Source organism: Schistocerca americana, unplaced genomic scaffold (assembly GCF_021461395.2).
Source record: "Schistocerca americana isolate TAMUIC-IGC-003095 unplaced genomic scaffold, iqSchAmer2.1 HiC_scaffold_493, whole genome shotgun sequence".
Classification (NCBI taxonomy): Eukaryota; Metazoa; Arthropoda; class Insecta; order Orthoptera; family Acrididae; genus Schistocerca; species Schistocerca americana.
This window is the reverse complement of record NW_025726229.1, coordinates 2,191-67,715: the sequence shown is the minus strand read 5'-3', so window position 1 is coordinate 67,715 and position 65,525 is coordinate 2,191. Positions and strand designations below refer to the sequence as shown.

At 51.9% G+C, this 65,525-nt stretch overlaps 3 protein-coding genes across 3 annotated transcripts; all 3 read right to left on the bottom strand.

Annotated features, from left to right (window-relative positions):
* Nucleotides 1–15,398: 15,398 nt before the first annotated feature.
* On the bottom strand, nt 15,399–26,033 carry LOC124585283. The gene is made up of 12 exons (XM_047131388.1): nt 25,856–26,033; nt 24,110–25,620; nt 23,552–24,027; nt 21,747–23,019; nt 20,519–21,691; nt 19,985–20,239; nt 19,095–19,688; nt 18,249–19,004; nt 18,012–18,175; nt 17,102–17,958; nt 16,384–17,012; nt 15,399–16,334 (listed from the first exon to the last, which is right to left on the bottom strand). Exons 1-12 carry the CDS (start codon nt 26,031–26,033, stop codon nt 15,399–15,401), a joined length of 8,802 nt encoding a protein of 2,933 aa, XP_046987344.1.
* A 14,708-nt stretch (nt 26,034–40,741) lies between these two features.
* LOC124585282 (repetin-like) lies at nt 40,742–43,484 on the bottom strand. Its single transcript, XM_047131387.1, has 3 exons — nt 43,132–43,484; nt 41,666–43,040; nt 40,742–41,623 (listed from the first exon to the last, which is right to left on the bottom strand). The coding sequence occupies exons 1-3, from the start codon at nt 43,482–43,484 to the stop codon at nt 40,742–40,744; spliced, it is 2,610 nt and encodes an 869-aa protein (XP_046987343.1).
* Nucleotides 43,485–48,184: 4,700 nt separating this feature from the next.
* LOC124585281 (repetin-like) lies at nt 48,185–50,927 on the bottom strand. The gene is made up of 3 exons (XM_047131386.1): nt 50,575–50,927; nt 49,109–50,483; nt 48,185–49,066 (listed from the first exon to the last, which is right to left on the bottom strand). Exons 1-3 carry the CDS (start codon nt 50,925–50,927, stop codon nt 48,185–48,187), a joined length of 2,610 nt encoding a protein of 869 aa, XP_046987342.1.
* Nucleotides 50,928–65,525: the final 14,598 nt, after the last annotated feature.

Here is a 65,525-nt window from a genome sequence, read left to right as displayed (position 1 = left end):
ACGAAGGGCAGAGACGCGCCGCGCCGCCTGGCCCAGTGAGCGTAGTTTGCTTTGATATAGGACCGTGTGGCGACGTAAAAAAATTCTAGTTTCCACAGTAGAATGAAAGGAGAGTATCGGAATGTGGTTAATTTGTAATTACATGTGACGAAGAAGAAGCTTTTGCGTGAGTTTGTGTAATCCGTTTTTCTTTTCGGTTTGTATTTGCGTCTTTGAGTGCGTTTTTGCCTGGGACAGTAAGGTCGTATCCAGTTGAAATTGATATCACGTACTGAGGTCTGTAGTCGCTTGGCGGTGTCAGAGTTTGAAAATTGTAAGTGAAGGCATCGAGGAGTTACGGACGTTTATGCAGCGTATTTTGAGACGATGAGAAGAGACGCGCCGCGCCGCCTGGCCCAGTAAGTGTAGTTTGCTTTGATATAGGACCGTTTGGCGACGTAAAAAAATACTAGTTCCCACAGTGGAATGAAAGGAGAGTAACGGAAAGTGTTTAATTTGCAAGTACATCAGACGAAAAAGTAGCTTTAGCGCGAGTTTGTGTAATCCGTTTTTCGGTTTGTATTTGCGTCTTTGAGTGCGTTTTTGCCTGGGACAGTAAGGTCGTATCGAGGTGAAATTTGTATGACGTACTGAGGTCGGTGGTCTCTTGGCGGTGTCAAAGTTTTAAGATTTGAAGTGAGGGCATCGAGGAGTTAGGGACGTTTATGCAGCGTATTTTGAGACGATGAGAAGAGACGCGCCGCGCCGCCTGGCCCAGTAAGTGTAGTTTGCTTTGATATAGGACCGTTTGGCGACGTAAAAAAATACTAGTTTCCACAGTGGAATGAAAGGAGAGTAACGGAAAGTGTTAAATTTGCAAGTACATCAGACGAAAAAGTAGCTTTAGCGCGAGTTTGTGTAATCCGTTTTTCGGTTTGTATTTGCGTCTTTGAGTGCGTTTTTGCCTGGGACAGTAAGGTCGTATCGAGGTGAAATTTGTATGACGTACTGAGGTCGGTGGTCTCTTGGCGGTGTCAAAGTTTTAAGATTTGAAGTGAGGGCATCGAGGAGTTAGGGACGTTTATGCAGCGTATTTTGAGACGATGAGAAGAGACGCGCCGCGCCGCCTGGCCCAGTAAGTGTAGTTTGCTTTGATATAGGACCGTTTGGCGACGTAAAAAAATACTAGTTTCCACAGTGGAATGAAAGGAGAGTAACGGAAAGTGTTTAATTTGCAAGTACATCAGACGAAAAAGTAGCTTTAGCGCGAGTTTGTGTAATCCGTTTTTCGGTTTGTATTTGCGTCTTTGAGTGCGTTTTTGCCTGGGACAGTAAGGTCGTATCGAGGTGAAATTTGTATGACGTACTGAGGTCGGTGGTCTCTTGGCGGTGTCAAAGTTTTAAGATTTGAAGTGAGGGCATCGAGGAGTTAGGGACGTTTATGCAGCGTATTTTGAGACGATGAGAAGAGACGCGCCGCGCCGCCTGGCCCAGTAAGTGTAGTTTGCTTTGATATAGGACCGTTTGGCGACGTAAAAAAATACTAGTTTCCACAGTGGAATGAAAGGAGAGTAACGGAAAGTGTTTAATTTGCAAGTACATCAGACGAAAAAGTAGCTTTAGCGCGAGTTTGTGTAATCCGTTTTTCGGTTTGTATTTGCGTCTTTGAGTGCGTTTTTGCCTGGGACAGTAAGGTCGTATCGAGGTGAAATTTGTATGACGTACTGAGGTCGGTGGTCTCTTGGCGGTGTCAAAGTTTTAAGATTTGAAGTGAGGGCATCGAGGAGTTAGGGACGTTTATGCAGCGTATTTTGAGACGATGAGAAGAGACGCGCCGCGCCGCCTGGCCCAGTAAGTGTAGTTTGCTTTGATATAGGACCGTTTGGCGACGTAAAAAAATACTAGTTTCCACAGTGGAATGAAAGGAGAGTAACGGAAAGTGTTTAATTTGCAAGTACATCAGACGAAAAAGTAGCTTTAGCGCGAGTTTGTGTAATCCGTTTTTCGGTTTGTATTTGCGTCTTTGAGTGCGTTTTTGCCTGGGACAGTAAGGTCGTATCGAGGTGAAATTTGTATGACGTACTGAGGTCGGTGGTCTCTTGGCGGTGTCAAAGTTTTAAGATTTGAAGTGAGGGCATCGAGGAGTTAGGGACGTTTATGCAGCGTATTTTGAGACGATGAGAAGAGACGCGCCGCGCCGCCTGGCCCAGTAAGTGTAGTTTGCTTTGATATAGGACCGTTTGGCGACGTAAAAAAATACTAGTTTCCACAGTGGAATGAAAGGAGAGTAACGGAAAGTGTTTAATTTGCAAGTACATCAGACGAAAAAGTAGCTTTAGCGCGAGTTTGTGTAATCCGTTTTTCGGTTTGTATTTGCGTCTTTGAGTGCGTTTTTGCCTGGGACAGTAAGGTCGTATCGAGGTGAAATTTGTATGACGTACTGAGGTCGGTGGTCTCTTGGCGGTGTCAAAGTTTTAAGATTTGAAGTGAGGGCATCGAGGAGTTAGGGACGTTTATGCAGCGTATTTTGAGACGATGAGAAGAGACGCGCCGCGCCGCCTGGCCCAGTAAGTGTAGTTTGCTTTGATATAGGACCGTTTGGCGACGTAAAAAAATACTAGTTTCCACAGTGGAATGAAAGGAGAGTAACGGAAAGTGTTTAATTTGCAAGTACATCAGACGAAAAAGTAGCTTTAGCGCGAGTTTGTGTAATCCGTTTTTCGGTTTGTATTTGCGTCTTTGAGTGCGTTTTTGCCTGGGACAGTAAGGTCGTATCGAGGTGAAATTTGTATGACGTACTGAGGTCGGTGGTCTCTTGGCGGTGTCAAAGTTTTAAGATTTGAAGTGAGGGCATCGAGGAGTTAGGGACGTTTATGCAGCGTATTTTGAGACGATGAGAAGAGACGCGCCGCGCCGCCTGGCCCAGTAAGTGTAGTTTGCTTTGATATAGGACCGTTTGGCGACGTAAAAAAATACTAGTTTCCACAGTGGAATGAAAGGAGAGTAACGGAAAGTGTTTAATTTGCAAGTACATCAGACGAAAAAGTAGCTTTAGCGCGAGTTTGTGTAATCCGTTTTTCGGTTTGTATTTGCGTCTTTGAGTGCGTTTTTGCCTGGGACAGTAAGGTCGTATCGAGGTGAAATTTGTATGACGTACTGAGGTCGGTGGTCTCTTGGCGGTGTCAAAGTTTTAAGATTTGAAGTGAGGGCATCGAGGAGTTAGGGACGTTTATGCAGCGTATTTTGAGACGATGAGAAGAGACGCGCCGCGCCGCCTGGCCCAGTAAGTGTAGTTTGCTTTGATATAGGACCGTTTGGCGACGTAAAAAAATACTAGTTTCCACAGTGGAATGAAAGGAGAGTAACGGAAAGTGTTTAATTTGCAAGTACATCAGACGAAAAAGTAGCTTTAGCGCGAGTTTGTGTAATCCGTTTTTCGGTTTGTATTTGCGTCTTTGAGTGCGTTTTTGCCTGGGACAGTAAGGTCGTATCGAGGTGAAATTTGTATGACGTACTGAGGTCGGTGGTCTCTTGGCGGTGTCAAAGTTTTAAGATTTGAAGTGAGGGCATCGAGGAGTTAGGGACGTTTATGCAGCGTATTTTGAGACGATGAGAAGAGACGCGCCGCGCCGCCTGGCCCAGTAAGTGTAGTTTGCTTTGATATAGGACCGTTTGGCGACGTAAAAAAATACTAGTTTCCACAGTGGAATGAAAGGAGAGTAACGGAAAGTGTTTAATTTGCAAGTACATCAGACGAAAAAGTAGCTTTAGCGCGAGTTTGTGTAATCCGTTTTTCGGTTTGTATTTGCGTCTTTGAGTGCGTTTTTGCCTGGGACAGTAAGGTCGTATCGAGGTGAAATTTGTATGACGTACTGAGGTCGGTGGTCTCTTGGCGGTGTCAAAGTTTTAAGATTTGAAGTGAGGGCATCGAGGAGTTAGGGACGTTTATGCAGCGTATTTTGAGACGATGAGAAGAGACGCGCCGCGCCGCCTGGCCCAGTAAGTGTAGTTTGCTTTGATATAGGACCGTTTGGCGACGTAAAAAAATACTAGTTTCCACAGTGGAATGAAAGGAGAGTAACGGAAAGTGTTTAATTTGCAAGTACATCAGACGAAAAAGTAGCTTTAGCGCGAGTTTGTGTAATCCGTTTTTCGGTTTGTATTTGCGTCTTTGAGTGCGTTTTTGCCTGGGACAGTAAGGTCGTATCGAGGTGAAATTTGTATGACGTACTGAGGTCGGTGGTCTCTTGGCGGTGTCAAAGTTTTAAGATTTGAAGTGAGGGCATCGAGGAGTTAGGGACGTTTATGCAGCGTATTTTGAGACGATGAGAAGAGACGCGCCGCGCCGCCTGGCCCAGTAAGTGTAGTTTGCTTTGATATAGGACCGTTTGGCGACGTAAAAAAATACTAGTTTCCACAGTGGAATGAAAGGAGAGTAACGGAAAGTGTTTAATTTGCAAGTACATCAGACGAAAAAGTAGCTTTAGCGCGAGTTTGTGTAATCCGTTTTTCGGTTTGTATTTGCGTCTTTGAGTGCGTTTTTGCCTGGGACAGTAAGGTCGTATCGAGGTGAAATTTGTATGACGTACTGAGGTCGGTGGTCTCTTGGCGGTGTCAAAGTTTTAAGATTTGAAGTGAGGGCATCGAGGAGTTAGGGACGTTTATGCAGCGTATTTTGAGACGATGAGAAGAGACGCGCCGCGCCGCCTGGCCCAGTAAGTGTAGTTTGCTTTGATATAGGACCGTTTGGCGACGTAAAAAAATACTAGTTTCCACAGTGGAATGAAAGGAGAGTAACGGAAAGTGTTTAATTTGCAAGTACATCAGACGAAAAAGTAGCTTTAGCGCGAGTTTGTGTAATCCGTTTTTCGGTTTGTATTTGCGTCTTTGAGTGCGTTTTTGCCTGGGACAGTAAGGTCGTATCGAGGTGAAATTTGTATGACGTACTGAGGTCGGTGGTCTCTTGGCGGTGTCAAAGTTTTAAGATTTGAAGTGAGGGCATCGAGGAGTTAGGGACGTTTATGCAGCGTATTTTGAGACGATGAGAAGAGACGCGCCGCGCCGCCTGGCCCAGTAAGTGTAGTTTGCTTTGATATAGGACCGTTTGGCGACGTAAAAAAATACTAGTTTCCACAGTGGAATGAAAGGAGAGTAACGGAAAGTGTTTAATTTGCAAGTACATCAGACGAAAAAGTAGCTTTAGCGCGAGTTTGTGTAATCCGTTTTTCGGTTTGTATTTGCGTCTTTGAGTGCGTTTTTGCCTGGGACAGTAAGGTCGTATCGAGGTGAAATTTGTATGACGTACTGAGGTCGGTGGTCTCTTGGCGGTGTCAAAGTTTTAAGATTTGAAGTGAGGGCATCGAGGAGTTAGGGACGTTTATGCAGCGTATTTTGAGACGATGAGAAGAGACGCGCCGCGCCGCCTGGCCCAGTAAGTGTAGTTTGCTTTGATATAGGACCGTTTGGCGACGTAAAAAAATACTAGTTTCCACAGTGGAATGAAAGGAGAGTAACGGAAAGTGTTTAATTTGCAAGTACATCAGACGAAAAAGTAGCTTTAGCGCGAGTTTGTGTAATCCGTTTTTCGGTTTGTATTTGCGTCTTTGAGTGCGTTTTTGCCTGGGACAGTAAGGTCGTATCGAGGTGAAATTTGTATGACGTACTGAGGTCGGTGGTCTCTTGGCGGTGTCAAAGTTTTAAGATTTGAAGTGAGGGCATCGAGGAGTTAGGGACGTTTATGCAGCGTATTTTGAGACGATGAGAAGAGACGCGCCGCGCCGCCTGGCCCAGTAAGTGTAGTTTGCTTTGATATAGGACCGTTTGGCGACGTAAAAAAATACTAGTTTCCACAGTGGAATGAAAGGAGAGTAACGGAAAGTGTTTAATTTGCAAGTACATCAGACGAAAAAGTAGCTTTAGCGCGAGTTTGTGTAATCCGTTTTTCGGTTTGTATTTGCGTCTTTGAGTGCGTTTTTGCCTGGGACAGTAAGGTCGTATCGAGGTGAAATTTGTATGACGTACTGAGGTCGGTGGTCTCTTGGCGGTGTCAAAGTTTTAAGATTTGAAGTGAGGGCATCGAGGAGTTAGGGACGTTTATGCAGCGTATTTTGAGACGATGAGAAGAGACGCGCCGCGCCGCCTGGCCCAGTAAGTGTAGTTTGCTTTGATATAGGACCGTTTGGCGACGTAAAAAAATACTAGTTTCCACAGTGGAATGAAAGGAGAGTAACGGAAAGTGTTTAATTTGCAAGTACATCAGACGAAAAAGTAGCTTTAGCGCGAGTTTGTGTAATCCGTTTTTCGGTTTGTATTTGCGTCTTTGAGTGCGTTTTTGCCTGGGACAGTAAGGTCGTATCGAGGTGAAATTTGTATGACGTACTGAGGTCGGTGGTCTCTTGGCGGTGTCAAAGTTTTAAGATTTGAAGTGAGGGCATCGAGGAGTTAGGGACGTTTATGCAGCGTATTTTGAGACGATGAGAAGAGACGCGCCGCGCCGCCTGGCCCAGTAAGTGTAGTTTGCTTTGATATAGGACCGTTTGGCGACGTAAAAAAATACTAGTTTCCACAGTGGAATGAAAGGAGAGTAACGGAAAGTGTTTAATTTGCAAGTACATCAGACGAAAAAGTAGCTTTAGCGCGAGTTTGTGTAATCCGTTTTTCGGTTTGTATTTGCGTCTTTGAGTGCGTTTTTGCCTGGGACAGTAAGGTCGTATCGAGGTGAAATTTGTATGACGTACTGAGGTCGGTGGTCTCTTGGCGGTGTCAAAGTTTTAAGATTTGAAGTGAGGGCATCGAGGAGTTAGGGACGTTTATGCAGCGTATTTTGAGACGATGAGAAGAGACGCGCCGCGCCGCCTGGCCCAGTAAGTGTAGTTTGCTTTGATATAGGACCGTTTGGCGACGTAAAAAAATACTAGTTTCCACAGTGGAATGAAAGGAGAGTAACGGAAAGTGTTTAATTTGCAAGTACATCAGACGAAAAAGTAGCTTTAGCGCGAGTTTGTGTAATCCGTTTTTCGGTTTGTATTTGCGTCTTTGAGTGCGTTTTTGCCTGGGACAGTAAGGTCGTATCGAGGTGAAATTTGTATGACGTACTGAGGTCGGTGGTCTCTTGGCGGTGTCAAAGTTTTAAGATTTGAAGTGAGGGCATCGAGGAGTTAGGGACGTTTATGCAGCGTATTTTGAGACGATGAGAAGAGACGCGCCGCGCCGCCTGGCCCAGTAAGTGTAGTTTGCTTTGATATAGGACCGTTTGGCGACGTAAAAAAATACTAGTTTCCACAGTGGAATGAAAGGAGAGTAACGGAAAGTGTTTAATTTGCAAGTACATCAGACGAAAAAGTAGCTTTAGCGCGAGTTTGTGTAATCCGTTTTTCGGTTTGTATTTGCGTCTTTGAGTGCGTTTTTGCCTGGGACAGTAAGGTCGTATCGAGGTGAAATTTGTATGACGTACTGAGGTCGGTGGTCTCTTGGCGGTGTCAAAGTTTTAAGATTTGAAGTGAGGGCATCGAGGAGTTAGGGACGTTTATGCAGCGTATTTTGAGACGATGAGAAGAGACGCGCCGCGCCGCCTGGCCCAGTAAGTGTAGTTTGCTTTGATATAGGACCGTTTGGCGACGTAAAAAAATACTAGTTTCCACAGTGGAATGAAAGGAGAGTAACGGAAAGTGTTTAATTTGCAAGTACATCAGACGAAAAAGTAGCTTTAGCGCGAGTTTGTGTAATCCGTTTTTCGGTTTGTATTTGCGTCTTTGAGTGCGTTTTTGCCTGGGACAGTAAGGTCGTATCGAGGTGAAATTTGTATGACGTACTGAGGTCGGTGGTCTCTTGGCGGTGTCAAAGTTTTAAGATTTGAAGTGAGGGCATCGAGGAGTTAGGGACGTTTATGCAGCGTATTTTGAGACGATGAGAAGAGACGCGCCGCGCCGCCTGGCCCAGTAAGTGTAGTTTGCTTTGATATAGGACCGTTTGGCGACGTAAAAAAATACTAGTTTCCACAGTGGAATGAAAGGAGAGTAACGGAAAGTGTTTAATTTGCAAGTACATCAGACGAAAAAGTAGCTTTAGCGCGAGTTTGTGTAATCCGTTTTTCGGTTTGTATTTGCGTCTTTGAGTGCGTTTTTGCCTGGGACAGTAAGGTCGTATCGAGGTGAAATTTGTATGACGTACTGAGGTCGGTGGTCTCTTGGCGGTGTCAAAGTTTTAAGATTTGAAGTGAGGGCATCGAGGAGTTAGGGACGTTTATGCAGCGTATTTTGAGACGATGAGAAGAGACGCGCCGCGCCGCCTGGCCCAGTAAGTGTAGTTTGCTTTGATATAGGACCGTTTGGCGACGTAAAAAAATACTAGTTTCCACAGTGGAATGAAAGGAGAGTAACGGAAAGTGTTTAATTTGCAAGTACATCAGACGAAAAAGTAGCTTTAGCGCGAGTTTGTGTAATCCGTTTTTCGGTTTGTATTTGCGTCTTTGAGTGCGTTTTTGCCTGGGACAGTAAGGTCGTATCGAGGTGAAATTTGTATGACGTACTGAGGTCGGTGGTCTCTTGGCGGTGTCAAAGTTTTAAGATTTGAAGTGAGGGCATCGAGGAGTTAGGGACGTTTATGCAGCGTATTTTGAGACGATGAGAAGAGACGCGCCGCGCCGCCTGGCCCAGTAAGTGTAGTTTGCTTTGATATAGGACCGTTTGGCGACGTAAAAAAATACTAGTTTCCACAGTGGAATGAAAGGAGAGTAACGGAAAGTGTTTAATTTGCAAGTACATCAGACGAAAAAGTAGCTTTAGCGCGAGTTTGTGTAATCCGTTTTTCGGTTTGTATTTGCGTCTTTGAGTGCGTTTTTGCCTGGGACAGTAAGGTCGTATCGAGGTGAAATTTGTATGACGTACTGAGGTCGGTGGTCTCTTGGCGGTGTCAAAGTTTTAAGATTTGAAGTGAGGGCATCGAGGAGTTAGGGACGTTTATGCAGCGTATTTTGAGACGATGAGAAGAGACGCGCCGCGCCGCCTGGCCCAGTAAGTGTAGTTTGCTTTGATATAGGACCGTTTGGCGACGTAAAAAAATACTAGTTTCCACAGTGGAATGAAAGGAGAGTAACGGAAAGTGTTTAATTTGCAAGTACATCAGACGAAAAAGTAGCTTTAGCGCGAGTTTGTGTAATCCGTTTTTCGGTTTGTATTTGCGTCTTTGAGTGCGTTTTTGCCTGGGACAGTAAGGTCGTATCGAGGTGAAATTTGTATGACGTACTGAGGTCGGTGGTCTCTTGGCGGTGTCAAAGTTTTAAGATTTGAAGTGAGGGCATCGAGGAGTTAGGGACGTTTATGCAGCGTATTTTGAGACGATGAGAAGAGACGCGCCGCGCCGCCTGGCCCAGTAAGTGTAGTTTGCTTTGATATAGGACCGTTTGGCGACGTAAAAAAATACTAGTTTCCACAGTGGAATGAAAGGAGAGTAACGGAAAGTGTTTAATTTGCAAGTACATCAGACGAAAAAGTAGCTTTAGCGCGAGTTTGTGTAATCCGTTTTTCGGTTTGTATTTGCGTCTTTGAGTGCGTTTTTGCCTGGGACAGTAAGGTCGTATCGAGGTGAAATTTGTATGACGTACTGAGGTCGGTGGTCTCTTGGCGGTGTCAAAGTTTTAAGATTTGAAGTGAGGGCATCGAGGAGTTAGGGACGTTTATGCAGCGTATTTTGAGACGATGAGAAGAGACGCGCCGCGCCGCCTGGCCCAGTAAGTGTAGTTTGCTTTGATATAGGACCGTTTGGCGACGTAAAAAAATACTAGTTTCCACAGTGGAATGAAAGGAGAGTAACGGAAAGTGTTTAATTTGCAAGTACATCAGACGAAAAAGTAGCTTTAGCGCGAGTTTGTGTAATCCGTTTTTCGGTTTGTATTTGCGTCTTTGAGTGCGTTTTTGCCTGGGACAGTAAGGTCGTATCGAGGTGAAATTTGTATGACGTACTGAGGTCGGTGGTCTCTTGGCGGTGTCAAAGTTTTAAGATTTGAAGTGAGGGCATCGAGGAGTTAGGGACGTTTATGCAGCGTATTTTGAGACGATGAGAAGAGACGCGCCGCGCCGCCTGGCCCAGTAAGTGTAGTTTGCTTTGATATAGGACCGTTTGGCGACGTAAAAAAATACTAGTTTCCACAGTGGAATGAAAGGAGAGTAACGGAAAGTGTTTAATTTGCAAGTACATCAGACGAAAAAGTAGCTTTAGCGCGAGTTTGTGTAATCCGTTTTTCGGTTTGTATTTGCGTCTTTGAGTGCGTTTTTGCCTGGGACAGTAAGGTCGTATCGAGGTGAAATTTGTATGACGTACTGAGGTCGGTGGTCTCTTGGCGGTGTCAAAGTTTTAAGATTTGAAGTGAGGGCATCGAGGAGTTAGGGACGTTTATGCAGCGTATTTTGAGACGATGAGAAGAGACGCGCCGCGCCGCCTGGCCCAGTAAGTGTAGTTTGCTTTGATATAGGACCGTTTGGCGACGTAAAAAAATACTAGTTTCCACAGTGGAATGAAAGGAGAGTAACGGAAAGTGTTTAATTTGCAAGTACATCAGACGAAAAAGTAGCTTTAGCGCGAGTTTGTGTAATCCGTTTTTCGGTTTGTATTTGCGTCTTTGAGTGCGTTTTTGCCTGGGACAGTAAGGTCGTATCGAGGTGAAATTTGTATGACGTACTGAGGTCGGTGGTCTCTTGGCGGTGTCAAAGTTTTAAGATTTGAAGTGAGGGCATCGAGGAGTTAGGGACGTTTATGCAGCGTATTTTGAGACGATGAGAAGAGACGCGCCGCGCCGCCTGGCCCAGTAAGTGTAGTTTGCTTTGATATAGGACCGTTTGGCGACGTAAAAAAATACTAGTTTCCACAGTGGAATGAAAGGAGAGTAACGGAAAGTGTTTAATTTGCAAGTACATCAGACGAAAAAGTAGCTTTAGCGCGAGTTTGTGTAATCCGTTTTTCGGTTTGTATTTGCGTCTTTGAGTGCGTTTTTGCCTGGGACAGTAAGGTCGTATCGAGGTGAAATTTGTATGACGTACTGAGGTCGGTGGTCTCTTGGCGGTGTCAAAGTTTTAAGATTTGAAGTGAGGGCATCGAGGAGTTAGGGACGTTTATGCAGCGTATTTTGAGACGATGAGAAGAGACGCGCCGCGCCGCCTGGCCCAGTAAGTGTAGTTTGCTTTGATATAGGACCGTTTGGCGACGTAAAAAAATACTAGTTTCCACAGTGGAATGAAAGGAGAGTAACGGAAAGTGTTTAATTTGCAAGTACATCAGACGAAAAAGTAGCTTTAGCGCGAGTTTGTGTAATCCGTTTTTCGGTTTGTATTTGCGTCTTTGAGTGCGTTTTTGCCTGGGACAGTAAGGTCGTATCGAGGTGAAATTTGTATGACGTACTGAGGTCGGTGGTCTCTTGGCGGTGTCAAAGTTTTAAGATTTGAAGTGAGGGCATCGAGGAGTTAGGGACGTTTATGCAGCGTATTTTGAGACGATGAGAAGAGACGCGCCGCGCCGCCTGGCCCAGTAAGTGTAGTTTGCTTTGATATAGGACCGTTTGGCGACGTAAAAAAATACTAGTTTCCACAGTGGAATGAAAGGAGAGTAACGGAAAGTGTTTAATTTGCAAGTACATCAGACGAAAAAGTAGCTTTAGCGCGAGTTTGTGTAATCCGTTTTTCGGTTTGTATTTGCGTCTTTGAGTGCGTTTTTGCCTGGGACAGTAAGGTCGTATCGAGGTGAAATTTGTATGACGTACTGAGGTCGGTGGTCTCTTGGCGGTGTCAAAGTTTTAAGATTTGAAGTGAGGGCATCGAGGAGTTAGGGACGTTTATGCAGCGTATTTTGAGACGATGAGAAGAGACGCGCCGCGCCGCCTGGCCCAGTAAGTGTAGTTTGCTTTGATATAGGACCGTTTGGCGACGTAAAAAAATACTAGTTTCCACAGTGGAATGAAAGGAGAGTAACGGAAAGTGTTTAATTTGCAAGTACATCAGACGAAAAAGTAGCTTTAGCGCGAGTTTGTGTAATCCGTTTTTCGGTTTGTATTTGCGTCTTTGAGTGCGTTTTTGCCTGGGACAGTAAGGTCGTATCGAGGTGAAATTTGTATGACGTACTGAGGTCGGTGGTCTCTTGGCGGTGTCAAAGTTTTAAGATTTGAAGTGAGGGCATCGAGGAGTTAGGGACGTTTATGCAGCGTATTTTGAGACGATGAGAAGAGACGCGCCGCGCCGCCTGGCCCAGTAAGTGTAGTTTGCTTTGATATAGGACCGTTTGGCGACGTAAAAAAATACTAGTTTCCACAGTGGAATGAAAGGAGAGTAACGGAAAGTGTTTAATTTGCAAGTACATCAGACGAAAAAGTAGCTTTAGCGCGAGTTTGTGTAATCCGTTTTTCGGTTTGTATTTGCGTCTTTGAGTGCGTTTTTGCCTGGGACAGTAAGGTCGTATCGAGGTGAAATTTGTATGACGTACTGAGGTCGGTGGTCTCTTGGCGGTGTCAAAGTTTTAAGATTTGAAGTGAGGGCATCGAGGAGTTAGGGACGTTTATGCAGCGTATTTTGAGACGATGAGAAGAGACGCGCCGCGCCGCCTGGCCCAGTAAGTGTAGTTTGCTTTGATATAGGACCGTTTGGCGACGTAAAAAAATACTAGTTCCCACAGTGGAATGAAAGGAGAGTAACGGAAAGTGTTTAATTTGCAAGTACATCAGACGAAAAAGTAGCTTTAGCGCGAGTTTATGTAATGTAGGTGACGTGTCGTTTGATTCGTTGACGCATTAGATATTCCGCGCACGGCTTAGTGTACGCGGACCTCTCGCTGTCACTTGGTCGGAGTGGCCGCCTTATAACTGAACTGGGACCAAGCGGAGCGCAGCGGAGTCGCATTGCAAAGTCGCTTGCTAAGTCGGGCGGCCTGGGGGGGGAACAAAATGCATGCTGCCAAGCCGCCATCAGACACCCCAGCCCCCAAGCAGGTGGGCGGCACAGGCGGCAGTGTGCACTTGGTCGCCACCAATTATATTAGGGGCGCTTCACCCCCGCCTGACACGCCGCACTCTTATCGGATTTCCTGTTCTTAATTCTCTCCTGGAAACTTTCTGACTGCTGCCTCACATCACTGATTGTTGTTTAGTTATTTTTATGCACTCCAATTGACTGCGATTTTTGTGTGTGTGTTTGATCTGTAAATTTCTGTTTTGCCTGCTAAGTCGGGAAGCTAGCTCATCCTTGGAATCGCACCACGGCATATCGGCTGCGAGCTGCGAATTCCTACGAATGACGGGCCGCATTTTGTGCCCCTTAACCCCCCCCCCCACTTCCCCTATCGCAATACTGGACCGCGCTTTCCGGCGCATTCCGTCCTTGGCGTACAATGTGTCGGCTGCCCTGTGTCCCACGCTCTTCACACTTTCCTTTTTTTTTTTGTTGTTACAGTCTATAGAAATCCCTCCACGTTTTCGGCAGGCACTTCATCTGTAACACTATGTTATGTGAATGGGCGGCACAAGTTGCAGCGTTGATTTATGCGGCATTAGGCATGTCTAGCAGTACTGGTACGTCTGTTTCGCATCTACTGTATTACGGAGGATATCTTGCCTTCGATTCTCTTCTGACAACTTGTTAATTGGCGCCACACAGCACAGCTTATGGTACTGATTATTGTAATGCTCCAGTTGTCAGGAATTTCGATGCACCTGTTTGATCTGTACATTCCTGTTGTTGTCTTGACAGACAGCATGACTGATATTAGCCGCCACACCGACGAGTGTCTTTTATTCCAGCCACCATGTGGCTCGACTACCATTCTACACTTTGGTTTCCCCACTTTATTATTCAGTAGCGCCTACTGTTGTGGAAGTTCTTCCTTCTTGCCTCACCTCAGACTTAGTGCTTGTTTTCACCTTTTGAGTCTCCAGTTCACTGCCTGTACAGCGTTTTCGTGTGTTCTCAAATGTAGTAAACATACCATCTACACACTATGTATTTATATATTTATATATATTTTTCTCTATCCTCCTCCATTCACTTTACACTTATATTACCTGTTTCTTTCGATCCTTCCTCATTTCTCTCCGTCGTTTCCTCTTTGCCCGATACATCCTCCCTCTTCTCACCATGGCTTCCTTCTCCTCCTCTCATCCTTACCCATATTACTATCCTCTTCAACTCTCTCAAACATACTTTCCTCATACACTCCCTCCCTCCCTCCCTCCCTCCCTTCTTTCTACAAACTGCTTTTTCTCCTCCCCATCTCTTTTTTTCCGCATTACAGCATGCAAAGCAGTCTATTCAAGTTCTGTGGTTAATACACACAACTCCGCTGCAAAAGCATCTGTTACTGAACTTGCAAGAGATAGCTTGCATGGAGGAGTGACTGCTTACGCAAAACTTACTCTGCACATTTGAGATACTGTACATGCAAGAGTTGCAGCACACACTATTCATGTTCTATCAGCGAAAACTGCTAAACGTGAAATCCTTCCTATTCATATCAGTATATCTGTACTTGCAAGTGTTACTGTATGCAGAAAGGTTGCTGCAAATGAAACAGTTACTGAATGTACAATAGGTATGGCACTACAAGGTTAAACACATGGTCTACTACCCTTGCAAGTTGTGCTGTCCTCTCAAGGTGTGCTGTCCTCTTGAGCTGTCCTCTCTAGTTGAGCTATCCTCTCAAGTTGAGCTGTCCTCTCCAGTTGAGCAGTCCTCTCAAGTTGAGCTGTCCTCTCAAGTTGAGCTGTCCTCTCAAGTTGAGCTGTCCTCTCAAGTTGTGCTGTCCTCTCAAGTTGTGCTGTCCTCTCAAGTTGAGCTGTCCTCTCAAGTTGAGCTGTCCTCTCCAGTTGAGCAGTCCTCTCAAGTTGAGCTGTCCTCGCAAGCTCTGCTGTCCTTCCAAGCTGTGCTGTCCACGCAAGCTGTACTGTCCTCGCAAGCTGTGATGTCCTCGCAAGCTGTGCTGTCCTCGCAAGCTGTGCTGTCCTCGCAACCTGTGCTGTCCTCGCAACCTGTGCTGTCCTCGCAAGCTGTGCTGTCCTAGCAAGTTGAGCTGTCCTCTCAAGTAGTGCTGTCCTCTCAAGTTGAGCTGTCCTCTCAAGTTGAGCTGTCCTCTCAAGTTGAGCAGTCCTCTCCAGTTGAGCAGTCCTCTCAAGTTGAGCTGTCCTCTCAAGTTGAGCTGTCCTCTCCAGTTGAGCAGTCCTCTCCAGTTGAGCAGTCCTCTCAAGTTGAGCTGTCCTCGCAAGCTCTGCTGTCCTTCCAAGCTGTGCTGTCCGCGCAAGCTGTACTGTCCTCGCAAGCTGTGCTGTCCTCGCAAGCTGTGTTGTCCTCACAACCTGTGCTGCTTCGTAAGCCGTGCTGTCCTCGCAAGCCATGCAGACCTCGCAAGCGGTGCCGTCCTCGCAAGCCGTGATGTCCTCGCAAGCCATGCTGTCATGCTGTCCTCGCAAGCTGTGCTGTCCTTGCGAGCTTTGCTGTCCTCGCAAGCTGTGCTGTCCTCGCAAGTTGTGCTGTCCTCGCAAGTTGTGCTGTCCTCTCAAGTTGTGCTGTCCTCTCAAGTTGAGCTGTCCTCTCAAATTGAGCTGTCCTCTCAGGTTGAGCTATCCTCTCAAGTAAAGCTGTCTTCTTAAGTTGAGCTGTCCTCTCAAGTTGAGCTGTCCTCTCAAGTAGAGCTGTCCTCGCAAGTTGAGCTGTCCTCTCAAGTTGAGCTGTCCTCTCAAGTAGAGCTGTCCTCACAAGCTGTGCTGTCCTCGCAAGCTGTGCTGTCCTCTCAAGTTGAGCTGTCCTCTCAAGTAAAGATGTCTTCTTAAGTTGAGCTGTCCTCTCTAGATGTGCTGTCCTCTCAAGTTGAGCTGTCCTCTCAAATTGAGCTGTCCTCTCAGGTTGAGCTGTCCTCTCAAGTAAAGCTGCCTTCTTAAGTTGAGCTGTCTTCTCAAGTTGAGCTGTCCTCTCAAGTAGAGCTGTCCTCACAAGCTGTGCTGTCCTCGCAAGTTGAGCCGTCCTCTCAAGTTGAGCTGTCCTCTCAAGTTGAGCTGTCCTCTCTAGATGAGCTGTCCTCTCAAGTTGAGCTGTCCTCTCAAATTGAGCTGTCCTCTCAAGTTGAGCTATCCTCTCAACTTGAGCTGTCCTCTCTACTTGAGCTGTCCTCTCAAGTTGAGCTGTCCTCTCAAGTTGAGCTGACCTCTCAAGTTGAGCTGTCCTCTCAAAATGAGCTCTCTTCTCAAGTTGAGCTGTCCACTCTAGATGAGCTGTCCTCACAAGTTGAGCTGTCCTCTCGAGCTGTCCTCTCAGTTTGAGCTGTCCTCTCAAGTAAAGCTGTCTTCTCAAGTTGAGCTGTCCTCTCAACTTGAGCAGTCCTCTCAAGTTAAGCTGTCCTCGCAAGCTGTGCTGTCCTTGCAAGCTAAACTGTCCTCCCAACCTCTGTTGTCCTCGCAAGCCGTGCTGTCCTCGCTAGCCGTGCTGTCCTCAGAAGCCGTGCTGTCCTCGCAAGCTTTGCTGTCCTCGCAAGCTGTGCTGTCCTCGCAACCTGTGCTGTCCTCGGAAGCTGTGCTGTCCTCGCAAGCTGTGCTGTCCTCGCAAGTTGAGCTGTCCTCTCAAGTAGTGCTGTCCTCTCAAGTTGAGCTGTCCTCTCAAGTTGAGCTGTCCTCTCAAGTTGAGCTGTCCTCTCATGTTGAGCTGTCCTCTCAAGTTGAGCTGTCCTCTCAAGTTGTGCTGTCCTTTCAAGTTGTGCTGTCCTCTCAAGTTGAGCTGTCCTCTCCAGTTGAGCAGTCCTCTCAAGTTGAGCTGTCCTCGCAAGCTCTGCTGTCCTTCCAAGCTGTGCTGTCCGCGCTAGCTGTACTGTCCTCGCAAACTGTGAAGTCCTCGCAAGCTGTGCTGTCCTCGCAAGCTGGGCTGTCCTCACAACCTGTGCTGCTTCGCAAGCCGTGCTGTCCTCGCAAGCCATGCAGACCTCGCAAGCGGTGCCGTCCTCGCAAGCCGTGCTGTCCTCGCAAGCCATGCTGTCCTCGCAAGCTGTGCTGTCCTTGCGAGCTTTGCTGTCCTCGCAAGCTGTGCTGTCCTCGCAAGTTGTGCTGTCCTCGCAAGTTGTGCTGTCCTCTCAAGTTGTGCTGTCCTCTCAAGTTGAGCTGTCCTCTCACATTGAGCTGTCCTCTCAGGTTGAGCTGTCCTCTCAAGTAAAGCTGTCTTCTTAAGTTGAGCTGTCCTCTCAAGTTGAGCTGTCCTCTCAAGTAGAGCTGTCCTCGCAAGTTGAGCTGTCCTCTCAAGTTGAGCTGTCCTCTCAAGTAGAGCTGTCCTCACAAGCTGTGCTGTCCTCGCAAGCTGTGCTGTCCTCTCAAGTTGAGCTGTACTCTCAAGTAAAGATGACTTCTTAAGTTGAGCTGTCCTCTCTAGATGAGCTGTCCTCTCAAGTTGAGCTGTCCTCTCAAATTGAGCTGTCCTCTCAGGTTGAGCTGTCCTCTCAAGTAAAGCTGCCTTCTTAAGTTGAGCTGTCTTCTCAAGTTGAGCTGTCCTCTCAAGTAGAGCTATCCTCACAAGCTGTGCTGTCCTCGCAAGTTGAGCTGTCCTCTCAAGTTGAGCTGTCCTCTCAAGTTGAGCTGTCCTCTCAAGTTGAGCTGTCCTCTCTAGATGAGCTGTCCTCTCAAGTTGAGCTGTCCTCTCAAATTGAGCTGTCCTCTCAAGTTGAGCTGTCCTCTCAAATTGAGCTGTCCTCTCAGGTTGAGCTGTCCTCTCAGGTAAAGCTGTCTTCTTAAGTTGAGCTGTCCTCTCAAGTTGGGCTGTCCTCTCAAGTAGAGCTGTCCTCGCAAGCTGTGCTGTCCTCGCAAGCTGTGCCGTCCTCGCAAGCTGTGCTGTCCTCGCAAGCTGTGCTGTCCTCGCAAGCTGTGCTGTCCTCGCAAGCTGTGCTGTCCTCGCAAGCTGTGCTGTACTCGCAAACTGTGCTGTCCTCGCAAGCTGTGCTATCCTCACAAGCTGTGCTGTCCTCTCAAGTTGAGCTGTCCTCTCAAGTTGAACTTACTCTCAAGTTGAGCTGACCGCTCAAGTTGAGCTGACCTCTCAAGTTGAGCTGTCCTCTCAAGTTGAGCTCTCTTCTCAAGTAGAGCTGTCCACTCTAGATGAGCTGTCCTCACAAGTTGAGCTGTCCTCTCGAGCTGTCCTCTCAGGTTGAGCTGTCCTCTCAAGTAAAGCTGTCTTCTCAAGTTGAGCTGTCCTCTCAACTTGAGCAGTCCTCTCAAGTTAAACTGTCCTCGCAAGCTGTGCTGTCCTTGCAAGCTAAACTGTCCTCCCAACCTCTGTTGTCCTCGCAAGCCGTGCTGTCCTCGCTAGCCGTGCTGTCGTCAGAAGCCATGCTGTCCTCGTAAGCTTTGCTGTCCTCGCAAGCTTTGCTGTTCTCGCAAGCTTTGCTGTCTTCTCAAGGTGTGCTGTCTTCTCAAGTTGTGCAGTCCTCTCAAGTCGAGCTGTCCTCTCATGTTGAGTTGTCCTCTCAAGTTGAGCTGTCCTCACAAGCTGTAATGTCCTCGCAAGCTGTGCTGTCCTCGCAATCTGTGCTGTCCCTGCAAGCTGTGCTGTCCTCACAAGCAGTGCTGTCCTCACAAGCTGTGCTGTCCTCACAAGCTGTGCTGTCCTCACAAGCCGTGCTGTCCTCGCAAGCTGAGCTGTCCTCCCAACCTCTGCTGTCCTCGCAAGTCGTGCCGTCCTCGCTAGCCGTGCTGTCCTCAGAAGCCGTGCTGTCCTCGCAAGCTGTGCTGTCCTCGCAAACTTTGCTGTCCTAGCAAGCTTTGCTGTCCTCGCAAATTGTGCTGTCTTCTCAAGTTGTGCAGTCCTCTCAAGTTGAGCTGTCCTCTCAAGTTGAGCTGTTCTCTCAAGTTCAGCTGTCTTCTCAAGTTGAGCTTTCCTCTCAAGTTGAGCAGTCCGCTCAAGCTGAGGGGTCCTCGCAACCTGTGCTTTCCTCGCAAGCTGTGCTGTCTTTGCAAGCTGTGCTGTCCTCGCAAGCTGTGCTGTCCTCGCAAGCTGTGCTGTCCTCGCAAGCTGTGCTGTCCTCGCAAGCTGTGCTGTCCTCGCAAACTGTGCTGTCCTCGAAAGCTATGCTGTCCTCGCAAGCTGTGCTGTCCTTGGAAGCTGTGCTGTCCTCGCAACCTGTGCTGTCCTCGCAACCTGTGCTGTCCTCACAAGCCGTTCTCTCCTCGCAAGCTGTGCTGTCCTCGCAAGCTGTGCTGTCCTCGCAAGCTGTGCTGTCCTCGCAAGCTGTGGTGTCCTCGCAAGCTGTGCTGTCCTCGCAAGCTGTGCTGTCGTCTCAAGTTGAGCTGCCCTCTCAAGTTCAGTTCCCCTCTCAAGTTGAGCTGTCCTCTCAAGTTGAGCAGTCCTCTCAAGTTGAGCTGTCCTCCCAAGTTGAGCTGTCCTCTCAAGTTGAGCTGTGACGTTGAGCTGTCCTCTCAAGTTGAGCTGTCCTCTCAAGTTGAGCTGTCCTCTCAAGTTGAGCTGTCCTCTCAAGTTGAGCTGTCCCCTCAAGTTGAGCTGTCTTCTCAAGTTGAGCTGTCCACTCAAGTTGAGCTGTCTGCTCAAGTTGAGCTGTCCTCTCAAGCTGAGCTGTCCTCTCAAGTTGAGCTGTCCTCTCAAGTTGAACTGTCCTCGCAAGCCGTGCTGTCCTCGCAAGCTGTGCTTTCCTCGCAAGCTGAGCCATCCTCGCAAGCTGTGCTGTCCTCGCAAGCCATGCTGTTCTCGCAAGCTGTGCTGTTATCGAAAGCCGTGCTGTCTTTGCAAGCCGTGCTGTCATCGCAAGCCATGCTGTCCTCGCAAGCTTTGCTTTCCTCGCAAGCTTTGCTGTCCTCGGAAGCTGTGCTGTCCTCTCAAGTTGTGCTGTCCTCTCAAGTTGAGCTGTCCTCTCAAGTAGAGCTGTCCTCTCAAGTAGATCTGTCCTTTCAAGATGAGCTGTCCTCTCGAGCTGTCCTCGCAAGTTGAGCTGTCCTCTCAAGTTGAGCTGTCCTCTCAAGTTGAGCTGTCCTCTCAAGTTGAGCTGCCCTCTCTACTTGAGCTGTCCTCTCAAGTTGACCTGTCCTCTCAAGTTGAGCTGACCTCTCAAGTTGAGCTGTCCTCTCAAGTTGAGCTCTCTTCTCAAGTTGAGCTGTCCTCTCTAGATGACCTGTCCTCTCTAGATGAGCTGTCCTCTCAATTTGAGCTGTCCTCTCAAGTTGAGCTGTCCTCAGGTTGAGCTGTCCTCTCAAGTAAAGCTGTCTTCTCAAGTTGAGCTGTCCTCTCAAGTTGAGCAGCTCTCTCAAGTTAAGCTGTTCTCGCAAGGTGTGCTGTCCTTGCAAGCTAAACTGTCCTTCCAGCCTCTGCTGTGCTCGCAAGCCGTGCTGTCCTCGCTAGCCGTGCTGTCCTCAGAAGCCATGCTGTCCTCGCATGCTTTGCTGTCCTCGCAAGCTTTGCTGTTCTCGCAAGCTTTTCTGTCCTCGCAAGTTGTGCTGTCTTCTCAAGTTGGCAGTCCTCTCAAGTTGAACTGTCCCCTCATGTTGAGTTGTCCTCTGAAGTTGAGCTGTCCTCTCAAGTTGAGCTGTCCTCACAAGCTGTAATGTCCTCGCAAGCTGTGCTGTCCTCGCAAGCTGTGCTGTCCCTGCAAGCTGTGCTGTCCTCGCAAGCAGTGCTGTCCTCGCAAGCTGTGCTGTCCTCGCAAGCTGTGCTGTCCACGCAAGCTGAGCTGTCCTCCCAACCTCTGCTGCCCTCGCAAGACGTGCTGTCCTCGCTAGCCATGCTGTCCTCAGATGCCGTGCTGTCCTCGCAAGCTGTGCTGTCCTCGCAAACATTGCTGACATAGCAAGTTTAGCTGTCTTCGCAAATTGTGCTGTCTTCTCAAGTTGTGCAGTCCTCTCAAGTTGAGCTGTCCTCTCAAGTTGAGCTGTTCTCTCAAGTTGAGCTGTCCTCTCAAGTTGAGCTTTCCTCTCAAGTTGAGCAGTCCGCTCAAGTTGAGCTGTCCTCCCAAGTTGAGCTGTCCTCTCAAGCTGAGCTGTCTTCGCAACCTGTGCTTTCCTCGCAAGCCGTGCTGTCCTCGCAAGCTGTGCTGTCCTCGCAAGCTGTGCTGTCCTCGCAAGCTGTGCTGTCCTCGCAAGCTGTGCTGTCCTCGCAAGCTGTGCTGCCCTCGCAAGCTGTGCTGTCCTCGCAAGCTGTGCTGTCCTTGGAAGCTGTGCTGTCCTTGCAACCTGTGCTGTCCTTGCAACCTGTACTGTCCTAGCAAGCCGTTCTCTCCTCGCAAGCTGTGCTGTCCTCGCAAGCTGTGCTGTCCTCGCAAGCTGTGCTGTCCTCGCAAGCTGTGCTGTCCTCGCAAGCTGTGCTGTCCTCGCAAGCTGTGCTGTCCTCGCAAGCTGTGCTGTCGTCTCAAGTTGAGCTGCCCTCTCAAGTTCAGCTGCCCTCTCAAGTTGAGCTGTCCTCTCAAGTTGAGCTGTCCTCTCAAGTTCACCTGTGCTCTCAAATTGAGCTGTCAAGTTGAGCTGTACTCTCAAGTTGAGCTGTCCTCTCAAATTGAGCTGTCCTCTCAAGTTGAGCTGTCCTCTCAAGTTGAGCTGTGCTCGCAAGCTGTGCTGTCCTCGCAAGCTGTGCTGTCCTCGCAAGCCGTGCTGTCCTCGCAAGCTGTGCTGTCCTCGCAAGCCGTGCTGTCCTCGCAAGCCGTGCCGTCCTCGCAAGCTGTGCTGTCCTCGCAAGCTCTGCTGTCCACGCAAGCTGAGCTGTCCTCCCAACCTCTGCTGTCATCGCAAGTCGTGCTGTCCTCGCTAGCCGTGCTGTACTCAGAAGCCGTACTGTCCTCGCAAGCTGTTCTGCCCTCGCAAACTTTGCTGTCCTAGCAAGCTTTGCTGTCCTCGCAAATTGTGCTGTCTTCTCAAGTTGTGCAGTCCTCTCAAGTGGAGCTGTCCTCTCAAGTTGAGCTGTTCTCTCAAATTGAGCTGTCCTCTCAAGTTGAGCTTTCCTCTCAAGTTGAGCAGTCTGCTCAAGTTGAGCTGTCCTCTCAAGTTGAGCTGTCCTCTCAATCTGAGCTGTCCTCGCAAGCTGTGCTGTCCTCGCAAGCTGTGCTGTCCTCGCAAGCTGTGCTGTCCTCGCAAGCTGTGCTGTCCTCGCAAGCTGCGCTGTCCTCGCAAGCTGTGCTGTCCTCACAAGCTGTGCTGTCCTCACAAGCTTTGCTGTCCTTGGAAGCTGTGCTGTCCTTGCAACCTGTGCTGTCCTCGCAACCTGTGCTGTCCTCGCAAGCCGTTCTCTCCTCGCAAGCTGTGCTGTCCTCGCAAGCTGTGCTGTCCTCGCAAACTGTGCTGTCCTTGCAAAATGTGCTGTCCTCGCAAGCTGTGCTGTCCTCGCAAGCTGTGCTGTCGCCTCAAGTTGAGCTGCCCTCTCAAGTTCAGCTGCCCTCTCAAGTTGAGCTGTCCTCTCAAGTTGAGCTGTCCTCTCAAGTTGGGCTGTCCTCTGAAGTTGAGCTGTCCTCTCAAGTTGAGCTTTCCTCTCAAGTTGAGCAGTCCGCTCAAGTTGAGCTGTCCTCTCAAGTTGAGCTGTCCTCTCAAGCTGAGCTGTCCTCGCAACCTGTGCATTCCTCGCAAGCTGTGCTGTCCTCGCAAGCTGTGCTGTCCTCGCAAGCTGTGCTGTCCTTGCAAGCTGTGCTGTCCTCGCAAGCTGTGCTGTCCTCACAAGCTGTGCTGTCCTTGCAAGCCGTGCTGTCCTCGCATGCCGTGCTGTCCTTGCAAGCTGTGCTGTCCTCGTCAGCTTTGCTGTCCTCGCAAGTTGTGCTTTCCTCTCAAGTAGTGCTTTCCTCTTAAGTAGTGCAGTCCCCTCAAGTTGAGCTGTCTTCTCAAGTTGAGCTGTCCACTCAAGTTGAGCTGTCTGCTCAAGTTGAGCTGTCCTCTCAAGCTGAGCTGTCCTCTCATGTTGAGCTGTCCTCTCAAGTTGAACTGTCCTCGCAAGCTGTGCTGTCCTTGCAAGCTGTGCTGTCCTCGCAAGCTGTGCTGTCCTCGAAAACTGTGCTGCCCTTCGCAAGCTGTGCTTTCCTCGCAAGCTGTGCTGTCCTCGCAAGCTGTGCTTTCCTCGCAAGCTGACCCGTCCTCACAATCTGTGCTGTTCTCGCAAGCCGTGCTGTTCTCGCAAGCTATGCTGTCATCGGAAGCCGTGCTGTCTTCGCAAGCCGTGCTGTCATCGCAATCCGTGCTGTCCTCGCAAGCTTTGCTTTCCTGGCAAGCTTTCCTGTCCTCGGAAGCTGTGCTGTCCTCTCAAGTTGTGCTGTCCTCTCAAGTTGAGCTGTCCTCTCAAGTTGAGCTGTCCTCTCAAGTTGAGCTGTCGTATCAAGATGAGCTGTCCTCTCAAGTTGAGCTGTCCTCTCAAGTTGAGCTGTCCTCTCAAGTTGAGCTGTCCTCTCTCGATGAGCAGTCCTCTCTAGATGTGCTGTCCTCACAAGTTGTGCTGTCCTCTCAAGTTGAGCTGTCCTCTCAAGTTGAGCAGTCCTCTCAGGTTGAGCTGTCCTCGCAAGCTGTGCTGTCATCGCAAGCTAAGCTGTCCTCCCAACCTCTGCTGTCCTCGCAAGCCGTGAGGTCCTCGCTAGCCATGCTGTCCTCAGAAGCCGTGCTGACCTCTCACGCTTTGCTGTCCTCGCAAGCTTTGCTGTTCTCGCAAGCTTTGCTGTCCTCGCAAGTTGTGCTATCTTCTCAAGTCGTACAGTCCGCTCAAGTTGAACGGTCCTCTCAAGTTTAGCTGTTATCTCAAGCTGAGCTGTCCTCGCAACCTCTGCTTTCCTCGCAAGCTCTGTTGCCCTCGCAAGCTGTGCTGTCCTCGCAAGCTGTGCTGTCCTCGCAAGCTGTGCTGTCGTCGCAAGCTGTGCTGTCCTCGCAAGCTGTGCTGTCCTCGCAAGCTGTGCTGTCGTCTCAAGTTGAGCTGCCCTCTCAAGTTCAGCTGCCATCTCAAGTTGAGCTGTCGTCTCAAGTTGAGCTGTCCTCTGAAGTTGAGCTGTCCTCTCAAGTTGAGCTGTCAAGTTGAGCTTTCCTCTCAAGTTGAGCTGTCCTCTCAAGTTGAGCTGTCCTCTAAAATTGAGCTGTCCTCGCAAGCTGTGCTGTCTTCGCAAGCTGTGCTGTCCTCTCAAGCCGTGCTGTCCTCGCAAGCCGTGTGGTCCTCGCAAGCTGTGCTGTCCTTACAAGCCGTGCTGTGCTCGCAAGCCGTGCTATCCTCGCAAGCCGTGCTGTCCTCGCAAGCCGTGCTGTCCTTGCAAGCTGTGCTGTCCTCGCCAGCTTTGCTGTCCTCGCAAGTTGTGCTTTCCTCTCAAGTAGTGCTTTCCTCTTAAGTAGTGCTGTCCCCTCAAGTTGATCTGTCTTCTCAAGTTGAGCTGTCCACTCAAGTTGAGCTGTCTGCTCAAGTTGAGCTGTCCTCTCAAGCTGAGCTGTCCTCTCAAGTTGAGCTGTCCTCTCAAGTTGAGCTGTCCTCTCAAGTTGAGCTGTCCTCTCAAGTTGAGCTGTCCTCTCAAGTTGAGCTGTCCTCACAACTTGAGCTGTCCTCTCAAGTTGAGCTGTCCTCTCAAGTTGAGCTGTCCTCTCAAGTTGAGCTGTCTTCTCAAGTTGAACTGTCCTCTCAAGCTGAGCAGTCCTCGCAACCAGTGCTTTCCTCGCAAGCTGTGCTGTCCTCGCAAGCTGTGCTGTCCTCGCAAGCTGTGCCTTCCTCGCAAGCTGTGCTGTCCTCGCAAGCTGTGCTGTCCTCGCAAACTGTGCTGTCCTCGCAAGCTTTGCAGTCCTCGCAAGCTGTGCTGTCCTTGGAAGCTGTGCTGTCCTCGCAACCTGTGCTGTCCTCGCAACCTGTGCTGTCCTCCCAAGCCGTTCTCTCCTCGCAAGCCGTGCCGTCCTCACAAGCAATGCTGTCCTCGCAAGCCATGCTGTCTTCGCAAGCCGTACTTTCCTTGCAAGCTTTGCTGTCCTTGCAAGCTGTGCTGTCCTCGCAAGCTGTGCAGTCTTCGCAAGCTGTGCTGTCCTCGCAAGCTGTGCTGTCGTCTCAAGTTGACCTGCCCTCTCAAGTTCAGCTGTCCTCACAAGCCGTGCTGTCCTCGCAAGCTGTGCTGTCCTCGCAAGCTGTGCTGTCCTCAAGAGCTGTGCTGTCCTCGCAAGCTGTGCTGTCCTCTCAAGTTGAGCTGTCTTCTCAAGTTGAGCAGTCCTCTCAACCGGAGCTATCCTCTGAAGTTGAGCTGTCCTCTCAAGTTGAGGTGTCCTCTCAAGTTGTGCTGTCCTCGAAAGTTGAGCTGTCTCAGCTGTCCTCGCAAGCCGTGCTGTCCTCGCAAGCTGTGCTGTCCTCGCAAGCTGTGCTGTCCTTGAAAGCTGTGCTGTCCTCACAAGCTGTGCTTTCCTCGCAAGTTGTGCTGTGCTCGCAAGCTGTGCTGTCCTTGCAAGCTGTCCTGTCCTGGCAAGCTGTGCTGTTCTCGCAAACTGTGCTGTCCTCGCAAGCTGTGCTGTTCTCGGAAGCTTTGCTGTCCTCGCAATCTGTGCTGTCCTTGCAACCTGTGCTGTCCTCGCAAGCCGTTCTCTCCTCACTAGCCGTGCTGTCCTTGCAAGCCATTCTGTCCTCGCAAGGCGTGCTGTCCTTGCAAGCCGTGCTGTCCTCGCAAGCCATGCTGTCCTTGTAAGCTTTGCTGTGCTCTCCTTGCATGCTGTGTTGTCCTCGCAAGCTGTGCTGTCGTCGCTAGCTCTGCTGTCGTCTCAAGTTGAGCTGCCCTCTTAAGTTCAGCTGCCCTCCCAAGTTGCGCTGTCCTCTCAAGTTGAGTTGTCCTTTCAAGTTGATCTGTCCTCTCAAGTTGAGCAGTCCTCTCAAGTTGAGCTGTCAAGTTAAACTGTCCTCTCAAGTTGAGCTGTCCTCTCAAGTTGAGCTGTCCTCGCAAGCTCTGCCGTCCTCGAAAGCTGTACTGTCCGCGCAAGCTGTGCTCTCCTCGCAAGCCTTGCTGTCCTCGCAAGCCGTGCTGTCCTCGCAAGCTGTGCTGTCCTCGCAAGCCGTGCTATCCTCGCAATCTGTGGTGTCCTCGCAAGCCGTGCTCTCCTCGCAAGCCGTGCTGTCCTCACAAGCCGTGCTGTCCTCGCAAGCCATGCTGTCCTCGCAAGTTGTGCTGTCCTCGCAAGCCGGCTGTCCTCGCAAGCCATGCTGTCCGCGCAAGCCAAGCTGTCCTCGCAAGTCGTGCTGTCCTCGCAAGCCGTGCTGTCCTCGCAAGCTTTGCTGTCATCGCAAGCTGTGCTGTCCTTGCATGCTGTGTTGTCCTCGCAAGCTGTGCTGTCCTCGCTAGCTCTGCTGTCGTCTCAAGTTGAGCTGCCCTCGTAAGTTCAGCTGACCTCTCAAGTTGAGCTGTCCTCTCGTTGAATTGTCCTCTCAAGTTGATCTGTCCTCTCAAGTTGAGCTCTCCTCTCAAGTTCAGCTGTCAAGTTGAGCTGTCCTCTCAAGTTGAGCTGTCCTCTCAAGTTGAGGTGTCCTCTCAAGTAAGGCTGTCCTCTCAAGTTCAGCTGTCCTTCAAGTTGAGCTGTCCTCTCAACTTGAGCTGTCCTCTCTACATGAGCTGTCCTCGCAAGCTGTGCTGTCCTCGCAAGCTGTGCTGTCCTTGAAAGCTGTGCTGTCCTCGCAAACTGTGCTGTCCTCGGATGCCGTGCTGTCCTCAAAAGCCGTGCTGTCCTCGCAAGATGTGCCATCCTCGCAAGCCGTGCTGTCGTCGCAATCCGTGCTGTGCTCACAAGCCGTGCTGTCCTCGCAAGCTTTGCTGTCGGCGCAAGCTCTGCTGTTCGCGCAAGCTTTGCTGTCCGCCCAAGTTGTGCTGTCCTCGCAAGTTGTGCTGTCCTCTCAAGTTGTGCTGTCCTCTCTAGTTGAGGTGTCCTCTCAAGTTGAGCTGTCGTCTCACGTGGAGCTGTCCTCTCAAGTTGAGCTGTCCTCTCAAGTTGAGCTGTCCTCTCAAGTTGAGCTGTTCTCTCAAGTTGAGCTGTTCTCTCAAGTTGAGCTGTCCTCTCAAGTTGAGCTGTCCTCTCTAGTTGAGCTGTCCTCTCTAGTTGAGCTGTCGTCTCACGTGGAGCTGTCCTCTCAAGTTGAGCTGTTCTCTTAAGTTGAGATGTCCTCTCAAGTTGAGCTGTCCTCTCAAGTTGAGCTGTCCTCTCAAGTTGAGCTGTCCTCGCAAGCTCTGCTGTCCTCGCAAGCTGTGCTGTCCACGTAAGCCGTGCTTTCCTCGCAAGCCGTGCTTTCCTCGCAAGCCGTGCTGTCCTCGCAAGCCGTGCTGTCCTCGCAGTCCGTGCTGTCCTCGCAAGCCATGCTGTCCTCGCAAGCCGAGCTGTCCTCGCAAGCCATGCTGTCCTCGCAAGCTGTGCTGTCTTCGCAAGCTTTGCTATCCTCGCAAGTTGTGCTTTCCTCTCAAGTAGTGCTTTTCTCTCAAGTTGAGCTGTCTTCTAAAGTTGAGCTGTCCTCTCAAGTTGAGCTGTCCGCTCAAGTTGAGCTGTCCTCTCAAGCTGAGCTGCCTCTCAAGTTGAGCTGTCCTCTGAAGATGAACTGTCTTCTCAAGTTGAACTGTCCTCGCAAGCTGTCATGTCCTCGCAAGCTGTGCAGTCCTCGCAAGCTGTGCCGTCCTCGCAAGCTGTGCCGTCCTCGCAAGCTGTGCTGTCCTCGCAACCTGTGCTGTCCTCGCAAGCTGTGCTGTCCTCGCAAGCTGTACTGTCCTCGCAAGCTGTGCAGTCCTCGCAAGCTGTGCTGTCCTCGAAAGCTGTGGTGTCCTCGAAACCTGTGCTGTCCTCACAAGCTATGCTGTCCTCGCAAGCCGTGCTGTCCTCGCAAGCCGTGCTGTCCTCGCAAGCTGTTCTGTCCTCGCAAGCTTTGCTGTCCTCGCAAGTTGTGCTTACCTCTCAAGTAGTGCTGTCCTCTCAAGTTGAGCTGTCTTCTCAAGATGAGCTGTCCTCTCAAGTTGAGCTGTCCTCCCAAGTTGAGCTGTCCTCTCAAGTTGAGCTGTCCTCTCAAGTTGTGCTGTCCTCTCAAGTTGAGCTATCCTCTCAAGTTGAGGTGTCCTCTCAAGTTGAGCTGTCCTCTCAAGTTGAGCTGTCCTCTCAAGTTAACCTGTCCTCTTAAGTTGAGCTGTCCTCTCAAGTTGAGCTGTCCTCTCAAGTTGAGCTGTCCTCTCAAGATGAGCTGTCGTTTCAAGTTGAGCTGTCCTCTTAAGTTGAGCTGACCTCTTAATTTGAGCTGTATTCTCAAGTTGAGCTGTCCTCTGAAGTTGAGCTGTCCTCTCGTTGAGCTGTCCTTGCAAGGTGTGCTGTCCTCGCAAGCTGTGCTGTCCTCACAAGCTGTGCTGTCCTCGCAAACCGTGCTGTCCTTGCAAGCCGTGCTGTCCTCGCAAGCCGTGCTTTCCTCGCAGGCCGTGCTGTCCTCGCAAGCCGTGCTGTCATTGCAAGCCGCACTGTTCTCGAAACCCATGTTGTCCTCGCAAGCTGTGCTGTCCTCGCAAGCTTTGCTGTCCTCGCAAGTTGTGCTTTCCTCTCAAGTAGTGCTTTCCTCTCAAGTAGTGCTGTCCTCTCAATTTGAGCTGTCTTCTCAAGTTGAACTGTCCTCTCAAGTTGAGCTGTCCCCTCAAGTTGAGTTGTCCTCTCAAGCTGTGCTGTCCTCTAAAGTTGAGCTGTCCTCTCAAGTTGAGCTGTCCTCTCAAGTTGAACTGTCCTCGCAAGCTGTGATGTCCTCACAAGCTGTGCCGTCCTCGCAAGCTGTGCTGTCCTCACAAGCTGTGCTGTCCTCGCAAGCTGTGCTGTCCTCGCAAGCTGTGCTGTCCTCGCGAGCTGTGCTGTCCTTGCAAGCCGCGCTGTCCTGGCAAGCCGTGCTGTCCTCGCAAGCCGTGCTGTCCTCGCAGGCCATGCTGTCCTCGCAAGCCATGCTGTCCTCGCAAGCCGTGCTGTCCTCGCAAGCCTTGCTGTCCTCGCAAGCCTTGCTTTCCTCACAAGCTGTGCTGTCCTCGCAAGCTTTGCTGTCCTCCCAATTTGTGCTTTCCTCTCAAGTAGTGCTTTCCTCTCAAGTAGTGCTGTCCACTCAAGTTGAGCTGTCTTCTCAAGTTGAACTGTCCTCTCAAGTTGACTTGTCCACTCAAGTTGAGCTGTCCTCTCAAGCTGAGCTGTCCTCTCAATTTGAGCTGTCCTCTCACGTTGAACTGTCCTCTGAAGTTAAACTGTCCTCGCAAGCTGTGATGTCCTCGCAAGCTGTGCTGTCCTCGCAAGCTGTGCCGTCCTCGCAAGCTGTGCTGTCCTCGCAAGCTGTGCTGTCCTCGCAACCTGTGCTGTCCTTGCAAGCTGTGCTGTCCTCGCAAGCTGTGCTGTCCTTGCAACCTGTGCTGTCCTCGCAAGCTGTGCTGTCCTCGTAAGCTATGCTGTCCTCGCAAGCCGTGCAGTCCTCGCAAGCTGTGCTGTCCTTGAAAGTTGTGCTGTCCTCGCAACCTGTGCTGTCCTCGCAAGCTATGCTGTCATAGCAAGCCGTGCTGCCCTCGCAAGCCGTGCTGTCCTCACAAGCTGTGCTGTCCTCGCAAGTTGTGCTTTCCTCTCAAGTAGTGCTTTCCTCTCAAGTAGTGCTGTCCTCTCAAGTTGAGCTGTCTTCTCAAGTTGAGCTGTCCTCTCAAGTTGAGCTGTCCGCTCAAGTTGAGCTGTCCTCTCAAGTTGAGCTGTCCGCTCAAGTTGAGCTGTCCTCTCAAGCTGAGCTGCCTCTCAAGTTGAGCTGTCCTCTGAAGATGAACTGTCTTCTCAAGTTGAACTGTCCTCGCAAGCTGTGATGTGCTCGCAAGCTGTGCAGTCCTCGCAAGCTGTGCCGTCCTCGCAAGCTGTGCCGTCCTCGCAAGCTGTGCTGTCCTCGCAACCTGTGCTGTCCTCGCAAGCTGTGCTGTGCTCGCAAGCTGTGCTGTCCTCGCAAGCTGTGCAGTCCTCGCAAGCTGTGCTGTCCTCGAAAGCTGTGCTGTCCTCGAAACCTGTGCTGTCCTCGCAAGCTATGCTGTCCTCGCAAGCCGTGCTGTCCTCGCAAGCCGTGCTATCCTCGCAAGCTGTTCTGTCCTCGCAAGCTTTGCTGTCCTCGCAAGTTGTGCTTACCTCTCAAGTAGTGCTGTCCTCTCAAGTTGAGCTGTCTTCTCAAGATGAGCTGTCCTCTCAAGTTGAGCTGTCCTCCCAAGTTGAGCTGTCCTCTCAAGTTGAGCTGTCCTCTCACGTTGTGCTGTCCTCTCAAGTTGAGCTGTCTTCTCAAGATGAGCTGTCCTCTCAAGTTGAGCTGTCCTCCCAAGTTGAGCTGTCCTCTCAAGTTGAGCTGTCCTCTCAAGTTGAGCTGTCCTCTCAAGATGAGCTGTCGTTTCAAGTTGAGCTGTCCTCTGAAGTTGAGCTGTCCTCTCAAGTTGAGCTGTCCTTGCAAGCTGTGCTGTCCTCGCAAGCTGTGCTGTCCTCACAAGCTGTGCTGTTCTCGCAACCCATGCTGTCCTCGCAAGCTGTGCTGTCCTCGCAAGCTTTGCTGTCCTCGCAAGTTGTACTTTCCTCTCAAGTAGTGCTTTCCTCTCAAGTAGTGCTGTCCTCTCAATTTGAGCTGTCTTCTCAAGTTGAACTGTCCTCTCAAGTTGAGCTGTCCCCTCAAGTTGAGTTGTCCTCTCAAGCTGAGCTGTCCTCTAAAGTTGAGCTGTCCTCTCAAGTTGAACTGTCCTCTCAAGTTGAACTGTCCTCGCAAGCTGTGATGTCCTCACAAGCTGTGCCGTCCTCGCAAGCTGTGCTGTCCTCACAAGCGGTGCTGTCCTCGCAAGCTGTGCTGTCCTCGCAAGCTGTGCTGTCCTCGCAAGTTGTGCTGTCCTTGCAAGCCGTGCTGTCCTCGCAAGCCTTGCTGTCCTCGCAAGCCTTGCTGTCCTCACAAGCTGTGCTGTCCTCGCAAGCTTTGCTGTCCTCCCAATTTGTGCTTTCCTCTCAAGTAGTGCTTTCCTCTCAAGTAGTGCTGTCCACTCAAGTTGAGCTGTCTTCTCAAGTTGAACTGTCCTCTCAAGGTGACTTGTCCGCTCAAGTTGAGCTGTCCTCTCAAGCTGAGCTGTCCTCTCAATTTGAGCTGTCCTCTCACGTTGAACTGTCCTCTGAATTTGAACTGTCCTCGCAAGCTGTGATGTCCTCGCAAGCTGTGCTGTCCTCGCAAGCTGTGCCGTCCTCGCAAGCTGTGCTGTCCTGGCAAGCTGTGCTGTCCTCGCAACCTGTGCTGTCCTTGCAAGCTGTGCTGTCCTCGCAAGCTGTGCTGTCCTTGCAACCTGTGCTGTCCTCGCAAGCTGTGCTGTCCTCGTAAGCTATGCTGTCCTCGCAAGCTGTGCAGTCCTCGCAAGCTGTGCTGTCCTTGAATGTTGTGCTGTCCTCGCAACCTGTGCTGTCCTCGCAAGCTATGCTGTCATAGCAAGCCGTGCTGCCCTCGCAAGCCGTGTTGTCCTCACAAGCTGTGCTGTCCTCGCAAGTTGTGCTTTCCTCTCAAGTAGTGCTTTCCTCTCAATAAGTGCTGTCCTCTCAAGTTGAGCTGTCTTCTCAAGTTGAGCTGTCCTCTCAAGTTGAGCTGTCCGCTCAAGTTGAGCTGTCCTCTTAAGTTGAGCTGTCCTCTCAAGTTGAGCTGTCCTCTCAAGTTGAGCTGTCCTCTAAAGATGAGCTGTCGTTTCAAGTTGAGCTGTCCTCTGAAGTTGAGCTGTCCTCTCAAGTTGAGCTGTCCTTGCAAGCTGTGCTGTCCTCGCAAGCTGTGCTGTCCTCACAAGCTGTGCTGTTCTCGCAACCCATGCTGTCCTCGCAAGCTGTGCTGTCCTCGCAAGCTTTGCTGTCCTCGCAAGTTGTGCTTTCCTCTCAAGTAGTGCTTTCCTCTCAAGTAGTGCTGTCCTCTCAATTTGAGCTGTCTTCTCAAGTTGAACTGTCCTCTCAAGTTGAGCTGTCCCCTCAAGTTGAGTTGTCCTCTCAAGCTGAGCTGTCCTCTAAATTTGAGCTGTCCTCTCAAGCTGAGCTGTCCTCTCAATTTGAGCTGTCCTCTCACGTTGAACTGTCCTCTGAAGAGGAACTGTCCTCGCATGCTGTGATGTCCTCGCAAGTTGTGCTGTCCTCGCAAGCTGTGCCGTCCTCGCAAGCTGTGCTGTCCTGGCAAGCTGTGCTGTCCTCGCAACCTGTGCTGTCCTTGCAAGCTGTGCTGTCCTCGCAAGCTGTGCTGTCCTTGCAACCTGTGCTGTCCTCGCAAGCTGTGCTGTCCTCGTAAGCTATGCTGTCCTCGCAAGCTGTGCAGTCCTCGCAAGCTGTGCTGTCCTTGAATGTTGTGCTGTCCTCGCAACCTGTGCTGTCCTCGCAAGCTATGCTGTCATAGCAAGCCGTGCTGCCCTCGCAAGCCGTGTTGTCCTCACAAGCTGTGCTGTCGTCGCAAGTAGTGCTTTCCTCTCAAGTAGTGCTTTCCTCTCAAGTAGTGCTGTCCTCTCAAGTTGAGCTGTCTTCTCAAGTTGAGCTGTCCTCTCAAGTTGAGCTGTCCGCTCAAGTTGAGCTGTCCTATCAAGCTGAGCTGTCCTCTCTAATTGAGCTGTCCTCTCAAGTTGAGCTGTCCTCTCAAGTTGAGCTGTCCTCTCAAGTTGAGCTGTCCTCGCAAGCTGTGCTGTCCTCACAAGCTGTGCTGTCCTCGCAAGCTGTGCTGTCCTCGCAAGCCCTGCTTTCCTCGCAAGCCGTGCTGTCTTCGCAAGCCATGCTGTCCTCGCCGGCCGTGCTGTCCTCGCAAGCCGTGCTGTCCTCGCAAACCGTGCTGTCCTCACAAGCTGTGCTGTCCTCGCAAGTTGTGCTTTCCTCTCAAGTAGTGCTTTGCTCTCAAGTAGTGCTGTCCTCTCAAGTTGAGCTGTCTTCTCAAGTTAAGCTGTCCTCTCAATTTGAGCTGTCCCCTCAAGTTGAGCTGTCCTCTCAAGCTGAGCTGTCCTCTCAAGTTGAGCTTTCGTCTCAAGTTGAGCTGTCCTCTCAAGTTGAATTGTCCTCGCAAGCTGTGATGTCCTCGCAAGCTGTGCCATCCTCGCAAGCTTTCCTGTCCTCACAAGCTGTGCTGTCCTCGCAAGCTGAACTGTCCTCGCAAGCTGTCCTGTCCTTTCAAGCCGTGCCATCCTCACAAGCTGTGCTGTCCTCGCAAGCTGTGCTGTCCTCGCAACCTGTGCTGTCCTCGCAAGTTGTGCTTTCCTCTCAAGTAGTGCTTTCCTCTCAAGTAGTGCTGTCCTCTCAAGTTGAGCTGTCTTCTCAAGTTGAGCTGTCCTCTCAAGTTGAGCTGTCCGCTCAAGTTGAGCTGTCCTCTCAAGCTGAGCTGTCCTCTCTAATTGAGCTGTCCTCTCAAGTTGAGCTGTCCTCTCAAGTTGAGCTGTCCTCTCAAGTTGAGCTGTCCTCGCAAGCTGTGCTGTCCTCACAAGCTGTGCTGTCCTCGCAAGCTGTGCTGTCCTCGCAAGCCCTGCTTTCCTCGCAAGCCATGCTGTCTTCGCAAGCCATGCTGTCCTCGCCGGCCGTGCTGTCCTCGCAAGCCGTGCTGTCCTCGCAAACCGTGCTGTCCTCACAAGCTGTGCTGTCCTCGCAAGTTGTGCTTTCCTCTCAAGTAGTGCTTTGCTCTCAAGTAGTGCTGTCCTCTCAAGTTGAGCTGTCTTCTCAAGTTAAGCTGTCCTCTCAATTTGAGCTGTCCCCTCAAGTTGAGCTGTTCGCTCAAGTTGAGCTGTCCTCTCAAGTTGAGCTTTCCTCTCAAGTTGAGCAGTCCGCTCAAGCTGAGGGGTCCTCGCAACCTGCGCTTTCCTCGCAAGCTGTGCTGTCTTTGCAAGCTGTGCTGTCCTCGCAAGCTGTGCTGTCCTCACAAGCTGTGCTGTCCTCGCAAGCTGTGCTGTCCTCGCAAGCTGTGCTGTCCTCGCAAACTGTGCTGTCCTCGCAAGCTATGCTGTCCTCGCAAGCTGTGCTGTCCTTGGAAGCTGTTCTGTCCTCGCAACCTGTGCTGTCCTCGCAACCTGTGCTGTCCTCACAAGCCGTTCTCTCCTCGCAAGCTGTGCTGTCCTCGCAAGCTGTGCTGTCCTCGCAAGCTGTGCTGTCCTCGCAAGCTGTGCTCTCCTCGCAAGCTGTGCTGTCCTCGCAAGCTGTGCTGTTGTCTCAAATTGAGCTGCCCTCTCAAGTTCAGTTCCCCTCTCAAGTTGAGCTGTCCTCTCAAGTTGAGCTGTCCTCTCAAGTTGAGCTGTCCTCTGAAGTTGAGCTGTCCTCTCAAGTTGAGCTGTGACGTTGAGCTGTCCTATCAAGTTGAGCTGTGCTCTCAAATTGAGCTGTCAAGTTGAGCTGTCCCCTCAAGTTGAGCTGTCTTCTCAAGTTGAGCTGTCCACTCAAGTTGAGCTGTCTGCTCAAGTTGAGCTGTCCTCTCAAGCTGAGCTGTCCTCTCAAGTTGAACTGTCCTCTCAAGTTGAACTGTCCTCGCAAGCCGTGCTGTCCTCGCAAGCTGTGCTTTCCTCGCAAGCTGAGCCGTCCTCGCAAGCTGTGCTGTCCTCGCAAGCCGTGCTGTTCTCGCAAGCTGTGCTGTTATCGGAAGCCGTGCTGTCTTTGCAAGCCGTGCTGTCATCGCAAGCCGTGCTGTCCTCGCAAGCTTTGCTTTCCTCGCAAGCTTTGCTGTCCTCGGAAGCTGTGCTGTCCTCTCAAGTTGTGCTGTCCTCTCAAGTTGAGCTGTCCTCTCAAGTAGAGCTGTCCTCTCAAGTAGATCTGTCCTCTCAAGATGAGCTGTCCTCTCGAGCTGTCCTCGCAAGTTGAGCTGTCCTCTCAAGTTGAGCTGTCCTCTCAAGTTGAGCTGTCCTCTCAAGTTGAGCTGTCCTCTCTACTTGAGCTGTCCGCTCAAGTTGAGCTGTCCTCCCAAGTTGAGCTGTCCTCTCAAGCTGAGCTGTCTTCGCAACCTGTGCTTTCCTCGCAAGCCGTGCTGTCCTCGCAAGCTGTGCTGTCCTCGCAAGCTGTGCTGTCCTCGCAAGCTGTGCTGTCCTCGCAAGCTGTGCTGTCCTCGCAAGCTGTGCTGCCCTCACAAGCTGTGCTGTCCTCGCAAGCTGTGCTGTCCTTGGAAGCTGTGCTGTCCTCGCAACCTGTGCTGTCCTCGCAACCTGTACTGTCCTAACAAGCCGTTCTCTCCTCGCAAGCTGTGCTGTCCTCGGAAGCTGTGCTGTCCTCGCAAGCTGTGCTGTCCTCGCAAGCTGTGCTGTCCTCGCAAGCTGTGCTGTCCTCGCAAGCTGTGCTGTCCTCGCAAGCTGTGCTGTCCACGCAAGCTGTGCTGTCGTCTCAAGTTGAGCTCCTCTCTCAAGTTCAGCTGCCCTCTCAAGTTGAGCTGTCCTCTCAAGTTGAGCTGTCCTCTCAAGTTGACCTGTGCTCTCAAATTGAGCTGTCAAGTTGAGCTGTACTCTCAAGTTGAGCTGTCCTCTCAAATTGAGCTGTCCTCTCAAGTTGAGCTGTCCTCTCAAGTTGAGCTGTCCTCGCAAGCTGTGCTGTCCTCGCAAGCTGTGCTGTCCTCGCAAGCCGTGCTGTCCTCGCAAGCTGTGCTGTCCTCGCAAGCCGTGCTGTCCTCGCAAGCCGTGTCGTCCTCGCAAGCTGTGCTGTCCTCGCAAGCTCTGCTGTCCACGCAAGCTGAGCTGACCTCCCAACCTCTGCTGTCATCGCAAGTCGTGCTGTCCTCGCTAGCCGTGCTGTACTGAGAAGCCGTGCTGTCCTCGCAAGCTGTTCTGCCCTCGCAAACTTTGCTGTCCTAGCAAGCTTTGCTGTCCTCGCAAATTGTGCTGTCTTCTCAAGTTGTGCAGTCCTCTCAAGTGCAGCTGTCCTCTCAAGTTGAGCTGTTCTCTCAAATTGAGCTGTCCTCTCAAGTTGAGATTTCCTCTCAAGTTGAGCAGTCTGCTCAAGTTGAGCTGTCCTCTCAAGTTGAGCTGTCCTCTCAATCTGAGCTGTCCTCGCAAGCTGTGCTGTCCTCGCAAGCTGTGCTGTCCTCGCAAGCTGTGCTGTCCTCGCAAGCTGTGCTGTCGTCGCAAGCGGTGCTGTCCTCGCAAGCTGTGCTGTCCTCCCAAGCTGTGCCGTCCTCGCAAGCTTTGCTGTCCTTGGAAGCTGTGCTGTCCTTGCAACCTGTGCTGTCCTCGCAACCTGTGCTGTCCTCTCAAGCCGTTCTCTCCTCGCAAGCTGTGCTGTCCTCGCAAGCTGTGCTGTCCTCGCAAACTGTGCTGTCCTCGCAAAATGTGCTGTCCTCGCAAGCTGTGCTGTCCTCGCAAGCTGTGCTGTCGCCTCAAGTTGAGCTGCCCTCTCAAGTTCAGCTGCCCTCTCAAGTTGAGCTGTCCTCTCAAGTTGAGCTGTCCTCTCAAGTTAACCTGTCCTCTTAAGTTGAGCTGTCCTTTCAAGTTGAGCTGTCCTCTCAAGTTGAGCTGTCCTCTCAAGATGAGCTGTCGTTTCAAGTTGAGCTGTCCTCTGAAGTTGAGCTGTCCTCTCAAGTTGAGCTGTCCTTGCAAGCTGTGCTGTCCTCGCAAGCTGTGCTGTCCTCACAAGCTGTGCTGTTCTCGCAACCCATGCTGTCCTCGCAAGCTGTGCTGTCCTCCCAAGCTTTGCTGTCCTCGCAAGTTGTGCTTTCCTCTCAAGTAGTGCTTTCCTCTCAAGTAGTGCTGTCCTCTCAATTTGAGCTGTCTTCTCAAGTTGAACTGTCCTCTCAAGTTGAGCTGTCCCCTCAAGTTGAGTTGTCCTCTCAAGCTGAGCTGTCCTCTAAAGTTGAGCTGTCCTCTCAAGTTGAACTGTCCTCTCAAGTTGAACTGTCCTCGCAAGCTGTGATGTCCTCACAAGCTGTGCCGTCCTCGCAAGCTGTGCTGTCCTCACAAGCGGTGCTGTCCTCGCAAGCTGTGCTGTCCTCGCAAGCTGTGCTGTCCTCGCAAGTTGTGCTGTCCTTGCAAGCCGTGCTGTCCTCGCAAGCCTTGCTGTCCTCGCAAGCCTTGCTGTCCTCACAAGCTGTGCAGCCCTCGCAAGCTTTGCTGTCCTCCCAATTTGTGCTTTCCTCTCAAGTAGTGCTTTCCTCTCAAGTAGTGCTGTCCACTCAAGTTGAGCTGTCTTCTCAAGTTGAACTGTCCTCTCAAGGTGACTTGTCCGCTCAAGTTGAGCTGTCCTCTGAAGCTGAGCTGTCCTCTCAATTTGAGCTGTCCTCTCACGTTGAACTGTCCTCTGAAGTTGAACTGTCCTCGCTAGCTGTGATGTCCTCGCAAGCTGTGCTGTCCTCGCAAGCTGTGCCGTCCTCGCAAGCTGTGCTGTCCTGGCAAGCTGTGCTGTCCTCGCAACCTGTGCTGTCCTTGCAAGCTGTGCTGTCCTCGCAAGCTGTGCTGTCCTTGCAACCTGTGCTGTCCTCGCAAGCTGTGCTGTCCTCGTAAGCTATGCTGTCCTCGCAAGCTGTGCAGTCCTCGCAAGCTGTGCTGTCCTTGAATGTTGTGCTGTCCTCGCAACCTGTGCTGTCCTCGCAAGCTATGCTGTCATAGCAAGCCGTGCTGCCCTCGCAAGCCGTGTTGTCCTCACAAGCTGTGCTGTCCTCGCAAGTTGTGCTTTCCTCTCAAGTAGTGCTTTCCTCTCAAGTAGTGCTGTCCTCTCAAGTTGAGCTGTCTTCTCAAGTTGAGCTGTCCTCTCAAGTTGAGCTGTCCGCTCAAGTTGAGCTGTCCTCTTAAGTTGAGCTGTCCTCTCAAGTTGAGCTGTCCTCTCAAGTTGAGCTGTCCTCTCAAGATGAGCTGTCGTTTCAAGTTGAGCTGTCCTCTGAAGTTGAGCTGTCCTCTCAAGTTGAGCTGTCCTTGCAAGCTGTGCTGTCCTCGCAAGCTGTGCTGTCCTCACAAGCTGTGCTGTTCTCGCAACCCATGCTGTCCTCGCAAGCTGTGCTGTCCTCGCAAGCTTTGCTGTCCTCGCAAGTTGTGCTTTCCTCTCAAGTAGTGCTTTCCTCTCAAGTAGTGCTGTCCTCTCAATTTGAGCTGTCTTCTCAAGTTGAACTGTCCTCTCAAGTTGAGCTGTCCCCTCAAGTTGAGTTGTCCTCTCAAGCTGAGCTGTCCTCTAAAGTTGAGCTGTCCTCTCAAGCTGAGCTGTCCTCTCAATTTGAGCTGTCCTCTCACGTTGAACTGTCCTCTGAAGTTGAACTGTCCTCGCAAGCTGTGATGTCCTCGCAAGTTGTGCTGTCCTCGCAAGCTGTGCCGTCCTCGCAAGCTGTGCTGTCCTGGCAAGCTGTGCTGTCCTCGCAACCTGTGCTGTCCTTGCAAGCTGTGCTGTCCTCGCAAGCTGTTCTGTCCTTGCAATCTGTGCTGTCCTCGCAAGCTGTGCTGTCCTCGTAAGCTATGCTGTCCTCGCAAGCTGTGCAGTCCTCGCAGGCTGTGCTGTCCTTGAATGTTGTGCTGTCCTCGCAACCTGTGCTGTCCTCGCAAGCTATGCTGTCATAGCAAGCCGTGCTGCCCTCGCAAGCCGTGTTGTCCTCACAAGCTGTGCTGTCCTCGCAAGTTGTGCTTTCCTCTCAAGTAGTGCTTTCCTCTCAAGTAGTGCTGTCCTCTCAAGTTGAGCTGTCTTCTCAAGTTGAGCTGTCCTCTCAAGTTGAGCTGTCCGCTCAAGTTGAGCTGTCCTATCAAGCTGAGCTGTCCTCTCTAATTGAGCTGTCCTCTCAAGTTGAGCTGTCCTCTCAAGTTGAGCTGTCCTCTCAAGTTGAGCTGTCCTCGCAAGCTGTGCTGTCCTCACAAGCTGTGCTGTCCTCGCAAGCTGTGCTGTCCTCGCAAGCCCTGCTTTCCTTGCAAGCCATGCTGTCTTCGCAAGCCATGCTGTCCTCGCCGGCCGTGCTGTCCTCGCAAGCCGTGCTGTCCTCGCAAACCGTGCTGTCCTCACAAGCTGTGCTGTCCTCGCAAGTTGTGCTTTCCTCTCAAGTAGTGCTTTGCTCTCAAGTAGTGCTGTCCTCTCAAGTTGAGCTGTCTTCTCAAGTTAAGCTGTCCTCTCAATTTGAGCTGTCCCCTCAAGTTGAGCTGTCTTCTCAAGCTGAGCTGTCCTCTCAAGTTGAGCTGTCGTCTCAAGTTGAGCTGTCCTCTCAAGTTGAATTGTCCTCGCAAGCTGTGATGTCCTCGCAAGCTGTGCCATCCTCGCAAGCTTTCCTGTCCTCACAAGCTGTGCTGTCCTCGCAAGCTGAACTGTCCTCGCAAGCTGTCCTGTCCTTTCAAGCCGTGCCATCCTCACAAGCTGTGTTGTCCTCGCAAGCTGTGCTGTCCTCGCAACCTGTGCTGTCCTCGCAAGTTGTGCTTTCCTCTCAAGTAGTGCTTTCCTCTCAAGTAGTGCTGTCCTCTCAAGTTGAGCTGTCTTCTCAAGTTGAGCTGTCCTCTCAAGTTGAGCTGTCCGCTCAAGTTGAGCTGTCCTCTCAAGCTGAGCTGTCCTCTCTAATTGAGCTGTCCTCTCAAGTTGAGCTGTCCTCTCAAGTTGAGCTGTCCTCTCAAGTTGAGCTGTCCTCGCAAGCTGTGCTGTCCTCACAAGCTGTGCTGTCCTCGCAAGCTGTGCTGTCCTCGCAAGCCCTGCTTTCCTCGCAAGCCGTGCTGTCTTCGCAAGCCATGCTGTCCTCGCCGTCCGTGCTGTCCTCGCAAGCCGTGCTGTCCTCGCAAACCGTGCTGTCCTCACAAGCTGTGCTGTCCTCGCAAGTTGTGCTTTCCTCTCAAGTAGTTCTTTGCTCTCAAGTAGTGCTGTCCTCTCAAGTTGAGCTGTCTTCTCAAGTTAAGCTGTCCTCTCAATTTGAGCTGTCCCCTCAAGTTGAGCTGTTCTCTCAAGTTGAGCTGTCCTCTCAAGTTGAGCTTTCCTCTCAAGTTGAGCAGTCCGCTCAAGCTGAGGGGTCCTCGCAACCTGCGCTTTCCTCGCAAGCTGTGCTGTCTTTGGTAGCTGTGCTGTCCTCGCAAGCTGTGCTGTCCTCACAAGCTGTGCTGTCCTCGCAAGCTGTGCTGTCCTCGCAAGCTGTGCTGTCCTCGCAAACTGCGCTGTCCTCGCAAGCTATGCTGTCCTCGCAAGCTGTGCTGTCCTTGGAAGCTGTGCTGTCCTCGCAACCTGTGCTGTCCTCGCAACCTGTGCTGTCCTCACAAGCCGTTCTCTCCTCGCAAGCTGTGCTGTCCTCGCAAGCTGTGCTGTCCTCGCAAGCTGTGCTGTCCTCGCAAGCTGTGCTCTCCTCGCAAGCTGTGCTGTCCTCGCAAGCTGTGCTGTCGTCTCAAATTGAGCTGCCCTCTCAAGTTCAGTTCCCCTCTCAAGTTGAGCTGTCCTCTCAAGTTGAGCTGTCCTCTCAAGTTGAGCTGTCCTCTGAAGTTGAGCTGTCCTCTCAAGTTGAGCTGTGACGTTGAGCTGTCCTATCAAGTTGAGCTGTGCTCTCAAATTGAGCTGTCAAGTTGAGCTGTCCCCTCAAATTGAGCTGTCTTCTCAAGTTGAGCTGTCCACTCAAGTTGAGCTGTCTGCTCAAGTTGAGCTGTCCTCTCAAGCTGAGCTGTCCTCTCAAGTTGAACTGTCCTCTCAAGTTGAACTGTCCTCGCAAGCCGTGCTGTCCTCGCAAGCTGTGCTTTCCTCGCAAGCTGAGCCGTCCTCGCAAGCTGTGCTGTCCTCGCAAGCCGTGCTGTTCTCGCAAGCTGTGCTGTTATCGGAAGCCGTGCTGTCTTTGCAAGCCGTGCTGTCATCGCAAGCCGTGCTGTCCTCGCAGGCTTTGCTTTCCTCGCAAGCTTTGCTGTCCTCGGAAGCTGTGCTGTCCTCTCAAGTTGTGCTGTCCTCTCAAGTTGAGCTGTCGTCTCAAGTAGAGCTGTCCTCTCAAGTAGATCTGTCCTCTCAAGATGAGCTGTCCTCTCGAGCTGTCCTCGCAAGTTGAGCTGTCCTCTCAAGATGAGCTGTCCTCTCAAGTTGAGCTGTCCTCTCAAGTTGAGCTGTCCTCTCTACTTGAGCTGTCCGCTCAAGTTGAGCTGTCCTCCCAAGTTGAGCTGTCCTCTCAAGCTGAGCTGTCTTCGCAACCTGTGCTTTCCTCGCAAGCCGTGCTGTCCTCGCAAGCTGTGCTGTCCTCGCAAGCTGTGCTGTCCTCGCAAGCTGTGCTGTCCTCGCAAGCTGTGCTGTCCTCGCAAGCTGTGCTGTCCTCGCAAGCTGTGCTGTCCTTGGAAGCTGTGCTGTCCTCGCAACCTGTGCTGTCCTCGCAACCTGTACTGTCCTAACAAGCCGTTCTCTCCTCGCAAGCTGTGTTGTCCTCGGAAGCTGTGCTGTCCTCGCAAGCTGTGCTGTCCTCGCAAGCTGTGCTGTCCTCGCAAGCTGTGCTGTCCTCGCAAGCTGTGCTGTCCACGCAAGCTGTGCTGTCGTCTCAAGTTGAGCTCCCCTCTCAAGTTCAGCTGCCCTCTCAAGTTGAGCTGTCCTCTCAAGTTGAGCTGTCCTCTCAAGTTGACCTGTGGTCTCAAATTGAGCTGTCAAGTTGAGCTGTACTCTCAAGTTGAGCTGTCCTCTCAAATTGAGCTGTCCTCTCAAGTTGAGCTGTCCTCTCAAGTTGAGCTGTCCTCGCAAGCTGTGCTGTCCTCGCAAGCTGTGCTGTCCTCGCAAGCCGTGCTGTCCTCGCAAGCTGTGCTGTCCTCGCAAGCCGTGCTGTCCTCGCAAGCCATGTCGTCCTCGCAAGCTGTGCTGTCCTCGCAAGCTCTGCTGTCCACGCAAGCTGAGCTGACCTCCCAACCTCTGCTGTCATCGCAAGTCGTGCTGTCCTCGCTAGCCGTGCTGTACTGAGAAGCCGTGCTGTCCTCGCAAGCTGTTCTGCCCTCGCAAACTTTGCTGTCCTAGCAAGCTTTGCTGTCCTCGCAAATTGTGCTGTCTTCTCAAGTTGTGCAGTCCTCTCAAGTGCAGCTGTCCTCTCAAGTTGAGCTGTTCTCTCAAATTGAGCTGTCCTCTCAAGTTGAGCTTTCCTCTCAAGTTGAGCAGTCTGCTCAAGTTGAGCTCTCCTCTCAAGTTGAGCTGTCCTCTCAATCTGAGCTGTCCTCGCAAGCTGTGCTGTCCTCGCAAGCTGTGCTGTCCTCGCAAGCTGTGCTGTCCTCGCAAGCTGTGCTGTCCTCCCAGCGGTGCTGTCCTCGCAAGCTGTGCTGTCCTCACAAGCTGGGCCGTCCTCGCAAGCTTTGCTGTCCTTGGAAGCTGTGCTGTCCTTGCAACCTGTGCTGTCCTCGCAACCTGTGCTGTCCTCGCAAGCCGTTCTCTCCTCGCAAGCTGTGCTGTCCTCGCAAGCTGTGCTGTCCTCGCAAACTGTGCTGTCCTCGCAAAATGTGCTGTCCTCGCAAGCTGTGCTGTCCTCGCAAGCTGTGCTGTCGCCTCAAGTTGAGCTGCCCTCTCAAGTTCAGCTGCCCTCTCAAGTTGAGCTGTCCTCTCAAGTTGAGCTGTCCTCTCAAGTTGAGCTGTCCTCTGAAGTTGAGCTGTCCTCTCAAGTTGAGCTTTCCTCTCAAGTTGAGCAGTCCGCTCAAGTTGAGCTGTCCTGTCAAGTTGAGCTGTCCTCTCAAGCTGAGCTGTCCTCGCAACCTGTGCATTCCTCGCAAGCTGTGCTGTCCTCGCAAGCTGTGCTTTCCTCGCAAGCTGTGCTGTCCTCGCAAGCTGTGCTGTCCTCGCAAGCTGTGCTGTCTTCGCAAGCTGTGCTGTCCGTGCAAGCCGTGCTGTCCTCGCATGCCGTGCTGTCCTTGCAAGCTCTGCTGTCCTCGTCAGCTTTGCTGTCCTCGCAAGTTGTGCTTTCCTCCCAAGTAGTGCTTTCCTCTTAAGTAGTGCAGTCCCCTCAAGTTGAGCTGTCTTCTCAAGTTGAGCTGTCCACTCAAGTTGAGCTGTCTGCTCAAGTTGAGCTGTCCTCTCAAGCTGAGCTGTCCTCTCAAGTTGAGCTGTCCTCTCAAGTTGAACTGTCCTCGCAAGCTGTGATGTCCTCGCAAGCTGTGCCGTCCTCACAAGCTGTGCTGTCCTCGCAAGCTGTGCTGTCCTCGTTAGCTGTGCTGTCCTCGCAAGCTGTGCTGTCCTTGCAAGCTCTGCTGTCCTCGCAAGCTGTGCTGTCCTCGCAAACTGTGCTGCCCTTCGTAAGCTGTGCTTTCCTCGCAAGCTGTGCTGTCCTCGCAAGCTGTGCTTTCCTCGCAAGCTGACCCGTCCTCACAATCTGTGCTGTCCTCGCAAGCCGTGCTGTTCTCGCAAGCTATGCTGTCATCGGAAGCCGTGCTGTCTTCGCAAGCCGTGCTGTCATCGCAATCCGTGCTGTCCTCGCAAGCTTTGCTTTCCTGGCAAGCTTTGCTGTCCTCGGAAGCTGTGCTGTCCTCTCAAGTTGTGCTGTCCTCTCAAGTTGAGCTGTCCTCTCAAGTTGAGCTGTCCTCTCAAGTTGAGCTGTCCTCTCAAGATGAGCTGTCCTCTCAAGTTGAGCTGTCCTCTCAAGTTGAGCTGTCCTCTCAAGTTGAGCTGTCCTCTCTCGATGAGCAGTCCTCTCTAGATATGCTGTCCTCACAAGTTGTGCTGTCCTCTCAAGTTGAGCTGTCCTCTCAAGTTGAGCAGTCCTCTCAGTTTGAGCTGTCCTCGCAAGCTGTGCTGTCATCGCAAGCTAAGCTGTCCTCCCAACCTCTGCTGTCCTCGCAAGCCGTGCTGTCCTCGCTAGCCGTGCTGTCCTCAGAAGCCGTGCTGTCCTCTCACGCTTTGCTGTCCTAGCAAGCTTTGCTGTTCTCGCAAGCTTTGCTGTCCTCGCAAGTTGTGCTATCTTCTCAAGTCGTACAGTCCGCTCAAGTTGAACTGTCCTCTCAAGTTTAGCTGTTATCTCAAGCTGAGCTGTCCTCGCAACCTCTGCTTTCCGCGCAAGCTCTGTTGCCCTCGCAAGCTGTGCTGTCCTCGCAAGCTGTGCTGTCCTCGCAAGCTGTGCTGTCGTCGCAAGCTTTGCTGTCCTCGCAAGCTGTGCTGACCTCGCAAGCTGTGCTGTCGTCTCAAGTTGAGCTGCCCTCTCAAGTTCAGCTGCCATCTCAAGTTGAGCTGTCGTCTCAAGTTGAGCTGTCCTCTGAAGTTGAGCTGTCCTCTCAAGTTGAGCTGTCAAATTGAGCTTTCCTCTCAAGTTGAGCTGTCCTCTCAAGTTGAGCTGTCCTCTCAAATTGAGCTGTCCTCGCAAGATGTGCTGTCTTCGCAAGCTGTGCTGTCCTCGCAAGCCGTGCTGTCCTCGCAAGCCGTGCGGTCCTCGCAAGCTGTGCTGTCCTTACAAGCCGTGCTGTCCTCGCAAGCCGTGCTATCCTCGCAAGCCGTGCTGTCCTTGCAAGCCGTGCTGTCCTTGCAAGCTGTGCTGTCCTCGCTAGCTGTGCTGTCCTCGCAAGCTGTGCTGTCCTCGCCAGCTTTGCTGTCCTCGCAAGTTGTGCTTTCCTCTCAAGTAGTGCTTTGCTCTCAAGTAGTGCTGTCCTCTCAAGTTGAGCTGTCTTCTCAAGTTAAGCTGTCCTCTCAATTTGAGCTGTCCCCTCAAGTTGAGCTGTTCGCTCAAGTTGAGCTGTCCTCTCAAGTTGAGCTTTCCTCTCAAGTTGAGCAGTCCGCTCAAGCTGAGGGGTCCTCGCAACCTGCGCTTTCCTCGCAAGCTGTGCTGTCTTTGCAAGCTGTGCTGTCCTCGCAAGCTGTGCTGTCCTCACAAGCTGTGCTGTCCTCGCAAGCTGTGCTGTCCTCGCAAGCTGTGCTGTCCTCGCAAACTGTGCTGTCCTCGCAAGCTATGCTGTCCTCGCAAGCTGTGCTGTCCTTGGAAGCTGTTCTGTCCTCGCAACCTGTGCTGTCCTCGCAACCTGTGCTGTCCTCACAAGCCGTTCTCTCCTCGCATGCTGTGCTGTCCTCGCAAGCTGTGCTGTCCTCGCAAGCTGTGCTGTCCTCGCAAGCTGTGCTCTCCTCGCAAGCTGTGCTGTCCTCGCAAGCTGTGCTGTTGTCTCAAATTGAGCTGCCCTCTCAAGTTCAGTTCCCCTCTCAAGTTGAGCTGTCCTCTCAAGTTGAGCTGTCCTCTCAAGTTGAGCTGTCCTCTGAAGTTGAGCTGTCCTCTCAAGTTGAGCTGTGACGTTGAGCTGTCCTATCAAGTTGAGCTGTGCTCTCAAATTGAGCTGTCAAGTTGAGCTGTCCCCTCAAGTTGAGCTGTCTTCTCAAGTTGAGCTGTCCACTCAAGTTGAGCTGTCTGCTCAAGTTGAGCTGTCCTCTCAAGCTGAGCTGTCCTCTCAAGTTGAACTGTCCTCTCAAGTTGAACTGTCCTCGCAAGCCGTGCTGTCCTCGCAAGCTGTGCTTTCCTCGCAAGCTGAGCCGTCCTCGCAAACTGTGCTGTCCTCGCAAGCCGTGCTGTTCTCGCAAGCTGTGCTGTTATCGGAAGCCGTGCTGTCTTTGCAAGCCGTGCTGTCATCGCAAGCCGTGCTGTCCTCGCAAGCTTTGCTTTCCTCGCAAGCTTTGCTGTCCTCGGAAGCTGTGCTGTCCTCTCAAGTTGTGCTGTCCTCTCAAGTTGAGCTGTCCTCTCAAGTAGAGCTGTCCTCTCAAGTAGATCTGTCCTCTCAAGATGAGCTGTCCTCTCGAGCTGTCCTCGCAAGTTGAGCTGTCCTCTCAAGTTGAGCTGTCCTCTCAAGTTGAGCTGTCCTCTCAAGTTGAGCTGTCCTCTCTACTTGAGCTGTCCGCTCAAGTTGAGCTGTCCTCCCAAGTTGAGCTGTCCTCTCAAGCTGAGCTGTCTTCTCAACCTGTGCTTTCCTCGCAAGCCGTGCTGTCCTCGCAAGCTGTGCTGTCCTCGCGAGCTGTGCTGTCCTCGCAAGCTGTGCTGTCCTCGCAAGCTGTGCTGTCCTCGCAAGCTGTGCTGCCCTCGCAAGCTGTGCTGTCCTCGCAAGCTGTGCTGTCCTTGGAAGCTGTGCTGTCCTCGCAACCTGTGCTGTCCTCGCAACCTGTACTGTCCTAACAAGCCGTTCTCTCCTCGCAAGCTGTGCTGTCCTCGGAAGCTGTGCTGTCCTCGCAAGCTGTGCTGTCCTCGCAAGCTGTGCTGTCCTCGCAAGCTGTGCTGTCCTCGCAAGCTGTGCTGTCCTCGCAAGCTGTGCTGTCCACGCAAGCTGTGCTGTCGTCTCAAGTTGAGCTCCCCTCTCAAGTTCAGCTGCCCTCTCAAGTTGAGCTGTCCTCTCAAGTTGAGCTGTCCTCTCAAGTTGACCTGTGCTCTCAAATTGAGCTGTCAAGTTGAGCTGTACTCTCAAGTTGAGCTGTCCTCTCAAATTGAGCTGTCCTCTCAAGTTGAGCTGTCCTCTCAAGTTGAGCTGTCCTCGCAAGCTGTGCTGTCCTCGCAAGCTGTGCTGTCCTCGCAAGCCGTGCTGTCCTCGCAAGCTGTGCTGTCCTCGCAAGCCGTGCTGTCCTCGCAAGCCGTGTCGTCCTCGCAAGCTGTGCTGTCCTCGCAAGCTCTGCTGTCCACGCAAGCTGAGCTGACCTCCCAACCTCTGCTGTCATCGCAAGTCGTGCTGTCCTCGCTAGCCGTGCTGTACTGAGAAGCCGTGCTGTCCTCGCAAGCTGTTCTGCCCTCGCAAACTTTGCTGTCCTAGCAAGCTTTGCTGTCCTCGCAAATTGTGCTGTCTTCTCAAGTTGTGCAGTCCTCTCAAGTGCAGCTGTCCTCTCAAGTTGAGCTGTTCTCTCAAATTGAGCTGTCCTCTCAAGTTGAGATTTCCTCTCAAGTTGAGCAGTCTGCTCAAGTTGAGCTGTCCTCTCAAGTTGAGCTGTCCTCTCAATCTGAGCTGTCCTCGCAAGCTGTGCTGTCCTCGCAAGCTGTGCTGTCCTCGCAAGCTGTGCTGTCCTCGCAAGCTGTGCTGTCGTCGCAAGCGGTGCTGTCCTCGCAAGCTGTGCTGTCCTCCCAAGCTGTGCCGTCCTCGCAAGCTTTGCTGTCCTTGGAAGCTGTGCTGTCCTTGCAACCTGTGCTGTCCTCGCAACCTGTGCTGTCCTCGCAAGCCGTTCTCTCCTCGCAAGCTGTGCTGTCCTCGCAAGCTGTGCTGTCCTCGCAAACTGTGCTGTCCTCGCAAAATGTGCTGTCCTCGCAAGCTGTGCTGTCCTCGCAAGCTGTGCTGTCCTCGCAAACTGTGCTGTCCTCGCAAAATGTGCTGTCCTCACAAGCTGTGCTGTCCTCGCAAGTTGTGCTTTCCTCTCAAGTAGTTCTTTGCTCTCAAGTAGTGCTGTCCTCTCAAGTTGAGCTGTCTTCTCAAGTTAAGCTGTCCTCTCAATTTGAGCTGTCCCCTCAAGTTGAGCTGTTCTCTCAAGTTGAGCTGTCCTCTCAAGTTGAGCTTTCCTCTCAAGTTGAGCAGTCCGCTCAAGCTGAGGGGTCCTCGCAACCTGCGCTTTCCTCGCAAGCTGTGCTGTCTTTGGAAGCTGTGCTGTCCTCGCAAGCTGTGCTGTCCTCACAAGCTGTGCTGTCCTCGCAAGCTGTGCTGTCCTCGCAAGCTGTGCTGTCCTCGCAAACTGCGCTGTCCTCGCAAGCTATGCTGTCCTCGCAAGCTGTGCTGTCCTTGGAAGCTGTGCTGTCCTCGCAACCTGTGCTGTCCTCGCAACCTGTGCTGTCCTCACAAGCCGTTCTCTCCTCGCAAGCTGTGCTGTCCTCGCAAGCTGTGCTGTCCTCGCAAGCTGTGCTGTCCTCGCAAGCTGTGCTCTCCTCGCAAGCTGTGCTGTCCTCGCAAGCTGTGCTGTCGTCTCAAATTGAGCTGCCCTCTCAAGTTCAGTTCCCCTCTCAAGTTGAGCTGTCCTCTCAAGTTGAGCTGTCCTCTCAAGTTGAGCTGTCCTCTGAAGTTGAGCTGTCCTCTCAAGTTGAGCTGTGACGTTGAGCTGTCCTATCAAGTTGAGCTGTGCTCTCAAATTGAGCTGTCAAGTTGAGCTGTCCCCTCAAATTGAGCTGTCTTCTCAAGTTGAGCTGTCCACTCAAGTTGAGCTGTCTGCTCAAGTTGAGCTGTCCTCTCAAGCTGAGCTGTCCTCTCAAGTTGAACTGTCCTCTCAAGTTGAACTGTCCTCGCAAGCCGTGCTGTCCTCGCAAGCTGTGCTTTCCTCGCAAGCTGAGCCGTCCTCGCAAGCTGTGCTGTCCTCGCAAGCCGTGCTGTTCTCGCAAGCTGTGCTGTTATCGGAAGCCGTGCTGTCTTTGCAAGCCGTGCTGTCATCGCAAGCCGTGCTGTCCTCGCAGGCTTTGCTTTCCTCGCAAGCTTTGCTGTCCTCGGAAGCTGTGCTGTCCTCTCAAGTTGTGCTGTCCTCTCAAGTTGAGCTGTCGTCTCAAGTAGAGCTGTCCTCTCAAGTAGATCTGTCCTCTCAAGATGAGCTGTCCTCTCGAGCTGTCCTCGCAAGTTGAGCTGTCCTCTCAAGATGAGCTGTCCTCTCAAGTTGAGCTGTCCTCTCAAGTTGAGCTGTCCTCTCTACTTGAGCTGTCCGCTCAAGTTGAGCTGTCCTCCCAAGTTGAGCTGTCCTCTCAAGCTGAGCTGTCTTCGCAACCTGTGCTTTCCTCGCAAGCCGTGCTGTCCTCGCAAGCTGTGCTGTCCTCGCAAGCTGTGCTGTCCTCGCAAGCTGTGCTGTCCTCGCAAGCTGTGCTGTCCTCGCAAGCTGTGCTGTCCTCGCAAGCTGTGCTGTCCTTGGAAGCTGTGCTGTCCTCGCAACCTGTGCTGTCCTCGCAACCTGTACTGTCCTAACAAGCCGTTCTCTCCTCGCAAGCTGTGCTGTCCTCGGAAGCTGTGCTGTCCTCGCAAGCTGTGCTGTCCTCGCAAGCTGTGCTGTCCTCGCAAGCTGTGCTGTCCTCGCAAGCTGTGCTGTCCACGCAAGCTGTGCTGTCGTCTCAAGTTGAGCTCCCCTCTCAAGTTCAGCTGCCCTCTCAAGTTGAGCTGTCCTCTCAAGTTGAGCTGTCCTCTCAAGTTGACCTGTGGTCTCAAATTGAGCTGTCAAGTTGAGCTGTACTCTCAAGTTGAGCTGTCCTCTCAAATTGAGCTGTCCTCTCAAGTTGAGCTGTCCTCTCAAGTTGAGCTGTCCTCGCAAGCTGTGCTGTCCTCGCAAGCTGTGCTCTCCTCGCAAGCCGTGCTGTCCTCGCAAGCTGTGCTGTCCTCGCAAGCCGTGCTGTCCTCGCAAGCCATGTCGTCCTCGCAAGCTGTGCTGTCCTCGCAAGCTCTGCTGTCCACGCAAGCTGAGCTGACCTCCCAACCTCTGCTGTCATCGCAAGTCGTGCTGTCCTCGCTAGCCGTGCTGTACTGAGAAGCCGTGCTGTCCTCGCAAGCTGTTCTGCCCTCGCAAACTTTGCTGTCCTAGCAAGCTTTGCTGTCCTCGCAAATTGTGCTGTCTTCTCAAGTTGTGCAGTCCTCTCAAGTGCAGCTGTCCTCTCAAGTTGAGCTGTTCTCTCAAATTGAGCTGTCCTCTCAAGTTGAGCTTTCCTCTCAAGTTGAGCAGTCTGCTCAAGTTGAGCTCTCCTCTCAAGTTGAGCTGTCCTCTCAATCTGAGCTGTCCTCGCAAGCTGTGCTGTCCTCGCAAGCTGTGCTGTCCTCGCAAGCTGTGCTGTCCTCGCAAGCTGTGCTGTCCTCCCAGCGGTGCTGTCCTCGCAAGCTGTGCTGTCCTCACAAGCTGTGCCGTCCTCGCAAGCTTTGCTGTCCTTGGAAGCTGTGCTGTCCTTGCAACCTGTGCTGTCCTCGCAACCTGTGCTGTCCTCGCAAGCCGTTCTCTCCTCGCAAGCTGTGCTGTCCTCGCAAGCTGTGCTGTCCTCGCAAACTGTGCTGTCCTCGCAAAATGTGCTGTCCTCGCAAGCTGTGCTGTCCTCGCAAGCTGTGCTGTCGCCTCAAGTTGAGCTGCCCTCTCAAGTTCAGCTGCCCTCTCAAGTTGAGCTGTCCTCTCAAGTTGAGCTGTCCTCTCAAGTTGAGCTGTCCTCTGAAGTTGAGCTGTCCTCTCAAGTTGAGCTTTCCTCTCAAGTTGAGCAGTCCGCTCAAGTTGAGCTGTCCTGTCAAGTTGAGCTGTCCTCTCAAGCTGAGCTGTCCTCGCAACCTGTGCATTCCTCGCAAGCTGTGCTGTCCTCGCAAGCTGTGCTTTCCTCGCAAGCTGTGCTGTCCTCGCAAGCTGTGCTGTCCTCGCAAGCTGTGCTGTCTTCGCAAGCTGTGCTGTCCTTGCAAGCCGTGCTGTCCTCGCATGCCGTGCTGTCCTTGCAAGCTCTGCTGTCCTCGTCAGCTTTGCTGTCCTCGCAAGTTGTGCTTTCCTCCCAAGTAGTGCTTTCCTCTTAAGTAGTGCAGTCCCCTCAAGTTGAGCTGTCTTCTCAAGTTGAGCTGTCCACTCAAGTTGAGCTGTCTGCTCAAGTTGAGCTGTCCTCTCAAGCTGAGCTGTCCTCTCAAGTTGAGCTGTCCTCTCAAGTTGAACTGTCCTCGCAAGCTGTGATGTCCTCGCAAGCTGTGCCGTCCTCACAAGCTGTGCTGTCCTCGCAAGCTGTGCTGTCCTCGTTAGCTGTGCTGTCCTCGCAAGCTGTGCTGTCCTTGCAAGCTCTGCTGTCCTCGCAAGCTGTGCTGTCCTCGCAAACTGTGCTGCCCTTCGTAAGCTGTGCTTTCCTCGCAAGCTGTGCTGTCCTCGCAAGCTGTGCTTTCCTCGCAAGCTGACCCGTCCTCACAATCTGTGCTGTCCTCGCAAGCCGTGCTGTTCTCGCAAGCTATGCTGTCATCGGAAGCCGTGCTGTCTTCGCAAGCCGTGCTGTCATCGCAATCCGTGCTGTCCTCGCAAGCTTTGCTTTCCTGGCAAGCTTTGCTGTCCTCGGAAGCTGTGCTGTCCTCTCAAGTTGTGCTGTCCTCTCAAGTTGAGCTGTCCTCTCAAGTTGAGCTGTCCTCTCAAGTTGAGCTGTCCTCTCAAGATGAGCTGTCCTCTCAAGTTGAGCTGTCCTCTCAAGTTGAGCTGTCCTCTCAAGTTGAGCTGTCCTCTCTCGATGAGCAGTCCTCTCTAGATGTGCTGTCCTCACAAGTTGTGCTGTCCTCTCAAGTTGAGCTGTCCTCTCAAGTTGAGCAGTCCTCTCAGTTTGAGCTGTCCTCGCAAGCTGTGCTGTCATCGCAAGCTAAGCTGTCCTCCCAACCTCTGCTGTCCTCGCAAGCCGTGCTGTCCTCGCTAGCCGTGCTGTCCTCAGAAGCCGTGCTGTCCTCTCACGCTTTGCTGTCCTAGCAAGCTTTGCTGTTCTCGCAAGCTTTGCTGTCCTCGCAAGTTGTGCTATCTTCTCAAGTCGTACAGTCCGCTCAAGTTGAACTGTCCTCTCAAGTTTAGCTGTTATCTCAAGCTGAGCTGTCCTCGCAACCTCTGCTTTCCGCGCAAGCTCTGTTGCCCTCGCAAGCTGTGCTGTCCTCGCAAGCTGTGCTGTCCTCGCAAGCTGTGCTGTCGTCGCAAGCTTTGCTGTCCTCGCAAGCTGTGCTGTCCTCGCAAGCTGTGCTGTCGTCTCAAGTTGAGCTGCCCTCTCAAGTTCAGCTGCCATCTCAAGTTGAGCTGTCGTCTCAAGTTGAGCTGTCCTCTGAAGTTGAGCTGTCCTCTCAAGTTGAGCTGTCAAATTGAGCTTTCCTCTCAAGTTGAGCTGTCCTCTCAAGTTGAGCTGTCCTCTCAAATTGAGCTGTCCTCGCAAGATGTGCTGTCTTCGCAAGCTGTGCTGTCCTCGCAAGCCGTGCTGTCCTCGCAAGCCGTGCGGTCCTCGCAAGCTGTGCTGTCCTTACAAGCCGTGCTGTCCTCGCAAGCCGTGCTATCCTCGCAAGCCGTGCTGTCCTTGCAAGCCGTGCTGTCCTTGCAAGCTGTGCTGTCCTCGCTAGCTGTGCTGTCCTCGCAAGCTGTGCTGTCCTCGCCAGCTTTGCTGTCCTCGCAAGTTGTGCTTTCCTCTCAAGTAGTGCTTTCCTCTTAAGTAGTGCTGTCCCCTCAAGTTGATCTGTCTTCTCAAGTTGAGCTGTCCACTCAAGTTGAGCTGTCTGCTCAAGTTGAGCTGTCCTCTCAAGCTGAGCTGTCCTCTCAAGTTGAGCTGTCCTCTCAAGTTGAACTGTCTCGCAAGCTGTGATGTCCTCACAAGCTGTGCCGTCCTCGCAAGCTGTGCTGTCCTCGCAAGCTGTGCTGTCCTCGCTAGCTGTGCTGTCCTCGCAAGCTGTGGTGTCCTTGCAAGCTGTGCTGTCCTCGCAAGGTGTGCTGTCCTCGCAACCTGAGCTGCCCTCGCAAGCTTTGCTTTCCTCGCAAGCTGTGCTGTCCTCGCAAGGTGTGCTGTTCTCGCAAGCTATGCTGTCATCGGAAGCCGTGCTGTCTTCGCAAGCCGTGCTGTCGTCACAAGCTGTGCTGTCCTCGCAGGCTTTGCTTTCCTCGCTAGCTTTGCTGTCCTCGGAAGCTGTGCTGTCCTCTCAAGTTGGGCTGTCCTATCAAGTTGAGCTGTCCTCTCAAGTTGAGCAGTCCTCTCCAGTTGAGCTGTCCTCTCAAGATGAGCTGTCCTCTCAAGTTGAGCTGTCCTCGCAAGTTGAGCTGTCCTGTCAAGTTGAGCTGTCCTCTCAAGGTGAGCTGTCCTCTCAAGTTGAGCTGTCCTCTCAAGTTGAGCTGTCCTCTGTAGTTGAGCTGTCCTCTCAAGTTGAGCTGTCCTCTCAAGCTGAGCTGTCCTGGCAAGCTGTGCTGTCTTTGCAAGCTGTGCTGTTCTCTCAAGTTGAGCTGTCCCCTCTCGATGAGCTGTCCGCTCTAGATGAGCTGTCCTCGCAAGTTGAATTGTCCTCTCAAGTTGAGCTGTCCTCTCAAGTTGAGCTGTCCTCTCAAGTTGAGCTGTCCTCTCAAGTTGAGCTGTCCTCACAACTTGAGCTGTCCTCTCAAGTTGAGCTGTCCTCTCAAGTTGAGCTGTCCTCTCAAGTTGAGCTGTCTTCTCAAGTTGAACTGTCCTCTCAAGCTGAGCAGCCCTCGCAACCAGTGCTTTCCTCGCAAGCTGTGCTGTCCTCGCAAGCTGTGCTGTCCTCGCAAGCTGTGGCTTCCTCGCAAGCTGTGCTGTCCTCGCAAGCTGTGCTGTCCTCGCAAACTGTGCTGTCCTCGCAAGCTTTGCAGTCCTCGCAAGCTGTGCTGTCCTTGGAAGCGGTGCTGTCCTCGCAACCTGTGCTGTCCTCGCAATCTGTGCTGTCCTCGCAAGCCGTTCTCTCCTCGCAAGCCCTGCCGTCCTCACAAGCAATGCTGTCCTCGCAAGCCATGCTGTCTTCGCAAGCCGTACTTTCCTTGCAAGCTTTGCTGTCCTTGCAAGCTGTGCTGTCCTCGCAAGCTGTGCAGTCTTCGCAAGCTGTGCTGTCCTCGCAAGCTGTGCTGTCGTCTCAAGTTGACCTGCCCTCTCAAGTTCAGCTGCCCTCTCAAGTTGAGCTGTCACCTCAAGTTGAACTGTCCTCTCAAGTTGAGTTGTCCTCTCAAGTTCAGCTATCCTCGAAAGTTGAGCTGTCCTCTCAAGTTGTGCTGTCCTTGCTAGTTGAGCTGTCCTCTCTAGTTGAGCTGTCCTCTCAACCGGAGCTATCCTCTGAAGTTGAGCTGTCCTCTCAAGTTGAGGTGACCTCTCACGTTGTGCTGTCCTCTCAAGTTGAGCTGTCCTCTCAAGTTCAGCTGTCCTCACAAGCCGTGCTGTCCTTGCAAGCTGTGCTGTCCTCGCAAGCTGTGCTGTCCTCAAGAGCTGTGCTGTCCTCGCAAGCTGTGCTGTCCTCTCAAGTTGAGCTGTCTTCTCAAGTTGAGCAGTCCTCTCAACCGGAGCTATCCTCTGAAGTTGAGCTGTCCTCTCAAGTTGAGGTGTCCTCTCAAGTTGTGCTGTCCTCGAAAGTTGAGCTGTCCTCTCAAGTTCAGCTGTCCTCGCAAGCCGTGCTGTCCTCGCAAGCTGTGCTGTCCTCGCAAGCTGTGCTGTCCTTGAAAGCTGTGCTGTCCTCGCAAGCTGTGCTGTCCTCGCAAGTTGTGCTGTGCTCGCAAGCTGTGCTGTCCTTGCAAGCTGTCCTGTCCTGGCAAGCTGTGCTGTTCTCGCAAACTGTGCTGTCCTCGCAAGCTGTGCTGTTCTCGGAAGCTGTGCTGTCCTCGCAACCTGTGCTGTCCTCGCAACCTGTGCTGTCCTCGCAAGCCGTTCTCTCCTCACTAGCCGTGCTGTCCTTGCAAGCCATTCTGTCCTCGCAAGCCGTGCTGTCCTTGCAAGCCGTGCTGTCCTCGCAAGCCATGCTGTCCTCGTAAGCTTTGCTGTCATCGCAAGCTGTGCTCTCCTTGCATGTTGTGTTGTCCTCGCAAGCTGTGCTGTCGTCGCTAGCTCTGCTGTCGTCTCAAGTTGAGCTGCCCTCTTAAGTTCAGCTGTCCTCCCAAGTTGCGCTGTCCTCTCAAGTTGAGTTGTCCTTTCAAGTTGATCTGTCCTCTCAAGTTGAGCAGTCCTCTCAAGTTCAGCTGTCAAGTTAAACTGTCCTCTCAAGTTGAGCTGTCCTCTCAAGTTAAGCTGTCCTCGCAAGCTCTGCCGTCCTCGAAAGCTGTGCTGTCCGCGCAAGCTGTGCTCTCCTCGCAAGCCTTGCTGTCCTCGCAAGCCGTGCTGTCCTCGCAAGCTGTGCTGTCCTCGCAAGCCGTGCTATCCTCGCAATCTGTGGTGTCCTCGCAAGCTGTGCTCTCCTTGCAAGCCGTGCTGTCCTCACAAACCGTGCTGTCTTCGCAAGCCATGCTGTCCTCGCAAGCCGTGCTGTCCTCGCAAGCCGTGCTGTCCTCGCAAGCCATGCTGTCCGCGCAAGCCAAGCTGTCCTCGCAAGTCGTGCTGTCCTCGCAAGCCGTGCTGTCCTCGCAAGCTTTGCTGTCATCGCAAGCTGTGCTGTCCTTGCATGCTGTGTTGTCCTCGCAAGCTGTGCTGTCCTCGCTAGCTCTGCTGTCGTCTCAAGTTGAGCTGCCCTCGTAAGTTCAGCTGACCTCTCAAGTTGAGCTGTCCTCTCGTTGAATTGTCCTCTCAAGTTGATCTGTCCTCTCAAGTTGAGCTCTCCTCTCAAGTTCAGCTGTCAAGTTGAGCTGTCCTCTCAAGTTGAGCTGTCCTCTCAAGTTGAGGTGTCCTCTCAAGTAAGGCTGTCCTCTCAAGTTCAGCTGTCCTTCAAGTTGAGCTGTCCTCTCAACTTGAGCTGTCCTCTCTACATGAGCTGTCCTCTCAAGTTGAGCTGTCCTTCTCAAGTTGAGCTGTCCTCTCAAGTAGAGCTGTCCTTTCAAGTTGAGCTGTCTTCGCAAGCCGTGCTGTCCTCGCAAGCTGTGCTGTCCTCGCAAGCTGTGCTGTCCTTGAAAGCTGTGCTGTCCTCGCAAACTGTGCTGTCCTCGGATGCCGTGCTGTCCTCAAAAGCCGTGCTGTCCTCGCAAGCCGTGCCATCCTCGCAAGCCGTGCTGTCGTCGCAATCCGTGCTGTGCTCACAAGCCGTGCTGTCCTCGCAAGCTTTGCTGTCGGCGCAAGCTCTGCTGTTCACGCAAGCTTTGCTGTCCGCCCAAGTTGTGCTGTCCTCGCAAGTTGTGCTGTCCTCTCAAGTTGTGCTGTCCTCTCAAGTTGAGGTGTCCTCTCAAGTTGAGCTGTCGTCTCACGTGGAGCTGTCCTCTCAATTTGAGCTGTCCTCTCAAGTTGAGCTGTCCTCTCAAGTTGAGCTGTTCTCTCAAGTTGAGCTGTTCTCTCAAGTTGAGCTGTCCTCTCAAGTTGAGCTGTCCTCTCTAGTTGAGCTGTCCTCTCTAGTTGAGCTGTCGTCTCACGTGGAGCTGTACTCTCAAGTTGAGCTGTTCTCTTCAGTTGAGATGTCCTCTCAAGTTGAGCTGTCCTCTCAAGTTGAGCTGTCCTCTCAAGTTGAGCTGTCCTCGCAAGCTCTGCTGTCCTCGCAAGCTGTGCTGTCTACGCAAGCTTTGCTATCCTCGCAAGTTGTGCTTTCCTCTCAAGTAGTGCTTTCCTCTCAAGTTGAGCTGTCTTCTCAAGTTGAGCTGTCCTCTCAAGCTGAGCTGCCTCTCAAGTTGAGCTGTCCTCTGAAGATGAACTGTCTTCTCAAGTTGAACTGTCCTCGCAAGCTGTGCTGTCCACGTAAGCCGTGCTTTCCTCGCAAGCCGTGCTTTCCTCGCAAGCCATGCTGTCCTCGCAAGCCGTGCTGTCCTCGCAGTCCGTGCTGTCCTCGCAAGCCATGCTGTCCTCGCAAGCCGAGCTGTCCTCGCAAGCCATGCTGTCCTCGCAAGCTGTGCTGTCTACGCAAGCTTTGCTATCCTCGCAAGTTGTGCTTTCCTCTCAAGTAGTGCTTTCCTCTCAAGTTGAGCTGTCTTCTCAAGTTGAGCTGTCCTCTCAAGCTGAGCTGCCTCTCAAGTTGAGCTGTCCTCTGAAGATGAACTGTCTTCTCAAGTTGAACTGTCCTCGCAAGCTGTGATGTCCTCGCAAGCTGTGCAGTCCTCGCAAGCTGTGCCGTCCTCGCAAGCTGTGCCGTCCTCGCAAGCTGTGCTGTCCTCGCAACCTGTGCTGTCCTCGCAAGCTGTGCTGTCCTCGCAAGCTGTGCTGTCCTCGCAAGCTGTGCAGTCCTCGCAAGCTGTGCTGTCCTCGAAAGCTGTGCTGTCCTCGAAACCTGTGCTGTCCTCACAAGCTATGCTGTCCTCGCAAGCCGTGCTGTCCTCGCAAGCCGTGCTGTCCTCGCAAGCTGTTCTGTCCCCGCAAGCTTTGCTGTCCTCGCAAGTTGTGCTTACCTCTCAAGTAGTGCTGTCCTCTCAAGTTGAGCTGTCTTCTCAAGATGAGCTGTCCTCTCAAGTTGAGCTGTCCTCCCAAGTTGAGCTGTCCTCTCAAGTTGAGCTGTCCTCTCAAGTTGTGCTGTCCTCTCAAGTTGAGCTATCCTCTCAAGTTGAGCTGTCCTCTCAAGTTGAGCTGTCCTCTCAAGTTGAGCTGTCCTCTCAAGTTAACCTGTCCTCTTAAGTTGAGCTGTCCTCTCAAGTTGAGCTGTCCTCTCAAGTTGAGCTGTCCTCTCAAGTTGAGCTGTCCTCTCAAGATGAGCTGTCGTTTCAAGTTGAGCTGTCCTCTTAAGTTGAACTGACCTCTTAATTTGAGCTGTATTCTCAAGTTGAGCTGTCCTCTGAAGTTGAGCTGTCCTCTCGTTGAGCTGTCCTTGCAAGCTGTGCTGTCCTTGCAAGCTGTGCTGTCCTCACAAGCTGAGCTGTCCTCGCAAACCGTGCTGTCCTTGAAAGCCGTGCTGTCCTCGCAAGCCGTGCTGTCCTCGCAGGCCGTGCTGTCCTCGCAAGCCGTGCTGTCATTGCAAGCCGCACTGTTCTCGAAACCCATGCTGTCCTCGCAAGCTGTGCTGTCCTCGCAAGGTTTGCTGTCCTCGCAAGTTGTGCTTTCCTCTCAAGTAGTGCTTTCCTCTCAAGTAGTGCTGTCCACTCAATTTGAGCTGTCTTCTCAAGTTGAACTGTCCTCTCAAGTTGAGCTGTCCCCTCAAGTTGAGTTGTCCTCTCAAGCTGAGCTGTCCTCTAAAGTTGAGCTGTCCTCTCAAGTTGAGCTGTCCTCTCAAGTTGAACTGTCCTCGCAAGCTGTGATGTCCTCACAAGCTGTGCCGTCCTCGCAAGCTGTGCTGTCCTCACAAGCTGTGCTGTCCTCGCAAGCTGTGCTGTCCTCGCAAGCTGTGCTGTCCTCGCGAGCTGTGCTGTCCTTGCAAGCCGTGCTGTCCTGGCAAGCCGTGCTGTCCTCGCAAGCCGTGCTGTCCTCGCAGGCCATGCTGTCCTCGCAAGCCGTGCTATCCCCGCTAGCCGTGCTGTCCTCGCAAGCCTTGCTGTCCTCACAAGCTGTGCTGTCCTCGCAAGCTTTGCTGTCCTCCCAATTTGTGCTTTCCTCTCAAGTAGTGCTTTCCTCTCAAGTAGTGCTGTCCACTCAAGTTGAGCTGTCTTCTCAAGTTGAACTGTCCTCTCAAGTTGAGCTGTCCCCTCAAGTTGAGTTGTCCTCTCAAGCTGAGCTGTCCTCTAAAGTTGAGCTGTCCTCTCAAGTTGATCTGTCCTCTCAAGTTGAGCTGTCCTTGCAAGCTGTGCTGTCCTCGCAAGCTGTGCTGTCCTCACAAGCTGTGCTGTCCTCGCAAACCGTGCTGTCCTTGCAAGCCGTGCTGTCCTCGCAAGCCGTGCTGTCCTCGCAAGCCGTGCTGTCCTCGCAGGCCATGCTGTCCTCGCAAGCCGTGCTATCATCGCTAGCCGTGCTGTCCTCGCAAGCCTTGCTGTCCTCACAAGCTGTGCTGTCCTCGCAAGCTTTGCTGTCCTCCCAATTTGTGCTTTCCTCTCAAGTAGTGCTTTCCTCTCAAGTAGTGCTGTCCTCTCAATTTGAGCTGTCCTCTCACGTTGAACTGTCCTCTGAAGTTGAACTGTCCTCGCAAGCTGTGATGTCCTCGCAAGCTGTGCTGTCCTCGCAAGCTGTGCCGTCCTCGCAAGCTGTGCTGTCCTCGCAAGCTGTGCTGTCCTCGCAACCTGTGCTGTCCTTGCAAGCTGTGCTGTCCTCGCAAGCTGTGCTGTCCTTGCAACCTGTGCTGTCCTCGCAAGCTGTGCTGTCCTCGTAAGCTATGCTGTCCTCGCAAGCTGTGCAGTCCTCGCAAGCTGTGCTGTCCTTGAATGTTGTGCTGTCCTCGCAACCTGTGCTGTCCTCGCAAGCTATGCTGTCATAGCAAGCCGTGCTGCCCTCGCAAGCCGTGTTGTCCTCACAAGCTGTGCTGTCCTCACAAGTTGTGCTTTCCTCTCAAGTAGTGCTTTCCTCTCAAGTAGTGCTGTCCTCTCAAGTTGAGCTGTCTTCTCAAGTTGAGCTGTCCTCTCAAGTTGAGCTGTCCGCTCAAGTTGAGCTGTCCTCTCAAGCTGAGCTGTCCTCTCTAATTGAGCTGTCCTCTCAAGTTGAGCTGTCCTCTCAAGTTGAGCTGTCCTCTCAAGTTGAGCTGTCCTCGCAAGCTGTGCTGTCCTCACAAGCTGTGCTGTCCTCGCAAGCTGTGCTGTCCTCGCAAGCCCTGCTTTCCTCGCAAGCCGTGCTGTCTTCGCAAGCCATGCTGTCCTCGCCGGCCGTGCTGTCCTCGCAAGCCGTGCTGTCCTCGCAAACCGTGCTGTCCTCACAAGCTGTGCTGTCCTCGCAAGTTGTGCTTTCCTCTCAAGTAGTGCTTTGCTCTCAAGTAGTGCTGTCCTCTCAAGTTGAGCTGTCTTCTCAAGTTAAGCTGTCCTCTCAATTTGAGCTGTCCCCTCAAGTTGAGCTGTCCTCTCAAGCTGAGCTGTCCTCTCAAGTTGAGCTGTCGTCTCAAGTTGAGCTGTCCTCTCAAGTTGAATTGTCCTCGCAAGCTGTGATGTCCTCGCAAGCTGTGCCGTCCTCGCAAGCTTTCCTGTCCTCACAAGCTGTGCTGTCCTCGCAAGCTGAACTGTCCTCGCAAGCTGTCCTGTCCTTTCAAGCCGTGCCATCCTCACAAGCTGTGCTGTCCTCGCAAGCTGTGCTGTCCTCGCAACCTGTGCTGTCCTTGCAAGCTGTGCTGTCCTCGCAAGCTGTGCTGTCCTCGCAACCTGTGCTGTCCTCGTAAGCTGTGCTGTCCTCGCAAGCTGTGCTGTCCTCGCAAGCTGTGCTGCCCTTGAAAGCTGTGCTGTCCTCGCAACCTGTGCTGTCCTCGCAAGCTATGCTGTCATAGCAAGCCGTGCTGCCCTCGCAAGCCGTGTTGTCCTCACAAGCTGTGCTGTCCTCGCAAGTTGTGCTTTCCTCTCAAGTAGTGCTTTCCTCTCAAGTAGTGCTGTCCTCTCAAGTTGAGCTGTCTTCTCAAGTTGAGCTGTCCTCTCAAGTTGAGCTGTCCACTCAAGTTGAGCTGTCCTCTCAAGTTGAGCTGTCTTCTCAAGTTGAGCTGTCCTCTCAAGTTGAGCTGTCCTCTCACGTTGAGCTGTCCTCTCAAGTTGTGCTGTCCTCTCAAGTTGAGCTATCCTCTCAAGTTGAGCTGTCCTCTCATGTTGAGCTGTCCTCTCAAGTTGAGCTGTCCTCTCAAGTTGACCTGTCCTCTTAAGTTGATCTGTCCTCTCAAGTTGAGCCGTCCTCTCAAGTTGAGCTATCCTCTCAAGTTGAGCTGTCCTCTCAAGTTGAGCTGTCCTTGCAAGCTGTGCTGTCCTCGCAAGCTGTGCTATCCTCACAAGCTGTGCTGTCCTAGCAAACCGTGCTGTCCTTGCAAGCCGTGCTGTCCTCGCAAGCCGTGCTGTCCTCGCAGGCCATGCTGTCCTTGCAAGCCGTGCTGTCCTTGCAAGCCGTGCTGTTCTCGCAAGCCATGCTGTCCTCGCAAGCTGAGCTGTCCTCGCAAGCTTTGCTGTCCTCGCAAGTTGTGCTTTCCTCGCAAGTTGTGCTTTCCTCTCAAGTAGTGCTTTCCTCTCAAGTAGTGCTGTGCTCTCAATTTGAGCTGTCTTCTCAAGTTGAACTGTCCTCTCAAGTTGAGCTGTCCCTCAAGTTGAGTTGTCCTCTCAAGCTGAGCTGTCCTCTAAAGTTGAGCTGTCCTCTCAAGTTGAGCTGTCCTCTCAAGTTGAACTGTCCTCGCAAGCTGTGATGTCCTCACAAGCTGTGCCGTCCTCGCAAGCTGTGCTGTCCTCACAAGCTGTGCTGTCCTCGCAAGCTGTGCTGTCCTCGCAAGCTGTGCCGTCCTCGCAAGCTGTGCTGTCCTCACAAGCTGTGCTGTCCTCGCAAGCTGTGCTGTCCTCGCAAGCTGTGCTGTCCTCGCAAGCCATGCTGTCCTCGCAACCCGTGCTGTCCTCGCAAGCCGAGCTGTCCTCGCAAGACGTGCTGTCCTCGCAAGCCGTGCTGTCATCAGAAGCCGTGCTGTCCTCAGAAGCCGTGCTGTCCTCGCAAGCCGTGCTGTCCTCGCATGTTGTGCTGTCATCGCAAGTTGTGCTGTCCTCGCAAGTTGTGCTGTCCTCTCAAGTTGAGCTGTACTCTCAAGTTGAGCTGTCCCCTCAAGTTGAGCTGTCCCGTCAAGGTGAGCTGATTTTGTAAGTCATGCTGCCTTTACAAGGTGTGTTGCCTATGCAAGTTGTGCTGTGTTGCCATGACATTCTGTCTTGGCAAGACATGCAGTCTTCGCAGGGTGTGCCATCTTTGCAAGTCGTGCTGTCTACACAAGGTGTTCTATCTTCACACGGTGTACTGCCTTTGGAAATCGTACTGTCTTTGCTGTCTTGGAAAGGCGGCACACACTGTAAAGGCAATATGCACTATAAAACAAGCACAGAATGGAATGGCAGCACAAGCTGCAAAGGCAGCACATGCTGCAATGGCTGCATATGCTACAAAGGCTGCACACCATGCAAAGGGTGCAGACGCTGCAACAGCAGCACATGCTGCAATGGCAGCACACACTACAAAGGCAGCACATGCTACAAAGGCGGCTCACAATACTAGGCAGCACACACTGCAAAGGCAGCCCATGCTGAGAAAGGCAGCACAAACTGAAAAGTCAGCACATATTGGAAAGGCGTCACACAATGGCAAGGTACTGCACACTGAAACCCAGCATGCACTGGGAAGCAAGCATACAATGAAATAACAACACACTGTAAAGTGTCACAATGTGGATAGGCAGCACACACTGAAAGGCCGGAAACACTAGAAAAGCAGAAGACAAAGGAAAGGCACCATGCATGGCAAAGGCAGTCTGCACTTTAAATGCAGCACACGCTGCAAAGGTAGTAGGCACTGCAAAGAAAACATGCACTGCAAAGGCAGCACACACTGCAAAGGCAGCAGGCCCTGCAAACACTGCACATGCTGTGAAGCACATGATGATAAGGCAGCACCTGGTGCAATGGCAGTACACACTGCATAGCCAGCACTCGCTGAAAAGGCAGCATACATTGGGAATTCAGCAAATGCTGCAAAGGCAGCATGCACCTCCCTCTATAACAGCACATGCCTCTATAGCCACCCTCGCTGCTATGGCAGCATGTGGTCCTATGGCAGCACATGCTGTAATGTCAGCATGCGCTACATTGGCAGGATATGCAGGAAAGGTAGCACATGCTGGAAAGGTAATACACACTGCAAAGGGAGCACATGCTTGCACATACATCGGAAAGCCATACACACTTGAAAGGCCACACACACAGCAAATCACACACACTGGGAAGGCAGCTCACCATGGAAAGGCAGCATACTCTGGAAAGCCAGCATACCCCAGAAAGGCAGCACAACCTGGAAAGGCAGCACACCCTGGAAGGGCAACACACCCTTGAAAGGCAGCACACCCTGGATATGCATCACAACCTGGATATGCAGCATACACTATAAAGGCAGCACACTTTGGATATGCAACACACACTATAAAGGCAGCAGACACTGGAATGCATCACAAACTGGACAGGCAGCACTCACTGGAGATGCAGCACACACTGGAAAGGCAGCACTCAATGGAAATGCATCACAAACTGGATAGGCAGCACTCACTAGAAAAGCAGTGCACACTAGAAATCCAAACACAATGGTAGGCAGCACAAATTGGAAAGGAGCACATGCTGCAACGGCAGAACACGCTGCAATAGCAGCACACACTGCTGTGGCATCAGCACGCTGCAATGGCAGAACATACTGCCATGACAGCACATGTTGCAAAGGTAGCACATATTAGAAAGGCAACACACATTGGAAAGTCACCTCATATTTTAAAGACAGCACACATTGGGAAGGCAGCACATATTGGGAAGGCAGCACACATCGGAAAGGAAGCACACATTTAATATGCAGCAACACTGGAGAAGCACACATAGTGGAAAGCACCACGCTGGAGTCCGCAGCTCGTGGTCGTGCGGTAGCGTTCTCATTTCCCACGCTCGGGTTCGATTCCTGGCGGGGTCAGGGATTTTCTCTGCCTCGTGATGACTGGGTGTTGTGTGCTGTCCTTAGGTTAGTTAGGTTTAAGTAGTTCTAAGTTCTAGGGGACTGATGACCATAGATGTTAAGTCCCATAGTGCTCAGAGCCATTTTGAACCACACTGGAAAGGCACCACACACTAGAAAGGCACCACATACTGGAAAGGCATCACACACTGGTAAGGCTGCAGTCGCAGCGTGTGCTGCCTCACATTGTGTGTGGTTTTCAAGTGATGTGGCTCCGCAGTGTGTTCTGCGTTTCCAGTGAGTGTTGCCTATCCAGTTTGTGATGCCTTACCAATGTCTGCGCCTTTCCAGTGTGTTCTTCCTTTCCAGTATATGCTGCTTTTCCTGTTTGTGCTGCCTTTCCAGTGTGTTTCAGGCTTCTCAATGTGTGCTGCCTTTGCAGCATGTGCTGCCTTTGCAGCATGTGCTTCCTTTGCTGCATGTGCCTCTTTGCAGTCTGTGCTGCATTTGAACATGTGTTGCATTTTCATTGTGTGCCGCCTTTGCAGCATGTGCTGCTTTTGCAGGGTATGCAGCCTTTACAAGGTGTGCATCCTTCATAAAATTTGTAGTATTTGCAATGCTTGCAGTGATTTCAAGGTGTGCAGCATTCGCAATCTGTGCAGCTTTCACAAGGTATGCTGCCTTAGCAAAGTGTGCTATGTTGACAATGTGTGCTGCCTTTGCAATGTTTGCAGCCTTCACAAGTGATTCTGTCTTCGCAATGTGGTTCAAATGGCTCTGAGCACTATGGGACTTAACATCTGAGGTCATCAGTCACCTAGAACTACGAACTACTGAAACCTAACCAACCTAAGGACATCACACACATCCATGCCCGAGGCAGGATTCGAACCAGCGACCATAGCAGTTGCGCAGGTCCTGACTGAAGCGCCTAGAACCTGTCGGCCACCACGGTCGGCTTATTCACAATGTGTGCTGCCTTCATACGGTATGCTGCATTTATACAGTGTACTGGCTTCACAAGGTGTGCTGCCTTCACAAGTTGGCCCTCCTTCACAATATGTACTGCCTTTGCAGTGTCTTATTTCTTCACATGGTCTTCTTCCTTTGCATGCTGTGCTACCTTCGCAAGGTTTGCTACTTTCGAAAGGTTGACTGCCTTCACCGGATATGCAGCTTCCGCAAGGTAACCTTGCAAAGGCAGCACATATTGTGAAGGCAACACACCTAGCTAATGCAGCATTTCTTGTGAAGCAGCACTCCTTGAGAAGCCAGCACATCTTGTGAAGGTAGTACATCTTCTGATAGTAGAGGCTGAAAACCTTGCGAAGGTTACACACTGTGTCAAGGCAGAACAGCTTGCAAAGGCAGCACACCTCACGAAAGTAGCACACCTTGCGAAGACAGGACAGAATGCAATGGCACAAAATCTTGCAAAGGAGAACACCTTGCAAAGAACAACTGCCTTGCAAAGGCAGCACACCTTGTGGAGGCTGCACTCATTGCAAATGCAGGACACCTTGCAAAGACAGCACATTTCCTAAATACAGCTCTCCTCCAAAGGACAGCACATATCCCAAAGGCAGCACACCTTCTGGAGACAGTTTACTTTCGTGCATATTGTCCACAAACTGAGGAAAGAAATATAGGATGTGAAGTTACCTTCCCATTCCCGCATATTTTTGCGGGAACGGTCGCAGCATTCGGCATCTGGCAGTAGGTGTGCAGGGTTGAGGTTCTGTCATGACTTCTGGTGTGGTGGGCGCCCTGTCGCCCCACATCAGCTGGGCACGCGAGTGCAGCGTGCTCAGTGCAGCTGCTGCGCCACACTTCTGTGTGCAGCACGTTGGTCTCTGTTCCACAGGTGTAGCCTGTACGAGCGACCTTCCAAGCAGTTAATAATTAATGTAAACCCAGCCATGTCGGTGTTTTATGCTCTACGTGTTAATTTAATGGTACTCTTGTCTTACGTTTTATAATTCAATAGAAGAGTTCCTATTAGGAGATTGACCTCTTGGACGTAGAACGCCTTTCATATCTTCTGCCAAAATGATATTACCTTAATGAAATCTGAAGAGAGGGACAATTTCGTAATTAAAGAAACTCTGCTCGTTTACGTCGTTTACTGCTACCAGGTGGAACAAATATATTAAATAGCCAGGTGTTGTAAACAGTACAAGCTACAACTGTATTACATGTGAGTTTTCAACGTGATCCACTATTATGCCCTCTTTCGCGAGTATCACGGTCTCTAATTCATCTCCAGTTCCAGCGTTAATTACAGCGCTATATCCCAATACATCGTGTAGTGCAGTATCCTTTACTTCTGTAACTAGAATAATATCAATGTTTGGCTCATACATAAAGTCTTTCAAGGTACTTGCTTTTAGGGAGCTCCCTGTGCTGTTTATGGATTCATAATGTATCACATTTCATAAATTCAACTCTTTCATCGCATGCAGTCAGTATGAAAGCTATGGATAAGTGTCACATACGTATCTACCTCTGTCGCTTCGTTTGGATGAGGTAACCATTCCCGTCCCCCCCTGCAATCTTAGTAAGCATGCAGCGAAAATCGTGCACAGACACACATGTGAAACTCTTAAATTGACCGAATCAGTTCGATAGCTGTCATTCAGGGCCTAGTGTAATGCCACCATGTGTTTGAAACCTCCGCAAAGAATTCTGTTGCATGGTTCATACTGATGTCTCGATATCGCCATCGTGTAACTTACAGCAAGTATTTTATTCTTGTCGCTCACCTACATTAAGGAAAATGGGAAACATTTACCACCTTCCGATATTGTTGTCATTGTTAGTAAGTAGAATGAAAGTAGTCTCTGGTCAGGAGAAACTAAAAGCGATTATTTGTTTCCA

Bases quoted from the DNA above. Each gene is read 5' to 3' on its own strand.
- LOC124585283 (XM_047131388.1), bottom strand. From the start codon at position 26,033: ATGGCTTGCGAGGACAGCACGGCTTGTGAGGACAGCACGGCTTGCGAG. The intron at 25,621-25,855 runs GTACAGCTTTCG...ACGACAGCACAG, and splicing joins GAGCACAGCTTGCGCGGACA to CTTGCGAGGACAACACAGCA. The intron at 23,020-23,551 runs GTCAGCACGGCT...AGGACGGGTCAG, and splicing joins AGGACAGCAAAGCGTGAGAG to CTTGCGAGGAAAGCACAGCT.
- LOC124585282 (XM_047131387.1), bottom strand. From the start codon at position 43,484: ATGACAGCACAGCTTGCGAGGACAGCTCAAACTGAGAGGACTGCTCAA. The intron at 43,041-43,131 runs GCTTGCGAAGAC...AGGACGGGTCAG, and splicing joins CGGATTGCGATGACAGCACG to CTTGCGAGGAAAGCACAGCT. The intron at 41,624-41,665 runs GTACAGCACGGC...TTGCGATGACAG, and splicing joins GAGGACAGCACGGCTTCTCA to CAGAGGTTGGGAGGTCAGCT.
- LOC124585281 (XM_047131386.1), bottom strand. From the start codon at position 50,927: ATGACAGCACAGCTTGCGAGGACAGCTCAAACTGAGAGGACTGCTCAA. The intron at 50,484-50,574 runs GCTTGCGAAGAC...AGGACGGGTCAG, and splicing joins CGGATTGCGATGACAGCACG to CTTGCGAGGAAAGCACAGCT. The intron at 49,067-49,108 runs GTACAGCACGGC...TTGCGATGACAG, and splicing joins GAGGACAGCACGGCTTCTCA to CAGAGGTTGGGAGGTCAGCT.